A 71,446-nucleotide genomic window follows, 5' to 3' on the forward strand; every position below is an offset into this window, starting at 1 on the left:
TGATTTCACTTTCAGATTTTTCATCATTAGTGTATAGGAATGCCAGAGATTTCTGTGCATTAATTTTGTATCCTGATACTTTACCAAGTTCATTGATTAGCTCTAGTAGTTTTCTGGTAGCATCTTTAGGATTCTCTATGTATAGTATCATGTCATCTGCAAACAGTGACAGCTTTACTTCTTCTTTTCCGATTTGGATTCCTTTTATTTCCTTTTATTCTCTGATTGCTGTGGCTAAAACTTCCAAAACTATGTTGAATAAGAGTGGTGAGAGTTGGCAACCTTGTCTTGTTCCTGATCTTAGTGGAAATGCTTTCAGTTTTTCACCATTGAGGACGATGTTGGCTGTGGGTTTGTCATATATGGCCTTAATTATGTTGAGGAAAGTTCCCTCAGTGCCTACTTTCTGCAGGGTTTTTATCACAAATGGGTGTTTAATTTTGTCAAAAGCTTTCTCTGCATCTATTGAGATGATCATATGGTTTTTCTCCTTCAATTTGTTAATATGGTGTATCATGTTGATTGATTTGCGTATATTGAAGAATCCTTCCATTCCTGGAATAAACCCCACTTGATCATAGTGTATGAGCCTTTTAATGTGCTGTTGGATTCTGTTTGCTCGTATTTTGTTGAGGATTTTTGCATCTATGTTTATCAGTGATATTGGCCTGTAGTTTTTTTGTTGTTGTAAAGCTGGTTTGGTGATGCTGAACTCTCTCAGCTTTTGCTTGTCTGTAAAGGTTTTAATTTCTCCATCAAATCTGAATGAGATCCTTGCTGGGTAGAGGAATCTTGGTTGCAGGTTTTTCTCCTCCATCACTTTAAGTATGTCCTGCCACTCCCTTCTGGCTTGCAGAGTTTCGGCTGAAAGATCAGCTGTTAACCTTATGGGGATTCCCTTGTGTGTTATTTGCTGTTTTTTCCTTGCTGCTTTTAATATGTTTTCTTTGTATTTAATTTTTGACAGTTTGATTAATGTGTCTTGGCGTATTTCTCCTTCGATTTATCCTGTATGGGACTCTCTGTGCTTCCTGGACTTGATTAACTATTTCCTTTCCCATATTAGGGAAGTTTTCAACTATAATCTCTTCAAATATTTTCTCAGTCCCTTTCTTTTTCTCTTCTTCTGGAACCCCTATAATTCGAATGTTGGTGCGTTTAATGTTGTCCCAGAGGTCTCTGAGACTGTCCTCAGTTCTTTTCATTCTTTTTTCTTTATTCTGCTCTGCAGTAGTTATTTCCACTATTTTATCTTCCAGGTCACTTATCCGTTCTTCTGCCTCAGGTATTCTGCTATTGATCCCATCTAGAGTATTTTTCATTTAATTTATTGTGTTGTTCATCGTTTTTTGTTTCATCTTTTGTTCTTCTAGGTCCTTGTTAAATGTTTCTTGCATTTTGTCTATTCTATTTCCAAGATTTTGGATCATCTTTGCTATCATTATTCTGAATTCTTTTTCAGGTAGACTGCCTATTTCCTCTTCATTTCTTAGGTCTGGTGGGATTTTATCTTGCTCCTTCATCTGCGGTGTGTTTTTCTGTCTTCTCGTTTTGCCTATCTTACTGTGTTTGGGGTTTCCTTTTTGCAGGCTGCAGGTTCGTAGTTCCCGTTGTTTTTGGTGTCTGTCCCCAGTGGCTAAGGTTGGTTCAGTGGGTTGTGTAGGCTTCCTGGTGGAGGGGACTAGTGCCTGTGTTCTGGTGGATGAGGCTGGATCTTGTCTTTCTGGTGGGCAGGTCCATGTCTGGTGGTGTGTTTTGGGGTGCCTGTGGACTTATTATGATTTTAGGCAGCGTCTCTGCTAATGGGTGGGGTTGTGTTCCTGTCTTGCTAGTTGTTTGGCATAGGGGTCCAGCACTGTAGCTTGCTGGTCATTGAGTGAAGTTGGGTGCTGGCGTTGAGATGGAGATCTCTGGGAGATTTTCGCCGTTTGATATTATGTGGAGCTGGGAGGTCTCTTGTGGACCAGTGTTCTGAAGTTGGCTCTCCCACCTCAGAGGCACAGCAGTGACTCCTGGCTGCAGCACCAAGAGCCTTTCATCCACATGGCTCAGAATAAAAGGAAGAAAAAGTAGAAAGAAAGAATTATAAGTAGAAGGAAAGAAAGAAAGAAACGAAGGAAGAAAGGAAGAAAGGAAAGAAGGAATGAAGGAAAGAAGGAAAGAAAGAAAAAGGAGGGAGGGAGGGAGGGATGGAGGAAGGAAGGAAGGAAGAAAGGAGGGAAGGAAGGAAAAAAGAAAGACGATAAAGTAAATTAAAATAAAGTAAAATATAAAAAAGTTATTAAAATAAAAAATAATTATTAAGAAAAAAAAATTTTTAAATCGGACAGATAGAATCCTAGGACAAATGGTGGAAGCAAAGCTCTACAGTCAAAATCTCACACAGAAGCATACACATACACGCTCACAGAAAGAGGAAAAGGGGAAAAAATCATAAATCTTGCTCTCAAAGTCCACCTCCTCAATTTGGGATGATTCGTTGTCTAACGGAGGGAAGGAAGGAAATAAAGAAAGAAGGAAAGAAAGAAGATAAAGTAAAATAAAGTTATTAAAATAAAAAATAATTATTAAGAAAAAAAATAACAACAAAAAAACGGACGTATAGAACCCTAGGACAAGTGGTGGAAGCAAAGCTATACAAACAAAATCTCACACAGAAGCATACACATACACACTCACAAAAAGAGGAAAAGGGGAAAAAATCATAGATCTTGATCTCGAAGCCCACCTCCTCAATTTGGGATGACTCGTCTATTCATGTATTCCACAGATGCAGGGTACATCAAGTTGATTGTGGAGCTTTAATCCACTGCTTCTGAGGCTGCTGGGAGAGATTTCCCATTCTCTTCTTTGTTCTCACAGCTCCCAGGGGCTCAGCTTTGGATTTGGCCCCGCCTCTGCGTGTAGGTCGCTGGAGGGCGTCTGTTTTTAGCTCAGACAGGACAGGGTTAAAGGAGACGCTGATTCCGGGGCTCTGGCTCACTCAGGCTGCGGGGAGGGAAGGGCACGGAGTGCGGGGCGAGCCTGCAGCAGCAGAGGCCGGCGTGATGGCGTGACGTTGCACCAGCCTGAGGCGCGCTGTGCATTCTCCCAGGGGAGTTGTCCCTGGATCCCGGGACCCTGGCAGTGGCGGGCTGCACAGGCTCCCCAGAAGCGTGGTGTGGGTAGTGACCTGTGCTCGCACACAGGCTTCTTGGTGGTGGCAGCAGCAGCCTTAGCGTCTCCCGCCCGTCTCTGGGGTCCGCGCTTTTAGCCGCGGCTCGTGCCCGTCTCTGGAGCTCCTTTAAGCGGCGCTCTTAATCCCCTCTTCCAGGTACGTGGGGAGTTTCTTGCCTTTTGGGAGGTCTGAGGTCTTCTGCCAGCGTTCAGTAGGTGTTCTGTAGGAGTTGTTCCACGTGTAGATGTATTTCTGGTGTATCTGTGGAGAGGAAGGTGATCTCCGCGTCTTACGCTTCTGCCGTCTTCCCTGGAGTATATCGAGGCAGATTCTTAACCACTGAACCACCAGGGAAGCCCTGTGAAGTTTCTTTTTAATTAAAATTTTAAAGTACAACACGTACAGATAAGTGCACAAATAATAAACATATAGCTTGATGAACTTTCACAGAGTGAATACACTCATGTAACCAGCACTGAGGTCAAGAAGTAGAACATTGCCAGCATTCCAGATGCTCTGTTGGCGTTCCTGCTCAGTCACTTCCCCCACCAAGAATACCGCCATCCTAACTTCTAACACGATTGATTAGTTTTGCTTGTTTTAAACTTTATGTAAATCGAATCACACAGCATGTATTCTTTTATGCCGAGCTTCTTTCTCTCAACTTTTATTTATTTATTTATTTAGGCTGCACCATGCAGCTTGTGGGATCTCAGTTCTCTGACCAGGGATTGAATCCGGGCCACGGCAGTGAAAGCCCAGAACCCTAACCACTAGACCGTCACGGAACTCCCTCTCTCAACTTTTATGACTATGAGATTCATTTATATTGTCGTATGTAGCTTTGAATTGTTCATTCTCGTTGCTGTATAATATTCCATTGAATGAATCTACCACAGTTTATTTATCCATTCCAATATTTGGGGTGCTGCTCTGAACATTCTAGTACGTGTTGTTTGGTGATCATATGTATGCATTTACGTTGGATACGTACCTAGGAGTGGAATTGCTGGATCCCAGAGTAAGCATATGCTCCACTTTATTAGACACTGCCAAAGAGTTTTCCAAGAGGTTGTACCAATTTACACTCTTACCAACAGTGTGTGAGAGTCCCAATTGCTTCACACCCTTCCCAACACTTGCTAATGTCTGGTGGGTGTGTAGTGGTTGCTCATTGTAGTTTTACTTTGCATTTTTCTGATGATTAGTGCAGTAGAGCACCTTTTCATATGTTTATTTTTTACTGTATGCCTTTTTAACCTTTTGGTTATTGCACCATGTTAATATATTATTTATTCCAAAGCAAAATTAAAAAAAACAAAACCAAGGTGCGGAGGTGTTACGGCTCCTTTTCACCAGTTAAGGGGGCGAGTAAAGGAGAGACAGAGAGAGAGAGAGAGAGAGAAAAACTCTCTTCAAAGTTCCTTACATCATTGATTCTTAGCATTTGATTGTACACTCCAAGATCCTTCTTCCCGCTTCCCAAGTTGGCAATATCATGGTTGGGACTCCACCGTAGAAAAGCAGAAAGAAAATGTTTACACATACACAGAGAAAAACCCTTACTTTAAAAATTCTTCCCTGGCCTTCATTGAGCAGACTGATTTTTATAAGTTGTATTGCCCCTTTTGTATTAACTCCTTTCACAAATCAAATTCCTTGTGGGAATCACATGGGACTGCCTGATGCTCAGCTCCACCCAGCATAATGGGCAATATAACACTCACACCCAATTTCAAGATCAAAGTGCCTTTCATTTAAATGCTGTTGTGTTTGTTGTTGTTTTTAATTAATTCTTGATCCAGAGCAGCTCTGAAACTACTCAAATCCCAAGCAGACATGAGAAAAGGAGTTGGATAATTTGTAAAGTACAAAAAAAAATCCACTTAAGTGCCTGCTGATTCTAAAGTTATCTGTAAAGGAAAGGATAATAGTTTATTTTATATATTAGCCAAGTTAAAGATATGTTTGAGAACTTTGGACTCCAATGTAAAAAGGAGGATTACACAGTATAATTATTTAAAGTACCTTCCCATTGGTCAAGGATTATAACAAAAGATGTTAACCAGCTATACCCCATGTGTACTGATGACATAAAACAAGAGGTAATGGGAGATATGACATAAGCAATTCAGTTTCATGGGAAACAAAGGTGAATTTCTCAATTAAAAAATTTTTTTTTCAGTTTAAAATTGGTGGCTGAGGCTTGGAGGAGTGACATTAGATTCTGAGTGAGAATACCACACTTATGTGAACTTGTAAGTAAATAAAATATGGTTTAAAATCCTGAAAATGTATAATTTTCTCGGGGGAATAAAATTACAGGATATAAAAGTCAACCAAAAATTATAAGTTAATCATATTCTCTAATATGGACTTAGAAAGAGCCTATGTACTGAGAGTGAGATTATGTTTAGACAAAAGACTTACGGACTCACAACAACAGAAACAATCGTGAAAAAAGCTCAGTTTTACCCTGTGCTGGGCACATTAGGTGTAATAACTTGTTTAGCCCTCACACCAGCCCTATGAGGTGGCTGCTATTGCCTTCACTGTTTTGCAGTGGGTGAAATTAAGACATATTTTGGTGACTCAAATCCAAAATTACATGGTTAGTAAGTAATACAGCTGATTCATGAACCCAAATTACATCTCCAAGGCTGCTAGTTTAAAAAAAAAACAAACCTAGAAAAAATTAGTTATCTTTTATCTTAAAAATACTGGTAAATTCTCAGATGCAACAGTAATGTTAATAAAACGATGTTTGTATTATAAAAATATGAAGAGATTTTGTCAAATATTAAACAAGTACAGTAACACATTCTATAGATAGAGAAGTAAAGGAAGACAATTAGAAAGGGAAATAATGAACTTATAGAAATTCAGGTTTGAGGGATTTGGAGCTATAAAAAAACCCCAAAGGGGAAAAAGACATCAAAGACGAATATATAAGAAAACAAAAAAGTTACGACCAGAAGTGTTTCTTCTTTATGTATGGTAAACAGCTACTAAGCAGAAACTTCTAAGGCTAAGGGGGAAAATGGTTCAAAATTAATACTTTCCTAATTTCAAGTAGGGCAATGTTCCAAAGACAAAAGAAAGCTTCCAATGTTAAAAGATCTCATAGTGTTACTGAACCAAACTTGTGTCCACTCACCCTATGCAGTCAAGCCAATCTACTGACACTGGATTGTGGTGAAGGAAAGTACAGTGTTTATTATAAGGTGCCCAACATAGGGTCAAGCAAGGAGAATAGCCAGCTCATGCTTATAAGACCCAAACTCCCTGATGGTTTTCAGGGAAGGGTTTTTAAAGACAGTGTGAGGGAGTGTGATCAGCTCATGCACAATTCTGATTGGTTGATGGTGAAGTAACAGAGTGATGTTTTGGGAATCTCAATCATCAACCTGCTGGTTCCAGCCAGTCTGGGGTCTCAGTGCTGGTGGTCAGCATGCAGTTAACTTTTTCCAATTGGTGGCGGTTTTAGTATCTGCAAAACAACTCAAGGATGTAGCTCAGGATATTATCTCTAGCCCTTGAGGAGAAACTAAAGGTCCTTGACTTTGTTTTATGGATAAACTATTATTATGTTGTCTTGCTTGACTGCTTTCCTTTGTTTATGCATTTTCCCACTTCTCTGATTAAATTTACCCTAGGGAAGGCCTAGGAGGCTAAAGCTTTTCTGCAAACAGATGCGAGGGACATGGAGCGGTCTGTCCCAGGTAAGGCCCCTCGGGGTTCTGCTTGGTTTCAGTAGTTCATGTTTTCTCTTTATAGACATTAGAAATCCTTTGCCTTTTGGTTGTTTCAAATACTTTAAACCGTGGTTCAGCTAATCATATGAGTAATGAATAATAGTGAGTTTAAAAATGATGGGCTTCCCTGGTGGCGCAGTGGTTGAGAATCTGCCTGCCAATGCAGGGGACATGGGTTCGAGCCCTGGTCTGGGAGGATCCCACATGCCGCAGAGCAACTAAGCCCATGAGCCACAGCTACTGAGCCTGCGCGTCTGGAGCCTGTGCTCCGCAACAAGAGAGGCTGCGACAGTGAGAGGCCCGCTCACAGCGATGAAGAGTGGCCCCCGCTCGCCACAACTAGAGAAAGCCGATGCACAGAAACGAAGACCCAACACAGCCAAATAAAAAAAAAAATGAAATCACTGGCCTCTTGTCTTCTAAAATGGCCCACACTCTGTGGAGTGTTTCTCCCAGGGTCATTCTTGCCTTTTGAGACGAACCGCATTCTGTCTATGGAATGTGTTTCTCTCTAAATAAATCCACTTCTTCCCTAAAAAAAATGATACCATCTAGAGTCACCAGCTAAGAACAGGGTATTCAAAATAGAAAAGATTTATCTTGGGAGTTCCCTAGTGGCCTAGTGGTTAGGATTCCAGGCTTTCACTGCTGTGGCCTGGGTTCAGTCCCTGGTCGGGGAACTGAGATCTCAAAAGCTGTGCAGCACGGCCAAAAAAAAAAAAAAGAAAAAAGAAAAGATTTATCTTGATGATGTTAAGATAAATAATTTTAGATTAGTTTCTGCCACAATTTTAAAAAGTTATTTGGATTTCTTTTCCTAAATATTAAAACAGAAGATTGCTTGCCTAATTAATTCCCCAAATTCTTCCCCTATTCCACTCAGTTTCACATAGAAACAAAGGAAGTAATTATCTATTGAATTTTATTGAAGATGAGCATTGAGTTCTCTTATAGCCACTGCCACCCACAAACACGCATGTGTGGGCACACAAGTAGAGTCAGAAAGTATCTGAGAGGGAAAATGTACAATACAATTATTTGTCTCTTCTGTCCACTCTCAATTAAAAGAGAAAAATAGACATGGAATATTGGATGAAGAGAAAAGTTTTTTGGACCTAAGATATTCTGTTCATTTATGTGCTTTGTTTTTTTTGTTGTTGTTAGTAATTTTTGATTTTTTTAATATGTGCTTTGTTATAGATTACTTTCCTCTTTACTAATTAAAAAAAAGCTGGAGAATATTTAAGACCTTGTTAGCTAAATAAGAAATCTTAACCATCTTGAAGGCAAATTTCCAAGTAAGAGTAAATTTGACTATGCTTTTCTCTTTGTCATAAGCCATAGGGGTCCTTTCTATTGTGCCTCCCTGACATTTAGTATAAGGAATTAAGGACTCATAATGTTTTGCTAAAGAACCTGTCTTTACCCACCCTGTGTTAGGCATGTATTAGCTCCAATAGCTTGTAAAACATGTTTTGGAGAATTTCATGATGTCATAAATATGTCTATTGTAGAAAATAGTTCCAGCTCACAAATTGTATATGTTATTAATCACTCAAGTCATGGCAGACTGATAAACCACAAATAAATAACAGTAGTGCTTCTAATAGGATTTATTCACAATGCCACATCTTGTTCTTGCATATACTTCCCCTTATCCCATTTAGTTTTATTTCTTTCATTTAATCCTAAGTCGGTGTTAACATTATTATGACTATGTAAATGTTGTTCCTAGCTGAGACATATAATATACCATTATTATGCTTCCTTTCATATGTGACATTTTGTTTTTCCTGGAGTTATTAATTACTTTTGTTATTTTATTTTATTTTTTTGGCCACGCCCTGCGGCTTGTGGGATCCTAGCTCCCTGACCAGGATTGAACCCGCACCCTCAGCAGTGAAAGCGCGGAATCCCAACCGCTGGACTGCCAGGGAATTCCTATTTTGGTTATTTAGTTAGTTTGACTGATTTGTTTCCTCGTATTACCTATTACTAATTTTTCTGCCAAACCCCTCCAGAGATGTAAAGCCATACTCCATAAGGTCAAACAAATCAGGTAATCTAGTTTTTGTTTTTGTTTTCTATTTGGAGACATATTTCCCCCTGAAGGTAGAAGTCATTCATCTACCCTTCTACTCCTGTAAGGATTGATTGATCTTTAGGCCTGCTACACAGATGTTTTCCTGGGACTTCACTTTGCCTTTCTCGGATTCCCCTGTCTGCTGGATGTCATTCTGTTATTGACTATTTGGGTTGTTTCCAATTTTTGGCTATTATGTACTTTTTTGGGGGGAGGGTACGCGGGCCTCTCACTGTTGTGGCCTCTTCCATTGCGGAGCACAGGCTCCGGATGCGCAGGCTCAGTGGCCATGGCTCACGGGCCCAGCCGCTCCGCGGCATGTGGGATCTTCCCGGACCGGAGCACGAACCCGCATCCCCTGCATCGGCAGGCAGACTCTCAACCACTACGCCACCAGGGAAGCCCCTATTATGTACATTTTTGTACATGATTCTTCACATAAGGATTTCTGTTGAGTGTATACCTAAGAGTGGAATTGCTGGGTCATAGGTTGTGCACATGGTGAACTTGTGAAATTGGATGGAAAAAATTCCCGTCTTTATTTTCACTAACCATTAAATGAAATTTAGCATTTCCTTCAATTATGAATGTAGACAACAAACCATAGCAATATTAGCAGTACTTGTGAGTTTGACTAATAGAAATCATAGGTCTTTTCCTAGCACATTACAGTTGTTGCACATAACATGAAATACTGTTTATGCTGATGTCTTCAGTTCCTGAACTTTTCTGGGTTTCTGCAGCACAAACTGGCTTATTTTCTGTTGGCTTTCCCCATGCGTGTACTTAGTCTCATAATTCCTCCATTCAGCTAAGCAAGTTTTATGTCCTTGTGGGTCCATATCTTTTATCCATTATCATTTTAGTGGGATTTCAGAGTGTTGTGGAGATGAAAACATGTTTCCAAAGTGTTCTATATGGCTTTAAATTTAAATCAGATCTGTAGTTATATCTTTTTTCCAATATTATTTATGTATACCTTTAATCTTTTTAATAGGTCAATATAATTTTTTAAAATTATATTTATTTGATTTTTAAAATTTATTTTTGGCTGAGTTGGGTCTTAGTTACGGCACTCGGGATCTTTTGTTGTGGTGCATGGGCTTCTCTCTAGTTGTGGCACGAGGGCTTGGTAGTTGCAGCACACGGGCTTAGTTGCCCTGTGGCATCTTAGTTCCCAGACCAGGGATCGAACCTGTGTCCCCTGCATTGGGAGATGGATTCTTAACCACTGGACCGCCAGGGAATTTAGCAGGTCAATCTTGATAGAGGTATGTCTGTTATGTTAGTCTTTTCAAAGAACCAGCTTTTGGTTTTGTTGATGATCTCCACTTTTGGGGGGTGTTTGTTTTATTAATTTTGCTCTTTATTATTATTTTTTCCCCTCTATCTTAGGGATGTTCTGCTCTTTCTCTAGCTTCATGAATTGAATGCTTTATGCATTAATTTGGAATATTTTTAGAGGTGCACTTAACACTAAATTTTCTTCATGATTCCATTTTAGATGCCTCTCCTATGTTTTTTATATGTATTTTATTGTTATTCAGTTTTAACTTTTTCATGATTTTCATTAGGATGTTCTCATTAACTCGTTGGCTATTTAGGGTTGTGTTTTTAGTTTTTAGATGTATGTTTTTGCTGTCTTTTTAGTATTGATTTAAAATTTCAACATGCATGTTTAATTTTTAATGAGTTTAGAGTTGATAGATGGAGTTTCCAATGCTTTAACTCCAGTCCTTCCAATCACACCATCCACTTTTCTGTTATGGTTGTAAGGTATTTGGGTTTCTTTTTTTTGGGAGGGGCTTCATTTTTTTAACCTCCCCTTTTTATATTAACAGTTAGTACATATTTAGATTTTACAAAGTCTTTACTCACCATTTCTTTTTGCTTTGTTCTCCTTTTTTGGGTTCAATTTCCTTCTTGCAAAAATCTTCATTTTAATAGTTATGTGTCAGTGAGGGTCTGCAAATAAATAGTAAATGCCCACAAGCTTTATATATATCTAAAAATGCTTTTATTTCTCTTTCATTCTCAAATGAAAATTTAGCTGGATACATTTAACCAAGTACCTCACCTTTGCTCCAATGTCACATTCTTAATGAGGTGACCCTGACAAACCTTTAATAACTTTCAAACCATTTCCTGCCCCAGGCAGTATCAATTCCCTTACTTGTTTTTGCCTATTACATAATTCCTCTATTTGTTTATTGTTTCTTTCCTATCTCTCCCCACTAGAATGTCAATTCCATGAGGGCATGGATTTCTGTCTATTTCATTCACTATGTATCCCAAGCCTTTAGAAAAATACCTGGCAAGCAGAAGGTGCAGAGTTTTTAAAAAATAAATTCATTGCACTTGCTGAGTTTGTTGAATGAATATAGAATTCCTGATTGACTTATTTTCTTCAGCACTTTGAAGATATTATTTTATTACCTTATTCTATCATCTCTGGTATCTTTTTTTTTTTGAGAAGTCTGTAGTTATTCTTCTTTTGTTACTTTTTGGGTACTCTACCTCTCTTATCTTTTAAGATTTTCTCTCTGTTTTTGATGCTCTGCAATTTTACTACAACATGTCGGATGTGGATTTGTTATTATTTATCTTGCTAAGTACTTAAGGTTGCTCCTTTACCTTGAAGATTTACTTTATTTCTAAAAATTTCTCAATTGTTATCTCTTCAAATATTGTCTGTTTCCCATTCTCTCCTTCTTGACTCCCTATTAGATGTGTGTTAGAATGTCTCATTCCCCCTGCCATGTAACCAGGTTTTCCTTTTCTTTTTCATTGTTTTGCTGTGTTGGGTTCCAGGTCATTTCTTCATACGTGTATTCCAATTCAGTGATTCTTTCCTTGGCTGTGTCTAGTCCATAATTTTTAAACTTTGTTCAAAATTTACTGACATTTTTTTAGTTGTTACAACCAGGAGAGTGCTACTGGCATCTAGTGAGTAGAAAACAGATATGCTGATAAAATTTCTATTTGTATATTTTTCAAATCCATCTTTTTTTTTTTTTTTTTTTGCGGTACGGGGGCCTCTCACTGCTGTGGCCTCTCCCGTTGCGGAGCACAGGCTCCGCACAGGCTCAGCGGCCATGGCTCACGGGCCCAGCCACTCCGCGGCATGCGAGACCCTCCCGGACCGAGGCACGAACCCGCGTCCCCTGCATCGGCAGGCGGACTCTCAACCACTGCGCCACCAGGGAAGCCCAAATCCATCTTTTTTAATGCTTTAACATGTTTGTTTTATGGTTCTTATTCCTTTCTTTTTCCAAAAGCTCTTTGGGATTGCTCTATTATCTCTAGTTCCTTAAATGTAAATTATCCCATTTGTTGCCTATTCTGACTCCTGCCTCAAGGCAGTTAATTTCCTGATGTGGTCTGTAATCTTAGCTGTAAGCCCATCTTCATTGGGCTTGCTCTCTGTAGAATTCCCATGTACCTGTGTATGACAATGTCCTTACAGAGAAAGTTTGTGTTTGCCTTTACTGGGTCCCTTGATTCCCACCAGTTCAGATCTGTTTTACTGTTGTTTTTGTTGTTACTATTGTTTGTTTCTCAGTTTGAGGGACCCTGCACTTTGCAGGTGTGAAAAATTTAAACCCTACTCCCAAGCATCTCTGGGCCTGATGCATCCTTGATGTTGCACCCATTTTTGCATTTGTTTACTCTTGTGCAAACTACCTCATGCCTCCTGGGATTCTGTTTCGCTCTTCTGCTTCAATCCAGTCTTGTCTGCTTTGGGTATTCCCAACTCAATTATTTAGGATTAAGTTTAACGCTGTTTTTTTTTTTTTTTGTTTTGTTTTTTGCAGTACGCGGGCCTCTCACTGTTGTGGCCTCCGCTCCGCGGCATGTGGGATCTTCCCGGACCGGGGCACGAACCCGCGTCCCCTGCATCGGCAGGCGGACTCTCAACCACTGCCCCACCAGGGAAGCCCCTAACACTGTTTTAAACAAGATAAAAGTTTATTTCTTTCTGCTATAAATGAAGTCAGAAGGCATGAAGTCCAAGGTGGGTATGGTGGCTTGATGTTCATGAGGGACACAGGCATGTTCTCTATTGTTGCTCTACCATCCTTAGCATGAGGCTTCTGCTTCATAGTCCAAAATAGCTGCTTGAAAACAAAAAACAAAAACCCAAACAAAAACCCCCCAAAATAGCTGCTTGAGCTCCAGCCACTTCATCTGCATTCTAGCCAAAAGGAAGGAGGAAGGCACAAACAGCATGCCCCCCTCTTTTAAAGGACACATACCACTTTCACTTACAACACTTGGCTAGGACTTAGCAAGGGAAGTTGGGAAATGTTTTTACTAGGCAGACATCAGGGCTTCTTTTATTCAAGACAAAAGGAGAGAAAGGATAATGGGGGATAATTAACAGTTTCTATCACACCTATTAAATTATAAACCACCCTAGAATTAGGATTCTGCTTTATACCTTTTATGAAATTCAGTGCTCACAAGGAGCTCAATAAAAATCTCTTAATAATGATGATTAATCCTTTTAGCAAACATTTATTCAGCACCTATTTTTTTCTTTTACCTTTTTTTCATTCAGCGTCTATTCTATGCCAGGAACTGTGTTAGGCACTGGAGCTACAAAAAATGAAATTAACATGGGAAACAAAGACTTTACCCAAGAAATATTGCTTTAAAGCAGGTATTTGAACCATTAACAAAAGTTGTCAGGCAGAGGAGGAGGGGGAAGATATTCCAGGTAGAGGAAATAGTTTATGCAAATTATCAGAGGTATGAAACAGCATGTCATGTTAGGAAATGCTGGCTGTCTGGTATACCTAGACCAGCGGTCTCAACCATGGGCTATTTTTCTAGAAACAGGTGCTAACTTCTCTGCCACCATGACTTAGTTCCCACCACCCCCAAATTAGGACCCACAATCTGACAAGTTTGATTTTGTTTTACTATCATTAGATAATGTTTATAAAATGCTAGTCACGTGTGTCTCAATAAATAGTAGCAGTTGTATGCTGCAGAGAAGTCAAGTAAGGTAAATATTAAAAAATGTAATTTGGAACTGGGTCGTACCTTAGAAAGGTATAAACCTTTTGCTAAGGCTGAGTGACCTTAGCAAAAGTCATTACAGTGGAGTGCTGAATTTTTTTTTAAAGCCCTTTATTTTTTATTTTTTTGGTCATGCCACACGGCTTGTGGGATCTTAGTTCCCCCAACCAGGGATCAAACCCAGGCCACGGGAGTGAAAGAGCCGAGTCTTAACCACTGGACCTCCAGGTAATTCCCTGGAGTGCTGAATTTATCAGGATCGGTTAGGCTATGTTGCAACTACAGACAATACCAGAAATTTCAATGGTGTAAGATAAGAGTCTCTTCCTCCTTCATCCAAAGTCTGCAGCAGGTCCAGACAACTCCTCAAAACAGCTGCCTTTCTTTTTATGGCTGAGTAATATTCCATTGTTTATATGTGCCACATCTTCTGTCATACAGAGTGAAGTAAGCCAGAAAGAGAAAGACAAATACCGTATGCTAACACATATATATGGAATTTAAGAAAAAAAAATGTCATGAAGAACCTAGGGGTAAGACAGGAATAAAGACACAGACCTACTAGAGAACGGACTTGAGGATATGGGGAGGGGGAAGGGTAAGCTGTGACAAAGCGAGAGAGTGGCATGGACACATATACACTACCAAACGTAAGGTAGATAGCTAGTGGGAAGCAGCCGCATAGCACAGGGAGATCAGCTCGGTGCTTTGTGACCCAGAGGGGTGGGATAGGGAGGGTGGGAGGGAGGGAGACGCAAGAGGGAAGAGATATGGGAACATATGTATATGTATAACTGGTTCACTTTGTTATAAAGCAGAAACTAACACACCATTGTAAAGCAATTATACCCCAATAAAGATGTGAAAAAAAAAACAAAACAGCTGCCTTCGCTGGCTTGACTAAGCAATTGAATATGCTTTGATATGTTAACTTCACCATCTCAACCTGAGGCTTCCAAGTTCACTTGAGCAGAGGAAGAGAGAAACTGGAGAATCACATAGAGGCTTTGTGCACGTATTGCTTCTGCTCACATTTCCTTGGTTAGATCTAGTCATGTGGCACTGTGTAATACAAGAGTATTGGGAAGTGTAGTCTCCCTATGCCCCATAAGGAAGGGAAACAAGATATTGGTCAGCATTAATAATGTCCCTGAGAAATGGTAAAGCCCAAAGAGGGCTTTTTTGGTGAGCTAAAGAGGAAGTGGGAGGAGAGATTGCATTCTTGTAGACAGCATGAGGAGCTCCATGGACCCACTCCCCAGTGAAACTGGTGAAGATTATTAAAAAGCAACAACCATTTACGGTCTCTGGAAATAATCCTAAGAGTATAAACCAAACGAAGAAAATATCTATTCAAGAATATCTACTAGGATTCCATAAGAACAGCAAGAGCCTGTGGTATTTGAACCAGGACTGTTCTCTCCCTCCCTTTCCCAGCTCAGTGAGATGGAAGCTCCATTCCAGATGGGTGCAGCCAGGGCTCCCCCTCTATGCAGCTCCCATAGAGGACTATCTTCCCAGAAGGGGTAGGACATCACTATTTTTCATCCTGCCTCCAGCTACCTGTTGCTGAGGCTAAGTTCTGGGGTAATGTGGCTGAAAGGTCGGGGTCCCTTCTTTCACCCAGCCCCCTCTGGTGGGACAGAAGCTCTACCTTGAGCATGGTTGGGCTGAAAATACTGGGACCCTGATTACCGTTGCCCAGGCTGGTATGGTGGTTCCACACTGGCAGAGGCAAGCTGAGAAGACCTGAGGCTACCGCCCCACCTCTACCTAGCACTTAAGTCCTAAAGTGGGGAAGTTGCTCAGAGAGAAGCAACCTCGCCCCTCAATCCCATAGTCTTGGCTTGGAGATTTTTCTTTGGGGGAGAAGGTTACAAAACAGTCCATAATCTCTTCCCAAAGGAACTGACTTCATCAGCAACAGAGAATAGGAAGTTCGAGCTTAAGGGTATTCTCAAAAACAGTGGAGGTAGTGGCCTTTGGGAGGAGTTTGGTAGGTTCAGTGGAGATATATAAACTAAACTGTAGGCCACCTCATCTACAAGAGAGAACTGGGTAAGGAGATGGCTGGGGGGAGCCCTCCTAGGCTCAGAACAACTCTCAAACATTGATCTCAGGAACTGTTCCTCCAAAGGAGCTCTAGGGACTTCCCTGGCTGTCCAGTGGTTAAGACTCCGTGTTTCCAGTGCAGGGGGTGTGGGTTTAATACCTGGTCAGGGATCTAAGATCCCACATGAAGCATGGCCAAAAAACAAAAACAAACAAAAAACAAAGGAGGGGCTTCCCTGGTGGCGCAGTGGTTGAGAGTCCGCCTGCCGATGCAGGGGACACGGGTTCGTGCCCCGGTCCGGGAAGATCCCACATGCCGCAGAGCAGCTAGGCCCGTGAGCCATGGTCGCTGAGCCTGCGCGTCCAGAGCCTGTGCTCCGCAAGGGGAGAGGCCACAGCAGTGAGAGGCCCACGTACCGCAAAAAAACGGAAAAAACAAAGGAGCTCTAATTTGTATGCTGCAGAGAAGTAAGGTAAATACTGAAAAATGTAATTTGGACAGTAGAGCAATTTATGCCCCAGGGTGTTGTTGAAGACAATAGAACAATCATTTTGCAAACAGAGTTTAACAGCTGGGCACTGCCAGGAAAAGAGACAAAGAAAAAGCTGTCAAAACCACTGTCATCTTGGGAGACTAAGGGTTCACCCAAGGCCACACCCCTTGAGGACCAACATCAGAGGATTAACACTGGGGGGTGGGGGGACAGCAGGGATAGACTTCAGCAATGATCCAGCCATTCACTAAGCAAGGAACAATAATAAGCCCAGAGTGGTGGCTGGGGGGCCTGCACCCATATTTAGTATATTACCTAAAACATTCAGTTTCCAAAGAAAATATATTATGGGATATACAAAGAAACAGGAAAGTATTACCCATACACTATAGGGTGGTGGGGAGAAGCAGGTAGCAAAAACTTCCTGTGAGAGTAACCGGATGTCAGAGTTAACAAAGGCTTCAGAGTAGCCATTATAAATACATTCAAAGAACTAAAGGAAACCATGATTAAAGAAATAAAGTATGAGACAATGTATCAAATAGAGAATTCAATAAATATAAATTATATATAAAAAAGAACTGGAAATTCTGGAGTTGAAAAGTACAGTAACTGAAAAGAAAAACTCACTAGAGGGTCTTATATTACCTTATTAGGGCTGCCATAACAAAATACCACAGACTGGGTGGCGTAAACAGCAGGTATTTATATTCTCACAGTTCTGGAGGCTAGAATTCCAAGATCAAGGTGTCAGCAGGTTTGGTCCTTTCTTTCTTCCTTCCTTCCATTTATTTATCTAGCTGTGCTGGGTCTTAGTTACGGCATGCGGGCTCTTAGTTGCAGCATGTGGGATCTAGTTCCCTGACCAGGGATCGAACCTGGGCCCCCTGCATTGGGAGCGTGGAGTCTTAACCACTGGACCACCAGGGAAATCCCCAGGTTTGGTTATTTCTGAGGCTTCTCTCCTTGGCTTGCAGATGGCTATCTTTAACTGTGTTCTCACATGGTCATTCCTCTGTGTCCATGTGCCCCTGTTGTTTCTTTTTGTATCTAAATTTCCTCTTCTCATAAGGATACTGCTCAATGGTAAGTAGACTTATCGTGGTGATCATTTTGAAATGTATATAAATATTGAATCACTATGTTGTATACCAGCGACTAACATAGTGTTGTAGGTCAATTATACTTCAAAAACAAACAAATTCATAGAAAAAGAGATCAGATTTGTGGTTACCAGAGTTGGGGGGGAGGGGGAGTTGGGTGAAAGTAGTCTAAAGCTACTGGAAAAAACACATACAATGTAAGAGCTGTGAGTTGAGTCTATTCCGCGTCTTACTGAGGACTGTAGCCCAGGAGACAGCCCCTCAGATAACGCTGAGAAACAGTTCCGAAGAGGTAGGGGAAGAGCCAGTATATATAGTGCAGTCAAGATCTCGGTAAAGGTTTACTGCTCATGAGGATCAAATATCTCAGTCAATGATTTTAGTACTTTTCTAAGTATGGGAAGGTGCGAGCATATGGTGTCATTGAAATTCTTCCTTCCTTAAAATATGCATTTTAACTATCCAGGGGCTCATATATCCAAAACACACAATGCTTCATCCTGAATTCCTTTCAGGGTGTCCTTGTAGGTCAGTGACTGCAGTGGCCAATGACTTGATCCTTGTAGAACTGGAATGGCAGGCCACATTCTCTGTTTACAGTATAAACTTCCAGTTATAAGATAAATAAGTACTAGGGATGTAATGTACAACATGATAAATATAATTAGCACTGCTGTGTGTTATATATGAAAGTTGTTAAGAGAGTAAATTCTAAGAGTTCTCATCACAAGGAAAACATTTTTTTCTATTTCTTTAAGTTTGTATCTATATGAGATGATGGATGTTCACTAACTTACTGTGGTAATCATTTCATGATGTATGTAAGTCACATCATTATGCTGTATACCTTAAACTTACACGGTGCTGTATATCATTTATATCTCAATAATACTGGAAGAAAAAAAATTAGGACACCACTCAGATTAGATTAGGGCCCACCCTAACAGTCTTGTTTTAATTTAGTCATTTTTTTTTTTTTTTTTTTTTTTTGCGGTACACGGGCCTCTCACTGTTGTGACCTCTCCCATTGCGGAGCACAGTCTCTGGACACACAGGCTCAGTGGCCATGGCTCATGGGCCTAGCTGCTCCGTGGCATGTGGGATCTTCCCGGACCGGGGCACAAACCCGTGTCCCCTGCATCAGCAGGCGGCCTCTCAACCACTGCGCCACCAGGGAAGCCCAGTCACCTTTTTTTTTTTTAATTCTAATTTAATTTAATTTTATTTTTATACAGCAGGTTCTTATTAGTTATCTATTTTATACATATTAGTGTATATATGTCAATCCCAGTCCCCCAATTCATCCCACTGAGTTTTAATTTTTTTTTACAGTAGGTCCTTGTTGGTTATCTGTTTTATTTTATTTTATTATTTAAAAAATAATTTATTAATTTATTATTTATTTTTGGTTGCATTGGGTCTTTGTTGCTGTGTGCAGGCTTTCTCTAGTTGCGGCGAGCAGGGGCTACTTTTCGTTGCGGTATGCAGGCTTCTCATTGCAGTGGCTTCTCTTGTTGCAGAGGATGGGCTCTAGGCACACGGGCTTCAGCAGCTGTGGCTCGCAGGCTCTAGAGCGCAGGCTCAGTAGTTGTGGCACACGGGCCTAGTTGCTCCGTGACATGTGGGATCTTCCTGGACCAGGGCTCGAACCTGTGTCTCCTGTATTGGCAGGCGGATTCTTAACCACTGTGCCACCAGGGAAGCCCTCCATGGTTATCTATTTTAAATATAGCAGTGTGCATAGGTCAATCCCAAACTTCCAATCAATCTTAAAAAAAATTTTATTGGCATATAGTTGACTTACAATGTTGTGTTTGTTTCTGCTGTACAGAAAAGTGAATCGGTTATACATATACATATATCCATTCTTTTTTAGATTCTTTTCCCATATAGGTCATTACAGAGTATTTTTAAAATATTTATTTATTTATTTATTTGGCTGTGCCGGTTCTTAGTTGTGGCATGCGGGATCTAGTTCCTTGACCAAGAATCGAACCCCAGCCCCCTGCATTGGGAGCATGGAGTCTTAACCACTGGACCACCAGGGAAGTCCTGGTCATTATGGAGTATTGAGTAGAGTTTCCTGTGCTATACAGTAGGTCCTTATTAGTTATCTATTTTATATATAGTAGTGTGTAAATCTCCCAATTTAGTCCTCCCCCTTAGTCACCTCTTTAAAGGCACTATCTCCCAATATAGTCATATCCTGAGGTACTGGCGGTTTCAACATATGACTTTTGGGAGGGAAACAATTCTGCCTATATAACAGGTCTCCACAGTAAATTTGAATTGGCAGGAGAAAGAATTAATAAACTTGAAGATATATTCATAGAGATTATGCAATCCAAAGAATAGAGAGAAAAAAGAATGAAGAGCCTCAGAGAACTATGGAACACCATTATGCACACCAACATATACGTAGCAGAAGTACCAGAAAGAGAGGAGTGGGAGAAAGGAGGGAAAAAAAGATATTTGAAGAAATAATGGCTAAAAACTTTCCTGAATTTATTGAAAAACAATCTACCTATCTAGGAAGCTCAGTGGACTCCAAGTAAAACAAATGCAAAAAGATCCATAAACAGACACATCATAATAAAAATGCTGAAATATAAAGACAAGGAACAAATCTTGAAAGCAGCAAAAGAAAAATGACTCATCATTTACAAGGGAATCCCAATAGGATTAAAAGCTGACTTTTTATCAGAAACAGTGGAGGCCAGAAGAAAGTAGGACAACGTATTCAAAGTGCTCAAAGAAAAAAAAAAAGACAGTCAACTAAGAATCCTGTATTGAGCAAAGTTATCTTTCAAAAATGAAGGTGGGGCTTCCCTGGTGGCGCAGTGGTTGAGAGTCCGCCTGCCGATGCAGGGGACACGGGTTCGTGCCCTGGTCCGGGAGGATCCCACGTGCCGCGGAGCGGCTGGGCCCGTGAGCCATGGCCGCAGAGCCTGCACGTCTGGAGCCTGTGCTCCGCAATGGGAGAGGCTGCAACAGGGAGAGGCCCATGTACAGCAAAAAAAAAAAAACAAAGAAGGTGAAATAAAGACATTCCCAGGTATATAAAAACTGAGAGACTTCATTGCTAGTAGACCTACCTTACAAGAAATAGGAAGTTGTTTAGGCTGATATCAAGTGACCCCAGATATTAGTTCAAATCCATACAAAAAACCCCAAAGAACAAAGGTAAAGGTAATTGTTGGAGGAGGTCATCAAGATGTGATCGTTGGTTGACCCGAAAGCTGGACCCAGGCAATTAGAGGCTCCTTATCCCCCCACTACCCAAGTCAGTGGAATATGTATTCTACCCACCATTCCCACACTAGGTGCCATTTCAAGAATGTAGCCTTGAGAGAGTAATGCTGAATTGTTGAGACCACCTGGACTGAATATGTGACTGAACCCTGTTAAGGCCTCTATGTAAACTTTTAAGATTCTGATGGGTGGATGCAGAGATTTACTTAGCTTGCAACCACCCAAGACACGCCTCCTATGTAAGTTCCCTTGCTTATTAAAACTGCCACCTACAAATCTGGAGTGGTCTGCCTCTTTCATTGGTATCTCCTTACCCTCCGTGTAAGGGGGCCAGTTTCAGATTTCACCTGGGGAACTCCTGAGGTTACAAACCAACAGTAGTTGTATAATTATTAAAGACAATATAAATGCATATTTCTTCTCCTTTCTTCTCTTAACCAGTTTATATATTAACTGTAGAAAATGATACGTCTATAGTGTATTGTTGGGCCTATAACATAGAAATGTAATATATTTTCCAATAGTAGCACAAAGGAGGTGGGTGGAACAAAGATGTATTGGGCTAAGGAAAAATGATAAAAAGAAGGTTAATATAACAGAAGGTATAAATATATACTTGTTCTCCTTTCTTAGCTCCTGTAAAAGTCATAAAATTATATAAAGTAATATAATAATGTATTATTAGTTTGTAACATTTATAGATGTAATATGTGTAACAGTAATATCACAAAAAGGGGCAAAAGGGAATAGAAGCATATAGGAATGTTTTATATCTCACTGGAAATAAATTAGTATAAATTAGTATAAATCTGAATTTTTTTTATAAAGGATATTTATATATATTTTTTGCAGTACGTGGGCCTCTCACTGTTGTGGCCTCTCCCGTTGCGGAGCACAGGCCTAGCCACTCCGCGGCATGTGGGATCTTCCGGGACTGGGGCACGAACCCGTGTCCCCTGCATTGGCAGGCGGACTCCCAACCACTGCGCCACCAGGGAAGCCCTAATTAATTAATTTTATTTTTGGCTGCATCGGGTCTTCGTTGCTGTGTGCAGGTTTTCTCTAGTTGTGGTGAGCAGGGGCTACTCCTTGTTGTGGTGAGCGGGCTTCTCATTGCAGTGGCTTCTCTTGTTGTGGAGCATAGGCTTTAGGCGCATGGGTGTCAGTAGTTGTGGCACGTGGGCTCAGTAGTTGTGGCACGCACTCTAGAGCCTGTGCCCCACAACAAGAGAAGCCACTGCAATGAGAAGCCGAAGCACGGCAGTGAAGTAGCCCCTGCTTGCTGCAACTAGAGAAAGCCCGTGCGCAGCAATGAAGACCCAGCACAGCCAAAAAAAAAAAGACATGAATGGTAAACCCTAGAGCTGCCATTAGGGAAATAATTCAAAAAATGTGAAAAAATCATTAAAGAAGTTAAAATGCTACATTAGAAAAATATTCACTTAATGCAAAAGAAAGCAGTAAAGTTGGAACAGAGGAACATAAATGAAAAAAAGTAAAATACAAACATACATTCAACTCTATCAACAGTAACAGTAAATGTGAATGGATTAAACAACGCAAAAGATAGTTTGTCACACTGGGTAAAAAAACAAGATCCAACTGTTATTGTCTACAGGAGACACACTTTTTTTTGGAGGGGGGCTGTGCCATCTTAGTTCCCTGACCAGGGATTGAACCTGTGCCCCTTGCAGTGGAAGCAAGGAGTCCTAACCACTGGACTGCCAGGGAATTCCCAGGAGACACGCTTTAGATTCAAAGATATAAATAGGCTGAAAAAGATATATCATGTAAACAGCAACCACAAGAGGGCTGAAATGGCTATACTAATATCAGACATAATAGACTTTAAAACAAAAAAGTGTTACTACAGATAAAGAGGGACATTCTATAATGATAAAGGGGTCAATCCATCAAGAAGATATAACAATTATAAAATATATGCACTTAGTAAAGGAGCACCAATATACATGAGGGAAAAACTGACAGGAATGTAGGGAGAAATGGACAATTCAATAATTTTTGAGACTTCAATACCCCATTTTCAATAATGGATAGAATAAGTAGGCAGAAGATCAACACAAATAGAAAAATCTAACAACACTATAAACCAAATAGATCTAAGAGACACATCCCACTCTTAGAACCCTCCACCCAACAAGAGAATGTACATTCTTCTCAAGTGTACATGGGACATTCTCTAGAATGGACCAAATGATAGGCCATAAAACAAACCTCAATAAATTTAAAAGGATACAAAAAATACAAAGTATATTCTCTAGCTACAGTGGAATGAAATTAGAAATCAATAACAGAAGAAAAACTGGAAAATTTATAAATATATGGAAATTAAACAACATACTCTAAAACAATCAATGAATCAAAGAAGTCAAATGGAAAATTAGAAAGTACTTTGAGATGAATGAAATGAAGACACAACATACCAAAACTTATGAGATGCAGCAAAAGCAGTGCTTAGTGGGAAATTTATAGCTTTAAATCTGTAGATTAAAAAAAGAAAAATCTCAAATTAATCACCTAACTTTCTACTTTAACACACTGGAAAAGTGTCTTTTCCAACTAAACCTAAAGCAAGCAGAAGGAAGGGAATAATTAAGATTAGAGGGGAAATTAATGAAAGAGAGAACAGAAAAATAGAGAAAAATCAATGAAACCAGAGCTGGTTCTTTGAAAAGATCAATAAAATTGGTAAACTTTTAGCTAGATTGACTAAATAAATAAATAGCAAAAGAGAGAGGACTCAAATTACTAGAATCAGAAATGAATAGGGAAGTCCCTGGCTGTCCAGTGGTTAGAACTCGGCACTTTCACTGCAGGGCCAGGGTTCAGTCCCTGATCGGGGAACTAAGATCCCACAAGCTGTGTGGCGTGGCCAAAAAAATAAAAAAAATAAAAGAGGGGACATTACTGATGATCTTCATCTTCATCTTATAAAGATGAAAAGGATTATAAATGAATACCATGAATAACTGTAAAATAAATTAAAGATTAAAATGAATGGAAAAACATCCTGTGTTCACTGATTAGAGGATTAACATTAATTTTTTAAATTACTTTATTTATTTTGGCCACGTCGCCATGAGGCTTGCAGGGTATTAATTCCCTGACCAGGGATTGAACCCAGACCCTCAGCAGTGAAAGTGTGGAGTCTTAACCACCGGACTGCCAGGGAATTCACGATATTAATTAATATTATTTAGATGGCAGTGCTTCCTAAGTTGATCTACAGATTCAATGCAATCTCTATCAAAATTCCAGCTGATTTATTTGTAGAAATTGACAAGCTGACTCAAACATTCATAAGGAATTCATAAGGAATTGCAGGAGATCCAGGATATCCAAAACAATAGGAGGGCTCACACTTCCTGTTTTCAAAACTTTCTACAAAACAACAGTAATCAAGACCTTGTGGTACTGGCATAAAAATAGATATATAGATAAATGGAATAGAATTGAGAGTCCAGAAACAAGCCCATCTGTCTATGGTCAACTAATATTTTTACAAGACTGCCAAGAACATTCAATGGTCTTTTCAACAAATGGTGCTAGGTCACTTGATAGCCACAAGCCAAAGAATAAAACCAAACCCTTATCTCATGCCATATACAAAAATTAACTCAAATTGTATCAAAAACCTAAATGTAAGAGCTCAAACTATAAAACTCTTGGAAACATAGGGGTAAATCTCTATGACTTCAGATTTATTTATCAGATTTATGTATTCTCAGATGTGATGCCAAAAGTATGAATAACAAAAGAAAAATGGTTAAATTGTACTTCATCAAAATTAAAACCTTTTGTGCTTCAAAGAATACCAACAAGAAAGTAAAAAGACAACCCACAGATTGGGAGACAATATTTGCAAATTATATATCTGATATGGGCCTGGTATCCAGAATATATAAAGAACTCTTACAACTGAACAACCCAAAGTCAAAGAAACCAATTAAAAAATGGGTAAAGGACTTGAATAGACATTTCTCCAAAGATGACATACAGATGGCTAACAAGCACATGTAAAGATGGTCGTCATTAGGGAAGTACAAATCCAAGCCATGATGAGATACCACTTCACAGCTACAAGGATTGCTATAAAAAAAAAAAGGAAATAAGTGCTGGTGATGTGGAGAAATTGGAGCCCTCTTACATTGCTGGCAGGAATACAAAATGGCACAGCTGCTGTGGAAAACAGTTTGCCAGTTCTTCAAAAAGTTAAAGATAGCATTACCAGGGACTTCCCTGGTGGCACAGTGGCTAAGAATCTGCCTGCCAATGCAGGGGACACGGGTTCAATCCCTCGTCTGGGAGGATCCCCCATACTGCGGAGCAACTAAGCCTGTGCGCCACAACTACTGAGCCTGTGCTCTAGAGCCCGTGAGACACAACTACTGAGCCCACGCGCCTAGAGCCCGTGCTCCGCAACAAGAGAAGCCACTGCAATGAGAAGCCCGTGCACCGCAATGAAGAGTAGCCCTTGCTCACCACAAGTAGAGAAAGCCTGTGCACAGCAAGGAAGAAACAACGCGGCCAAAAAAAAAAAAAAACAAAAAGATAGCATTACCATATATGACCCAGCAATTCTACTCCTAGGTGAATACTCAAAAGAATTGAAAAACAGGTACTCAGAGATATGTACACATTTTCAGAGTAGCCCTATTCACAATTGCCAAAAGGTGGAAAATAAAAAATGTCCATCAACAGATGAATGGATAATAAATTTGGTATATACATACAATGGAATATTATTCAGCCTCAAAAAGGAAGTTCTGATACATACTACAATGTGAATGAACCTTGAAAACATTATGTTAAGTGAAAGCCAGACACAAAAGACTACATATTATATGATTCTATTTATATGAAGTATCTAGAATAGCTAAATCCACAGAAACGGAATGCATATTGGCGGTTGCCAGGAGATGCTGGAAGGAGAGAATGAGGAGCATTTGCTTGATGGGTATGAGGCTTTCTTCCGGGGTGATGAAAATGTTTTGGAATTATATAGAGGTAATGTCACCAAACTGTTCCTTTTAAACCGGTTAACTTCTTGTTATGTGAATTTCACTTCAGTTAAAAAAAATGTTTTAAAAAAGGTTAAACAGTTACCATATGACTTAGCATTTCCACTTCTAGGTATCTCCCCAAGAGAAATGAAGATGCACATCCACACAGAAATGTGTGTACATGAATGTATCATTACTCATAATAGCCAAAATGTGGAAACAACCCAAAGTCCATCAACTGATGAATGGATAAACAAAATATAGTATAACCATAAAATGGAATATTATTCAGCCCCCTTAAGGAATGTATTGATATACTGTACAACATGGATGAACGTTGAGAGCACGCTCAGTGAAAGCAGGCAGTCACAAAAGGCCACATATTATATGATTCCATTGATATGAAATGTCCAGAAGAGGCAAATATGTAGAGACAGGAGATTACTGGTTGCCTGGGGGGATGGACAGTGACTGCTAATGGGTATGCTTTTCTTTCTATTTTTTTTTATTAGCAAACTTTTTTAAATTTTAAAAAAATTAAAAAAAATTTTATTGGAGTATAGTTGATTTACAATGTTGTGTTAGTTTCAGGTGTAGGGTATTGCTTTTCTTTTTGAAGTATTGAAAATTTTCTGAAATTAGATAGTGGTGATGGTTGCACAACCTTGGTGAATATACAAAAAGCCACTCAAATGCATATTTTAAAATGGTGAATTATATGATATGTGAATTATATCTCAATAAAGCTGTTACAAAGAAGAGTACATGGGAGAGAAACAAAAGACATTAAGTATACATTATTCTTGGCTGGGCGAGAGGGAAGGAGAGATAAATAGCTAAAGAGGAAGATCAATGGAAAAAAAGCAAGGGAGTGATTACCATAAAAATCAGCGTAGTTGTTACCTGTATGTGTCATCTGGAGAATCTGGATAATGTGATGGGCTTCTTGAGTGTTGTCAGTTTTGTATTTCTTGACCTGGGTGGTGGTTATGCAAGGGGTTCCTATGTAACTACTTGTTATACTGCAAAGTTATGTTTTATGCACTTTTCTCTATGTGCCTCTCTCCATCTCACTAAGTGGTACCACTTTCCACCTGGTTGCTCAGGTCAAAAATCTTAGAGTCACCTTGACTCTTCTATCTTACACCTCATATCTAACCTGTCAAGACAACTTGTCAGTTTTACCTTCAAACTACATTCAGAATCTGACCCCTTCTCACCACCACCTGGCTTGAGGCACTTACCATCTCTCACCTGGACAACCTTTTTTTTTTTTCTGGCTGCGTTGGGTCTTCATTGCTCTGTGCTGGCTTCCTCTAGTTGTGGCGAGCAGGGGCTACTCTTCGTTGCAGTGTGCAGGATTCTCATTGCAGTGGCTTCTCTTGTTGTAGAGCACAGGCTCTAGGCGCACAGGCTTCGGTAGTTGCAGCATGCTGGCTCAGTAGTTGTGGCTCGTGGGCTCTAGCACGCAGGCTCAGTAGTTGTGGTGCACAGGCTTAGTTGCTCCGCGGCATGTGGGATCTTCCCGGACCCGAGCTCGAACCCACGTCCCCTGCATTGGCAGGCAGATTCTTATCCACTGCACCACCAGCAAAGTCCCAACAGCAGTAGCCTTCTAACTGATCTCTGTGCTTCATCCCTTGACCCTCCTGCCCCGGTTTATTTTCTACATAGCAACCAGTTTCTTTTTTTTCTCCTTTGATCTGAAGGTGTTTCTTAATGAGATATAATCACATACAATGAAATGCACATACATGTACAGTCCACTGAGTTTGGACAAATGTAGACACCTGTGTAACAAACACCCCGGTTAAGATATAAAACATTTCCATTATCCCCCATAAGTTCCAGAAGGATCCTTTTTAAAGCCAGTGTTAGATCATGTTAGTCCTCTGCTCAGAACCTCCCAGTGACCCTCCATGTCACTGAGAATAAAAACTCAAGTTCGTACAATGGCTCATAAGGCTGTACACAGTCTGCCCTCGCCCCCCCCATTACCTTTCTTATCTAATCTTAGAGTTCTTTCCTCTTCCTTCAGTCTACTCTGTACGGGCTCCCAAAACAGATAATTACATTTCTTCCTCACTGTTCCTAGGACACGTCAGGCACTTTCCTGCCTCAGGGCCTTTGCACTTGGTGTTCTGTCTGGAATGCTCTTCTCCCAGATATCTGCTTCATTTAGGTCTCTGCTCAAATGTCACCTTATCAGAAGAGGCCCTCCCTGACCACCCTATATAAAATAACATGCCCCCCCACCCTGCACTCTCATCCCCTTACCTTGCTTCATTGTTCTTCATAGCACTTAGCTCAATCTATTATATATTATGCATGTATAATTCTGTTAGTCTCCCTCATGTAAGTTCTAGAGTGCAGGGACTTGAATGCTTTTGCTTTGGCTGTATCTCCAGTGCTTAACTCAATGCCTGGCATATAGTGGGTGCTCAAAAACTATTTATTAAATGAATGTCCACAGCCTCCAGTCTAGTCCAGTCTGCCATCATATCGCCTGGACTAGTGCACGAGCCTAACTGATCTCCCTGGCTTGTGTCCAGTCTCCACGATCCATTTCCCACACTGCAGAATTATCTTTTTAAAATTCAGATCTGATCATCTCACTTTCTTTCTTAAAACCCTTTGATGGCGTCCCTTTGCCCTTCTGATAAAGTCCAGAGTCCTTAATATGACTTGCAATGTGGCTGACTTGGCCCTGACTACCATCTGTCTTTTGCCTCCAGCATCCTGGTCTGCTTCGAGTTCTTAGCTGAAGCCAGTCTCTCACTTCAGGTCCTTGGTGTATACTAACCCTCTGACTGTGATACTCTTCCTACCACCCCCCTTTCAGGTCTCAATTTGAGGGTCATCTCCTAGGGGAGCCTCCTCTGAGCTCTCAGACTAGGTTAGTGCCTTCAGAGTCCAGCTGCAACTCATCTCTGCTGGCATGCTTTCTTCCCCCCCGCCCCATATTTATTTATTTTTTGCCACGCCACAAGGCTTGCGGGATCTCAGTTCCCCAGTTAGGGACTGAACTCGGGCCACGACAGTGGAAGCCCAGAGTCTTAACCACTAGGCCACTAGGGAACTCCCTCCATGTTTAATTTTTTTTTTAATTTGTAGGAATAACTATTTAGTTTTCACCTATGAAATGAAGTTGCACCATTTAATTAAAGGTGATAAAAATATTTCTTTTAAAAACTTTAATCATAAACTTTGTAAACATGAAAAATACCTTGAGTACACCACTGATTTTTGCTAGTCATTGTCCTGTTTCTTTCCATGACACTTTTTTTTTTTTTTTTTTTTTTTTTTTTTGGCGGTATGCAGGCCTCTCACTGCTGTGGCCTCTCCCGTTGCGGAGCACAGGCTCCAGACACGCAGGCTCAGCGGCCATGGCTCATGGGCCCAGCCGCTCCACGGCATGTGGGATCTTCCCGGACCGGGGCACGAACCCGCGTCCCCTGCATCGGCAGGCGGACTCTCAACCACTGCGCCACCAGGGAAGCCCTCCATGACACTTTTTAGAACACTGTCTTCCTTTGCGTTCCACCTCAGTGTAAGCTTCTCTTTCTCCATCTGCCTCTACAACTTCCTCTTTCCTATTCTGCTGTTTTTTTGTCTCATCTCTTAAATGCTGTTTTCTGTGTGATGCTTTCTTTAGCCCTTTTCCCACTAGGCTTCTCATGTATCCCCACTGTACTTAATACATTCTGTTAAAGAATGTTATCACATTATATCAAGTGAGTTTGATTCTGAACTCTCCCAAAGTCTGGGATTGGCTTAATCCTGAGAGATCAACCCACTGCACTTTTGTTCTTGTACTCATCACACCTGCACTGTTTGATGTCCAGCTCCATGAGGTAAGGGGCTATGTCTATCTTGTTTGCTAATATCCCGTATGCCAGGCATGGTGCCTGACAGAGTTGCTCAAAGAATATCTTTAAATGGACTAATGAATATGAATATAGAAACTCTAACCCACAATTTATTCTTACATCTGTTTCCTGGGATCAGCCCAAATTCTAGTCAGATCAAGAAAAATTTACTAGTCATTTTCCCTAACTGGCCTCCCTGCCTTCCATCTCCCTGCCATCTATCCGATAGCCTGCAACCACAGTAACATTAAAAAAAAAAAAAGTCTGATTGTGTTCCCTTCCCCAAGTCTCTATCTCGTCATTACCAACAGAATATAGTCAAAGCTCCTCAGCTTGGGTTCAAGGCTTTGGCCCTGATCCCCTTTTTCAAACCTCTGTGGGTTTATTTATTAAGTGCTTATTATATGCCAAGCACTGGCCTGGTCACTGAGGAGTTCACAAACTATTTGGGAACACAGGTACATAGATTAACTTTAATAGGGCGTGATCAGCTCTATTACAGGGTCTGTGAGAACACAGTTTCAGACAATGGATTATAAAATGTTAGATTTTTGCCCTCTGCAGGTTCACAAGTTCAGTGTAGAACTACATGTCCAATACGGTGGCTACCAGCCACATTTCCAGTGCTGAACAGCCACACGAAGCTAGTGTAGTGGCTGTCATACTGGACCACGGAGCATAGGCCATTTCAGTCATCCATGGCAGGGGGTTACCTAAAGGTGCTTTAAGGAGAGCAAGGAGCATCTCCCATACGCACAGGCTGTGGGGCTATAGCTACCAGTCTCCCGACCCAATTCTCCCACTCCCACTGCTGCCCTCAACCCCCAACATACACACCTTGGCTGGGGTGTATTTTGTTTTGTTTTTTGCGGTACGTGGGCCTGTCACTGCTGTGGCCTCTCCCGTTGCGGAGCACAGGCTCCGGACGCGCAGGCTCAGCGGCCATGGCTCACGGGCCCAGCCGCTCCGCGGCATGTGGGATCTTCCCCGACCGGGGCACGAACCCGCGTCCCCTGCATCGGCAGGCCGACTCTCAACCACTGCGCCACCAGGGAAGCCCGGCTGGGGTGTATTTTGAAGTAGTACGCGCTCCCAAGACGGATAATGTATGAAAGTACTTTTGTAAATTATTAAGTGATGCAAAAATGTGATATAATAAATAGGTCCAGTTCTTGCTTTCATCACAGCTTTGGTCACTTCAAGCAAATTCTAGCTCTTTTCTCGAACTTCTCCCATCCCCCAAATTTATGCTAAAGGGTTTTGAAAAGTATCTGTTACACACAGGCAGCATTTATACCAGGTAAAAATCCAGATTATACCTACCTTGGTGCTTTTACAAGCCATCCATCCAGCACCCTACTTCACCACCCGCCTTTTACTCTCACTTTCCCTAGAAAGGAAGGACACAAATTAAGATTTCCAAAACAAAAAAACATTTATTTTGAGATTTGAGAATAATGGGAAAATTAAGTAATGGGAATTGGACCCTCATCGGGGTCTTCTGGGAAATCGGAAGCACCATCCTCTTCTGGAGCTCTGTGCTTCTCCAGTTTAGCAATCAATTCTTTCGCTGGATTGAAGACGCCATTGGTCTGCTGGTCACAGACATAGCAGCGCGGGGTGGTGCGGAAATGCTGCAGCGCACAGCTCTCGCAGAAATAATGCCTGCACTTGGTGACAACTGGGTTTTGGAAGGTCTGGCGACAGATGAAACACTTGAATGGTATTTCCTCCTCATCGCTTCCCACTTCATAGTTTTCATCCTCATAGACACCATAGCGACCCTCATCAAGCTCACGTTCGATCTGCCACCCATGCTTGTAATCTGAACGGTCATGGAGGAATTTGCAGCTGTCTCCGAAGCCGCAAAAGCCAGTCTCCTTGTAGTCCTTACAAATGTCGGGCTGGTAATCCCAGCGCACGGTGGCACGCAGATGCTCGGGAGCTCGGATGGGGCCCTTCCTCACCATCCCGGAGGAAGCATTGCCCATAGACGTATCCTTAGGCTTCATGTATTTCTGATAATTATTGATTCCCCGATAGATCTTGTCATCTTCCTTGCCCTTCAGCTCCTCCTGGATCTTCTGGCTGCGCTCAAAGATGGCTTGCGCGTCACGTTCCTTCTCTGTGTCTAGTTCGTAGACAGCCGTCGCCCCCATATCTTCTGGCCCCACGGGTTTCGCCGAGCGAGTGGATTTATAGACCACGCCGAGGCTCTCGGGCTCGTTCTCCCCCTCCCCCTCCCCGCTACTCAGGTCGCCGTAAGCCGCATTCTGTTTACCACTGCCACGGGTTTTCTGTATCATCGGATTGTGGGTCGCCCGCTTCTTTTCCGGGCGGATCACAGTGTTGCCTTCGTCACTGCTGCTGCTGTCTCCGGACTCTCGTTTGCAGACCGGGCGCTTTCTGCGGCCTGCAGCCCCTTTTCGCACAGGCTTTTTGAAAAAAAAGGTGCACACCTGGTCTGTCGTCTTTCCTGGAGAAAGTTGCTCTGCCATTTTAAGTTTCGAGCTCCGAAACGGCTGTGGCCTGCTGGGTGGCGCGGAGCTGCTTCACGTCACTGCACGTCTTGCACTTGACCGCGAGTCGGTGCAAAATCCGCTGCGGAAAGATGACTGTGGGAGCAAGAGTGTGCGAGAGCGCAGGCGCGCGCCACTCTTGGGCCCTGCCGCGCTCCGTAGCTTCCTCCGCGTACATGACTCCGCCCCGCTCGTTCGCTGCCGCGGAAGTTACGGGAAAGGGTTCGAAGCCGGGTCACCTTTAAGGAGCTTGGAAGGAAGTGTTTGGCCTTGGTAACGGTGTCGCGATGTGGTTCGAGATTCTCCCCGGGATCGCCGTCATGGCCGTGTGCTTATTCATCCCGGGAATGGCCACTGCACGCATCCACAGGTTCACTAACGGGAGCAAGGTAAGGCGGCTTCTCCGGCCCGGCGGCTGACTCCACCGGCTGGCGTTACGAAATGGGCGGTGGGGTCGGGAACCCATTAGGACCCGGAGCCTCTCTCCGAGATGGGGAATACCGAGATCGGCCCTTTTTCTTTTTATTGCCTAAAAGCAGAGGCTTGCGGAACGAAGCCGACGGGAACCGTATTCTACTTTAGCAAGAAACAGCTGGCTGCTAGGTGAAGCGTGGGCAGGAGGGCGGAGTAGAGTTTTGGGGGCTGGAAAGACAGGAGATTGAAAGGGGTAGGTCCAAACTGCTAGGCAGAGGAGAGAGGCGTCGATTAGTGTTGGCCCCACTCCCTCTGACCTCTGGTCTCCTTTCTTGCTGGATTTTGATTTTAATTTCTCGCATCCATATCTTGGTATCTTCATGTTTTTCACTTTTTTCTAGCCTTTGTTTTGTTTTTGGCTGCGCCGCGCGGCTTTCGGGATCTCAGTTCCCCGACCAGGGGTTGAACCCCGCTTGGGCAGTGAAAGTGCCCAGTCCGAACCACTGGACCGCCAGGAAATTCCCCTTAATTAGGTTTCTTTTACCTTGACATTTTTTTATCCTCCCACTTTCTCTTGCAAGCCTTTAGGAACTTAGGTCATGTTCCTGTTTTTCACATTAGGATTTGTGATTTTCCTCTCTAATTAGTCCTTCACATTATCTCAGAGTATAAATGTACTTACTTTCTGGTTTTGTGATTGTCTTTCACTTGTGATCTACCACTGTCGTTTCTTCTCACTAGGGTCCCCAAAGGGAACAAGTAGTCATGACTTTAAAAAAAAAAAGAAAGGAGGAAAGAAAAAAAATGATGCTGGTTAAAATAGAAAGTGTAAGAACTCATGGTTACCATCTTAGCTCTAAAGTTTAGTGGTCCGATTTTATTTAGGATTCTGGTCTTATATTGTTAATTTGGTTTTTATATCAGTGATTCCATTTTTCTGGAATGTCACTTATAAATATCCCTCTATTGGGTCACTCATCTTTATAAACTACAGTAACAATTTCTTTTAATTGTAGGAAAAAAGAGTTGCCCATTATTCATATCAGTGGAATTTGATGGAAAGAGATAGGCGCATCTCTGGAGTTAATCGTTACTATGTGTCAAAGGTAAGATGGCTCTGACGCTAGCCCATCTGTCAGGGTTGAGGTGCATTCTGGTTAATGTTTTGCCAAAGGTCTTACAGCAGACTGGGAAATGCAAACTAAAATAGCACTGTCTTTTACATATTTAATGATCCTTTGCATTTGTTATTATGTGGATCATCTGCCTATATCCTTTCTCGTTCTGTTGTCTTTTTCTTTTTGATTTATAGGGCTTCTTATATATATATTACAGATATTAATCTTTTGTCTCTTTTATATGTGGCAAATATTTTTCTCAGTCTGCTGTCTTTTTTACTTTATGGTGGCTTTCATCAGATAGTTTTTTTTTTTAACGTCTTTATTGGAGTATAATTGCTTTACAATGGTGTGTTAGTTTCTGCTTTGTAACAAAGTGAATCAGTTATACGTATACATATGTTCCCATGTCTCTTCCCTCTTGCATCTCCCTCCCTCCCACCCTCCCTATCCCACCCCTCTAGGTGGTCACAAAGCACCGAGCTGATCAGACAGTTTTTAATCTTGATGTTCAGTTTATCATATTTTTATTGTTCTGGATTTTGGGTTTTATATCTTGTTTACAAATGACTTTTGTACCCAAGATTCTAAAAATATATTTCTACAGTTTCTCCAAATACCATTAAAGTCTTTTTTACATTTAGTGCTCTGACCTGTCTACAGGTCATTTTGGGGTATAATGTGAAGCAAGGATTTAACTTTAGTTTTCTCCAAGAAACAGCCAGTTGTCACAGTTATCTACATATGAAAAAGTCGATTTTTTATTTGAAATACCACTCTAGTAAACTAAACTTCCATATACACATGGGTCTGTTTCATGAATGCACTCTTCTATACTCCATTGGTTTGCCAGTTCCTGCACCAGTACATTAAAGAATTACTATAATTTTTTATTTGATTGAATCATATGAAACTGCTGTTTTTGTGGGTCAGAAATGGCCAAGCAGGGCTTCCCTGGTGGCACAGTGGTTGGGAGTCCGCCTGCCGATGCAGGGGTCGCGGGGTCGTGCCCCGGTCGGGGAGGATCCCACGTGCCGTGGAGCAGCTGGGCCCGTGGGCCGTGGCCGCTGGGCCTGCGCGTTGGAGCCTGTGCTCTGCAATGGGAGGGGCCACAGTGGTGAGAGGCCCGCGTACCACAAACAAACAAACAAAACAAACAAACAAAAATGGCCAAGCAGTAGCATTTTCATATGGTTCAACTTAATAGTATGTTCTTATATATTGTAGGAGTTCATCCTCATTATTCTTGTAAAAATTTTACTATTTTATACTTTCTCCTTGCTGATTCACCCTTCACAGCAAATCTAGGTAGATATTAATTCCATTTTATAGATGAGAAAACAGAAGGTCAGAGTGATTAAATTGTAGTATAAGGACTCAACCTATGTGATCTGCCTCTCAGTATAGTGCTATTTGAGAATCTAATCTGATGAACATGATGATATCTACTCATCTAGAGTGGTATTTCTCAAAGTATGGTTCAAGAATAACCAAAAAAAGGGGGAGTGGGGGAGGAATTCCTTGGCTGTCCAGTGGTTAGGACTCTGAGCTTCCACTGCAAGGGGCAGGGACACGGGGCACGGGTTCGATCCCTGGTTAGGGAACTCATATCCTGCAAGCCGCACAGCCAAAAAAAAAGAAAAAAAAAGTATGCCGTCAGGATCACCTGGCATGTGAGATAAAATACAGATTCCTAGGACCCTGACTGGACCAAATGAATTAGGATTTTTACAAGGTGGCTCCTAGGACTATGCAATTTAAATTTCTCTCAAGGTGATTCTTCCTTCAATTGAAACAGAATACGTGGAATGTGTTAACACCTGGAAGAAATGTCATCACTGATTACTCTTTTACTTTGTTGTTTCTGAAGTATTTGGTTGTGAACTGAGTAAGATAGAGTGGTCTTCTGAATAGTGTCATGCTTACAGGGCAAGAGTTCTGGAGTTGGGGGTCCCTGAACTTGAATTCTGGCTCTACTGCTTCCTTACTGACTTAAACAAGGGACTTTAAACCTCTCTGAGCCTCCATTTTTTTCACCTGTAAAAAAGTAGAATGGGGCTAATAATATCTTTCCTGATGTTGGCTGTTATTTTGTAAAATGGATTTACCTTACTGTCCTCTGACGCTGAGGGTGCTTTGTAGAAGGATCCAGGTGGTAAATAGTTGCTTTACTTTAGTCTTGATTGCAAGTGGAATGGGGGGTTGTCTTTTCATATAAAGTGGTATGTTTGCTACTGTCAGAAAATGAAAATTAGGAGTCATTATAGGTTATAGGAATCATTGTTGGTTATAGTACATGTACATCTTTGACAGGAACAGAATTCTCACATCTTCCTTTTTAAACTGTTTTTCAGGGTTTGGAGAACATTGATTAAGGAAGCATTTTCCTGATTGATGAAAAATAACTCAGTTATGCTTGTCTACCCCTGCTAGAAGGTTATGCAGTGTATTGTGTAGCATGCAGTGTATTTTGTAGTGTATAATAAAAATAAAACAAAAAAGTAAAATCAGGTTTTCTTTACTTTTTAGAATGGTACTACACAAGATCAAGCAGTCTACCCAATGTAGCTTTATCACTTTAAAAAAACTAAAGGCAACTGAGGCTTGTAAAATTAGAGACATAAGTACACCAAGTGCCGATCACTGTGTCTGGTGCCTGATGTGTCACACATGGTAGTTCCTGCTATTGTAATATTACTGAAAACCATTGTTTCTTCAGAGATTGCTAGGAGAATACAGAAAAAGTAGTACTTTGTTTTTTTTCTAGTTCCTATTCTGGGTGAATCCTATGTGCTTAAAATTCCAGACCGCACCTTCAACTTTCATGCACTCTGTATCCAGCACATAGTATTCGCTTAAGTGTTGATTTTTATTTTAGATTGCTGTGTAGAGCAGAAACAACAGTGATTATGTTTATTAAAATGAGTGTACCGACCATTTGAAACAAAGAATTGCATGTTCAGATAATATGAAGATCTGAAAGGGGGTAACTACTGTGAAGATGGTGATACTCCATGTGTACAGATCAACACCCCAGGTGACCACAGGACCTCTGGGTGAGGAAACTAAGTTATTTGTCATCCCCATGTTTTATTTAGTTTAACATTTGATCTGCTGGTGACCTTAAACACACCTGCACTGTATAGTTTCCACTGACCTCATCTTACAGGACAGGGCTCACAGAGGAAGGAGGTGGCAGTCCCACTTAGAGGAATACTGTATATCGTGCCGCCCTGTGATGACGAAACTGTTTAAGGAAAGCTGTGGTCATGGTTACAAATTTAATACAACCTCTAGTCTTTATTTAGTGCTACACAGGGCTCATTTTGCTGACTGTTATGAGAACTATCTCTGGAAAGGAAGAGGGAGGGCAGGTAGTACAGATAGGAATACAGGAGACTTACTGACAACATTACTAAGTTCGTCACTAAATCTATTGATTTTTAGGTCTGTTCTCTGTCCACTGTACCTCTAGGCAGGGCTTATCCACTAGAGGATTCATCCTTAGATGAATGTCAGGGCTGTATAGCGAGGGGCTACAAAGTGACAGAAAATCAGTTGGTCAGGTTTAGCGTTAGCGTCCGAATTCTTCACTCCCTTTTTTGTGGCACTTGCTATGAAATTTAGCCTTATTTTTATACTCCACTGGCAGGGAGTAAACCAGATGAAAATGCACACTTTGAAGCTAGAAGACTATAGTGGTGCGTTGTAGCCTGCATTTCTCTTGATTTTTTGAAAGTGCAGTTAGCCAGAAGGGTCTTCTTACAGCAGCTATGACGGATGTGGTCTGGCTACTGACCTCGGGTCCATTGGTCACCTGCTTTTAAGGCCAGCTGAAAGGATGCTTGGTAAACGATGCCATTCATTTGGTTTTATTTTTTATTTATGTTTATTGAAGTATAGTTGATGTACAGTATTATATAAGTTTCAGGTATACAACAAAGTCACAATTTTTAAAGGTTACACTCCATTTATAGTTATTATAAGATACTGGCTATATTCCCTGTCCTGTACAATATATCCTTGTAGCTAATTTTATACATATGGCTTTATTCTTTAACTTTTAAAACAGATACTGTATTCACATAGCTCAAAAATCCAACAATATAAGGTATTCAGTGAAAAGACTTGTTCCAGTCCCCTGCCCAGCACCTGCCCCACTGTCACGCTACCCCAAAGGGTCTCTATGCATGTAGAAATACAAACACGTGTTCTTCTGTCTTCTGTGATGCTAACATTTGATACACAGTTTACCTTTATGTCACTTGTTTGGAAGAATGGTTCTTGTTTGAAATTATATCTGTCAGGCTGCCATCATTATTTCTAGGGTCAAATGAAATAGTCAGTAGGAAAAGAGTTTGAAAAAGTTTGGAGGAAGCCATACACATTCAGAAGGGGGTTGGAAGAGGATGGCCCTGCCCTTTGGGAAACACTTTTAAGTGAAATATTTATGAAAAAAAAAGACAACACTCTAGAATCAGCAATTCCAACTTATAAGGACCCTTAGACATCTAGTCCAAATTCTGATTCCTCAGATGAGGAAACAAAGGTTCAGCGACGGGAAGCCATCACCTGGCTAGCTAGTAGCAGACCAGGGACTAGAATCTTGGTGTCTAGACTCCCAACCTAGTGTACTTTTAACTGTTCTTTGTGGCTCACTTCAATAAACACTGCTGAGTGAATGCCACATGCCAGGTACTGTGCCCCAGATTTGAATAAGACAGCCTCGCCCTTCTGGAGCTCAGTCCGGAGGACTGCAAGGCAGTTACAGGATGGGGTGGTGAGTGCTATGACGGGGGTCTGCAGAAGGTGCTGTGGGAGCACACAGCTGGGATCTGACCCAACCTTCAGATGGAGGCGAGGGAGAGGGCTTCAGGTAAGTTCCAGGTGATGCCCACACCAAGCGAAGTCTTCAAGGTTGGGGAGCATTTACGAGATAAGCAACTGAGGCGAGAAAGCAGCGCGAGTGTGAGGACACAAACTAGCGTGGCTGTGTGGGAAAGAGCCGCAAGTATTGTACAGAACTAGAGCAAAGAGTGAGGCAGGAAGGAGAGGGAAGAGGGAGCAGAGAGGCTGGCAGGGCCCAGAACACCAAGGGCCTGGCCCATCTCCCTTGGGTGTTAGACTTTGTCCAGGGCAGCTGGAAGCCTCTAGGGGCGGCAAGCAGGAGAGTGAGGTGGGGACGTGCATCCATCTGCTGGGCTGCTCTGCAGAGCACGGACTTAAAGACGTGCTTCACTTTTGCCAAGTCTGGAGACGTTTTCACCGTCACGTGGGGAGTCGGGTGAGGTGCTACTGACATCTAGTGGGTAGAGCCTACAGTGCAGGGGCCAGCCCCTCCCAGGACAGTTTTAGGGAGCCCGACGTCAACACTGCTGAGATCGAGAAACTCTGAAAGCAGCAGGGTCTCCATCAAGCAACACGCCAGGAAGTGTTATTTTCTTTTGGCACGGCTTGCGGGATCTTAGTTCCCCGACCAGGGATCAAACCCGTGCCCCGTGCAGTGGAAGCTCGGAGTCTTAACCACTGGACCGCCAGGGAAGTCCTGAAATGTTGCTGTTTTTTTTTTTTTTAATTCCTACTTATTCAGGTCAGGAGTCTATGGGAGTAATTCCCCTTTTCCTCTCGTTCCTCGTTCTTTGTTCATTAGAGTTCAGATCCCAGATTCTCTCTCGGCTCATTTGTAAACCTGAACTTTATCCCATCCCTGGAGGCATTTGTTTTCCCATGGATGTATCCCAACTCACTGCGAGTGACGTGCTTCAAGTCGAGAAGACAAAGAACAAACCGTTTCTTTTCTGAAGGGCTGTGGAGATTCGGAACTTTGGGGGAATCAGCACATCAGGAGGCTCGCCGCCTTCAGCTGTGTGACCTCACGCAAGTCACTTCACTGCTCTGAGGCTCAGGTCTCCTCCTATTTTCCAAGGGAAGATAATACGCGCTCTGCACACGTCCCTGGGTATCTGAGATAGTCAGGACATCATGTATGTGGAGTAGTTTGTAACTGGGCAGCCCTGTGCCTGTAGAGGGGATCACTGCTGGTGCTGCAAGCACCCCTGGAACAGCTGTCCAGTCCACTCCCAGGTCGCCCAAAGGCACTTACCTGAACGTGGCAGGAGGACCCTCAGGCCCTCTGCGGAACCAAGTGTAGGTGGCGGCAGCAGTCTTGGGTCCTCTCTTAGAATGAGTGGTCACACCTAGGGATTCGCAGAACACCGCAACAAAGACAACAGACCACACTAACCTCTATAAGGACACACATTGCTCTAAAGGTGTGTTCTGAGAGCAGGGAGGAAAATGCAGTTTCTTGCCACCGTGAGGACCGAGTGCCCGGTTACCCCTCTCGGCAGACGCGGCCTGCTCTGTTCTAGGAGAAGGTGGTGACCGGATGGGACTGAAGCTGGCCGTCCTCAACAGGGAGCCTTTGGATGGGAGGAGGGTAGAGAGTTAACCACCACTTGGTTTTCAAGATTTCATATCACCCTGATACTTTTGTGACCTGAGAAAAATGATTCTACTACACTTTTGTGACACATAAGACACACAGAACGGTTATCGAGGTTTTTCTTTCCCAAGTATGTCGATGCAGATTTTACGTATCTAAAGACACTGGCGTTCAGCTTCTTGGTTTGGGTCCCCGTGTGCTTGTGTAATGCTGCCTTCCTCCACCCCACCTCATCCACACACCCCTGACCCAATATTTCATCTCTGAGGTTTGCATACCCGGGAATATTCTTTTGGGATGTGCTCTTCCTTTGCTTCCCAGATGAAGCTGGAGTAGAGCCTGAGCTAGACCCTGAGGGGTTCAGAATGTTCTTATGACCTTCACATATGGGGCACTGTTGATAAAAGATGAGGAAATTTCTGTAAGGAATAAATCCAATGCTATGTTTGCATAATCTTTAATCGTTAAAGGTTTCTTTGGCCTATTTGTGTACCCTCTGTGTCTGATGCTGTTGGGCATAATATACCTCTCCCACCCCCAAAGTCTCTTTAGCATTGCAGAGCCAAGTCACTGCTTTTGGGATTTCCACAGATCTTGATTGACGACTAAAGACCTAATTGTTCTTTTCAGGGCATCGCTGAGAAAGTGGCCTGGCAGATCTTACTTGTGTAAACCCATGTAACTGGTGCTTTACTAGTTTGAACACATTTTGTTTCATCTGTTGTTCTGTTTCTTGGCAGGCGTCTTCCTAAGTTCCAGAAAACATGGAGAAACCAATTATGATATATGGGCTAGAGCGTAGTCAGGTAATAAAATTGACAAACAAGTATGCAATTTCAGTTATGACCCTAAAGGACTGTAATACCAAAGGCAATAGGAAAAAAGGGAAGACAATGGAAACACTGAGCATCACTGCCCCCAAGAAAACAAGAATCTTTCCCATGTGTTTAGGAGTTTCTTTGGTATACCTGCCTGTCCCCGTGCGTGCCACCTACCGCACGGCTGGAGAGGGTCTCTTTCACTTAGCAGACAGATTTTTTTCTTTCTAGGTTTAATACCCTTTGTTTCTACAGGCCAGAAAACAGCACAGGCCCCCAGAAGCCCACTCCGGTCTCTCATCTCTAAGAGCCTGGTCTTTGGGGCAAGGTGGGTCGGGTCTCTAGGGCAACTCTGGAGTTTTCATCCAGTGTCTGTTGGGGTCAGCCCAGTGTGGTTATGACCGTGGAACAGAACATCAAGGCATCACCATCGAAAGTCCAGCCATCCGGGAACAGCTCTGCCACAGTGCTTGTGTTCTGAGCATGGCACTGTTCAGTGAGGCACTCGCCCTATGGCAGACCTGCATATGCTCAAGCTGGAACGTTCTGCGTGGTCTTCATGACATCATGACTGTCAGGGATCCACCCAACCTGGGACTGACTGGTACAGTACAGTACTCAGGCTGTGTGGCCTTTATGGATGGAGAATGGGTCTCAGTTTAGGAAAGGCCCTGGGCTCCTACCACCTCCTCTCCCTTCCCGGGACAATCTGGTGGCCTTTTAGACTGGAAGTGAGGTCACTCTGCCACACACTTAGAACCTGCCCCAACCCAAGATACCTTGCTACATTTGACTCACTGGTTCTCTTTTCACGTGAGCACACCTTATCTTCCCAACTACATTGTAGGTGCACTGAGGGTGGGAACCTTGTCTCACTCAGCTTCACTTCACCTGTCCACTTTGCCTTCCACCTGTCCTGCCACCTGTCCACTTTGCAGTACTTAGAAGATATGTGCTGGCTGACTGGGCTCACCTGACAGGAGAACGTCAGCATTTAGCCCGAGCTTCATCGCTGAGAACTGACAGCCCTGCTGGACATAGGCAGGGAGGAGGAAAGGCGGGGCGGGAGAGTAAGAAGATAAATAAGGGAAGGGGGTGACGGGGTGAGCATGAGGGTACAAGAGGAGGCGAGGGCAGGAACTGGGAGGGAACTGACATGACTGAAGGGCTACAGGTGGGAAAGAATAGAATCCAAGGCCCAAGGTGTGGCGTCCTTCCTCGTGCGCTGACGTCAATCGCCCCTGCCAGCACCCCCCAACTGCCCTCAATTCAGGAAGGAGCTGACAGCGACGGAAGCAACTCCTCGCTCTAGTGAGCACCGCATCCTGGGTACAAATTTGCCCCACTTCCCATATGTGGGGGGGCAAGTGAGGCCCCTGCCCTCTCCCTCCCCTGGCAGAAGGAAGGAAGCCCGGGAGGCGGGCTCACACGTCTGACCCCGTCTGACCCCGTGTGTCGATGGTCTCCCTGAAGCAGACCGGGCATGCTCCGCGCACTCACCGGGCTGCCGTCAGGGTCTGGAAGGGCTTCGTGGCGGGTCTGGGTCCGTGGGGCACATCTTTGCACACAGGCTCCACCTTCTTGCAGGAGCCGGGCTGGACCAGGCGCCGTGTGTGTTGGAGAGCGGCTGCCAAGGCTTATTTCCTGCTCCCGTCCTCGTGCCCCACCTGCACCGGGAAGGAGGCACCGGAGGAGGGCATGCTTTGGAAGAACCTGTCCTCAGTGCTGCCTGAGAGTTCAAAAGCCCTCTCAACCTGGACAGCCTGGAGGCCAGAATTTGTCGCTTCAGTGAGCGGCCTGGCTGGGGGTAGGAGGTCAAGTTCTGGCCCACCCACTTGCAGCTCCTGCTTCAAAGAGGAGCCTTTCTAATCGTCTGGGAAATCTCTCCTGGCTCCCCCACGCAAACACTCTGTCTTCTAGGAGTTTCTCATCGCTGGCCTGCAAGTCTCTCTCCTCCGGGCAATTAAGAATCCCACTGCCCGCCCTTCCAGGCCAGGTCCTCACCCTGGGCCTTGCACCAGTGGCCCCAGGGCTTCTTAGGAGCCGTCTTGCTGCCCCTGCCCACAAAAGCTTGGCGTGCAGGAGGCTGGAGCTCTGCTGTTTTGGAACGCATCTACGTAGGGCCTAGTGTTTCCAGTTTCCCCTCTTTCCCCCAGGGAACCCAGGAGGAGGGCAGGGTGTGGACCAGGGCCTGCTATGGCACTAGAAGGTTCATGGCAGTTGGTCTGATGGACCTTGTGGGAGTCAGATCAGCAAACAGAACTGACACCAGTCCTTATCATCAGTTGTTTTCGTAGATCAGGAGCCTGTGGGCTCACCAAGGGCAGTGTCCACACGAGTCCTCCTCCTGCTTTGGCTGTTGGGCATCAAGCCTAAACAGTGAGAGCTCAAGACACACCCGCCCCTGTTATCCTAGGCACATTCTCCTAGCTTTGGGGAAGTGACCGGCTCTTTCTGACTGCTGTACTTTTTTTTTTGCGGTACGCGGGCCTCTCACTGCTGTGGCCTCTCCCGTTGCGGAGCACAGGCTCCGGACGCGCAGGCTCAGCGGCCACGGCTCACGGGCCCAGCCTCTCCATGGCACGTGGGATCCTCCCGGACCGGGGCACGAACCCGTGTCCCCTGCATCGGCAGGCGGACTCTCAACCACTGTGCCACCAGGGAAGCCCCTGCTGTACTTTTTGATTCTCCCCGTTATGGTTTGTCTCTTCATCGTCATGATTGTGGTACCTAATGGTTATTGGGCACTGTGGACAAAGAAAGTCGCCTGCCATTCTAGTAAACAAACAATGTTGCCCGCCATCAGGCCAGGGGCCACTGCAGCTGCACCCCCAGCCCAACACGGCGCGCCCTGAGGGGAATTCAGAAAGAGAAAAAACGGGATACTGGCTATAGACAGTTAAGATGCATATCTAAGGAATGATTTCAATGAGCCCAGACTCTGGCATCTTCACATACAGAGAAAAGCACTAAAGTCATGAACTTGAGATGTTTTTTGTGATTAGCAATAATCGTTTGATGTTTGACAACATTTTTTTTTCAGCAAAAACTCCTGTATATCGTGGCTCCTCCCTTACCTCTTTGGAATGGTACCTCAGAGCTCTCTGAGAGGCTGTCTCACGGGCTGTAGTCCTCAGTAAGGTCCCTGAATAAAACAGAACTTAAAACTTTTAGGTTGTGCTTTTCTTTTCTCCAGTCAACAGCACTTAGAGTGTGCCTGTCCTTGTTTTGAGCGCTCTGCATGAATCGCTTCCTTTCATCTTCTTATCAGCCTTATGAAGTGATGCCTATCAAGATCCCTATTGTACACGTGAAGCTCAGAGAGGTGAAACAACCCGCCTGAAGTCACAAAGCCAGTGCATGGCAGAGCTGGGGTTTGAAATCCTGTCTGTGATCAGAGTCTGAGTTCCTCCATCTAAGCCACAGTACCTCCCACCCCAGTCCATCCCTGCCTCACTACAACCATCTCAGCAGTCTCTGTGTGTGGGTCCTGTGTCTGTGTGTGTCTTCCACGCAGTGAGCTCAGCATTTCATCCTGGATAAAGAGGACACTTAGCAAAGCACTTTCCTTTCTTTATTGGGATTGAGACCAACTGTCTTATGGTAAGAAACCAACCACTCCATATATAAAGCACAGTGGTTAAGGGCAGGGGTTCTGAGACTTAGGGCTTTCGTGGATTAAGAGAATTAATAAAATAAAACTGGGTTCTAACACAGGGCCAGTGACTTTTGATTTCACCATTTAAAAGAACACTATTTATACTACTACTAGAAATAATATCTAACCATTATAGAGAGAGGCTATGATGTACCAAGCACTGTTCTCAGTCTTTACGTGAATTATCTGATTTGATCCTCATAAAGAACCCTATTCCATAGGCACTGTTATCCCCGTTTTATAGACAAAGAAACTAAGAAACGTTAAGTAAATCGTTCCTGGGTCTGTGCTGATAACCATTACAATATAAGCTCACCCTTGATTCATAAAAGACATCTTTGAAGAAAATCAAGCACACAAGGCAGACTCTAACCTCAGAATTTGGGGATAAATAAGTAAAAGCTCAGTGAAGTTGGACAGCTCTGGGTTTGAGTTTGGGGCAACTTATTTAATACTCTCTGTGCCTCTGTTCAGCTGTAATGAAAGCACTGACACCTACCTAATGGGGCTATTGTGAGGAGTAAATAAGCCCTTCCCACGGTGACTGGCACATAATAAGGACCCCCAGTACATACCAGCCGCAGGTTTACTATTCCTCCTGGCACAGCCCTGCGGGCCCATCTGCTGGGAGAAGCTGGGTACGGACAGGACAGCTTGGTCCTGCTTTGCAGGTCAGATTGTCGCTGTGACTGACTATCCCCCTCTCTCACTAACATAAGCAGTCAGACATTTGGGCTTTACTTCCCATTGGTTGAAATTGGTGTTGCCTTGGCAGCACGTGTAAACATTCTGGCTGGGAATCCTGGGGAAAAGCTGCCCAGAGACTTTCTGAGGCTTCCCGGGCTACTACTGTTCCAGACAAGGATCTGGTCACTCAGGTATCGAGGGTTATTAAGGGTGGGAGGGTACCACAAAAAGGACCTGCAATTGTTCTCCCCATTCATCGCTCAGACCACAAACTTGGCCCTGGCCCTTCACACCCATTTTGCCCATCTGGCCTCTCATTAGGAAGGGAAGGGGAGAAAAAGAACTAAGAGAGGCAGGTTGGAGGGATGCTTTAGACTGGTGCCCACAGATGTGTGAGGGTAACATCTGAACTTTCCTGAGCCCTGCTCCCCCCTTTCCCTCTGCCACTGGAGCACAGGGCACCCTGGGTCCTTGCATAGACAAGGCCCCTACCTCATTTGCTAGGTGTCGAAGGGCACAGATTTGGCTTCCAGTCAATTTGTCAAGAAGCAGTTTGCTGAAAGCCAAGTCGCTGAATGGCCAAGTAGCCAAATGGGCCATTTTCTGAAGGATCACGTTGCTGTATGGTTAACTCACCAAAGCCTGCCGAATTTACCAACTTACCAAAAAACTATTGTCTAACTATAGAGTTTATGGCAAATTGCTTTGGCCAAATTGGCATGGGCCTTGGGCTGGGGAGAGCTAGTTCTCTAGAGCTAAGGGCCTCCAGACACCCTTACCGCCACCCTTCAGGTCCTCCTCACTCTGGGATGGGCAGCCTGAGAAGATTCCACTTTCCTCCAGAGGACGACGCTGTCCACCAGTTGCAGCAACAGGGAACTGAGGCAGAGGCAAACGAGCTTAAAATGCTGACATGAAACCCAAATGACCACGAGTCAGTATTATTCCCAGAATGTTTAAAGGCTGTTCACACCATTTCTGGCCTGACGGCCAGGGGAACTGGGGTTGCTTTGTACAGCACTCACCACACCTTGGGACCCGTGATGTCCAGAAAGGGAACAAAGGGTGACCCTTCTTGAAAGAGGCTCGCAGAAAGAGAGTGAGCACATTCTGGACGGCAGACGGAAATGTGAGATCAGGGCCCCAGGACTCTTTGTGAACCTTGGAGGGAGGAGAGTGGGGTGATTAAGAGCACAGGCTGTGGAGCCGGATGGTCTGGTGTGAGCTTGGCTTCCTCATCTCACATGGTAACAGGAGTCCCTCTCTTTATGACTCAGGGCCCCAGCAGGAAATTGTTGGCATATAGAGAATAGGAGAGGTGGAGAAGTGTTAAGTAAAGGGAATATTTACAAAGGTGTGAGCAGAGGGTAGGGAAAGGAGGGGCTGGTAACAGTGGGGCCATGGGGTTGAGGGGAGAGGAAGGTTACCCTCACCAGACTGACAAGTTGTGAGCAAGCTTCCCCAGGACAGATGGACACCTCCTCCACTCAGCCAGCCACAGGTGACCCTGGAGGCGGAGAACCCCGGTGAATACATGCCCGGAGCTCACTCTTCTCCCTTCAGCCAGAGGGCATGGGAGAGCCCACTGCTGCAGTCCCAGCAGGTCAGCGTTCCAGGGCAGAGAGCGGGGGAGGTGGGGAGAGTGGGCCTGGAAGGGCACAGGGAAGGTCTCCAGCCACGATCTCACAGCGCTGTGCTAAGAGCTAAATGGAACGAGGCCCATTAAACACCCCAAATTGGGAGTTGCTATTTTTACAAAAATAAATAGCTCCCCTGGGAGTGAGCGAGCCACTTTCACGCAGGGCCCACCATGCAGGGATTGCCTACAAGGGATTTATAACTGGCGCTAGAAGTGAGTGACTACTCCGTGAGGAGACTTCAGTATAGCAGGGAAAGAAGGAATCCAAGACTCAAGGGAAAAAGATGGAAAACGTGCAAAGACTTCTAGCTCTGTGATGAACCCTTCACAGCCCTGATGACTCTAATTTCCACAGTCTCAACAAATGCTAAAAGCATTTGGAAAATTTTAGTTATCACTTATAAACATCTTACTAAAATAGGAGCAGACAAATGTTTTCTGAATAAATCTCAAGCCATGAGCCAGCATCATACTTACTGGTGTGACACCAGAAAGCACACACACTGAAGCCCGACGCAAAAGAAGCAGGCTCACCATATCCACTTTCACTTCCATTTTTCTGTAAGTGTTACCCAAAGCTAACACATATATTGTAGAAAAAGAGATAAAAAATGATAGTTTCCGGCGGATAATTGTATACCTGGAAAATCCAAGAGAGAAAAACCTGAAAAACGAACCTCTCCTATACTGTACTGCCTCTAATCATTTTGATACACTTTTTTAAAGAGTCGCGTGCCCTCAGTGGCCTAAAGCAGGGGTTGAAGTTCTAAGAAAGACTCAACTAGAAATCAATATTGTTAGAACTCTAAGGAAGTTAGGAATCATTCGGCTATGTCTTGCTGAAGTCTTCATGGTTATGAGAATTGGCAAATCCTTGGTGTTCGGGAATATGGACCTCAACACCGTTTCCTGTGTCTTATGATTCTTCAAGAGATAGTCTGTACTTAGACGAGAGTGTACACACATGTGCGCGCGCACACACACACACACACACACACACACACGCAAAAAGTAACTTTTTGAGTTTTTTTTCCAAGCCAAAAGAAAATGAATGTGACTAAAAATGTCAAATTTCAGAAGGAAGTAGATGTGGATAAAGGTCCCTACAAGCCAGATGATGGATACAGAAGACACTCAAAATGTAACTGAACTAGCTCTAGCTTTAGCCAAGAATGCCATCGCTGCTGCTGTCAAGTCCATGGAAGGTAGTAATCCTGTTGGGGTGCGTAAAGGATGGTCTCATTATGTAACAGCACACTAGGAAGCAACTAATAAACTCATACCTTGTTTGCAGAAGCCGAAAACCCCACCAAAAATATCAACTGGATCACACAGGGTGAATTCACAGAAGAAAGGGGCCGTAAACAAATTGAGGATTTCATTTCGGTAAGTCCATTGACCACTCCAGCTCAGCACACAAAGGGGAAGAACAATTAAAAGGCTCCTGTTTGGGCTTCCCTGGTGGCGCAGTGGTTGAGAGTCCGCCTGCCGATGCAGGGGACACGGGTTCGTGCCCCGGTCCGGGAAGATCCCACATACCGCGGAGCGGCTGGGCCCGTGAGCCATGGCCGCTGAGCCTGCGCGTCCGGAGCCTGTGCTCCGCAACGGGAGAGACCACAACAGTGAGAGGCCCTCGTACCGCAAAAAAAAAAAAAAAAAAAAAAGGCTCCTGTTTGATGCAAAGTGGAAGTCCTTCTAGGAAGCCTAAGCAATGATATCACAGGCGACCTGAATAAATAAAAACTGTCCTCAACTGGGTTGCAAAGTCAAGATGGGATAGTCTTTGAAGGTGAAAAGCCAATTGTATTTTCCAGTGTTTGTGCCTTCCTCACCGTACACTTCCCTAGGAAAATCGGATATTCTCAGCTAAGCAATTTCCCCATGCTGCTGCTCTAAATGGGGGCCTAGTGGCCTAAGGAGGGAGATGCCCCTCTAAAACAGGGGTTCTCCAGCCCCAGCTTTAGAGTTCTCATATTAACAGAGGGGATGCACACAGATCACGAGTCTTTTTGATTTAGCTTTGGAATGTATTCACCGTACAGTCAGATGCACATGCTCATGAATTTCTTTTCTTTTTCCTCCTGGTCCTGGCTCTGACCTATTTGTGTGGCTTATCCCAGCAGCTCTGGGGAGAAGGCCCTGGGTGGCTTTGCATAAATGGCGGGGTGGATGAAGAAGAATGGCCTGAAATCCCCACTCACTGTATTTCCTTAGGAGAGAAACCAGTTGAAATTGGTGGAGGCAAACTCCCCCAGCCTGGGAGAAGTCTCCAGCTGTCTCTGTTCCTCTGATCAGCCCATCCAAGCCTTCCACCCTAAGGGCACTTTCCCAGGCCCAGGAAGGCTTGGTCAGGTGGGAAGGAGGAAAAAGGTCAGGGGTTCCTGGCTCCACACCCTCCATCCGTGATTGCGGCACGGCTCGCCATTGCCATTGCAAGGGGTATCAAGAGCACAGTGAAGAGAAACGGTGCAAAGAACGAGTTACTCTTGGGCCTTCCTGCTCTGGAGCACATCTCCCATTTGGGTTGGGGCAAAAGTTCCTGCCTGCTGCACCCAAAGTCTGTGAATCAGACTGAAATTGGACACAGAACAAGCAGGAAAATGTTCCCCTGCAGATTCTACTGGTTCTGAGTAAAAGGCAAAGGTCAGTCCGGACAGTGGCCTATAGGGCCCGACATAATCTGAGTCTCCATCCCCACTTCCTCCCAACTGACTGCTCAGACTCCATCACCCACCACCTTCTCCCCATTCACCTTCCTCACTCCAGCCATACTTGCCTCCTTGCTGTTCAACTGCCAGGCATGCTCCCAACTCAGGGCCTTTGCACTTGCTGTTCCCTCTGCTGGAACCCTCTTGCCTGAGATCTACTCTCATGGTTTGCACTTTCCCTCTCTTCAGGTCTTTGTTAGGACGCCTTTTGCTCACTGAGGCATTTCCCGGCCACCTCATCTAAAATTGCACCCATCTCTCCTCTTTTTTCTTCCACTAGCACTTACCTCTACCTATGATATTAGATTTTATTTACGCTATTGCCTTTTTTCCATCACCAGACCACATGATCCATGAGGGCAGAGACTTTTGTTCATTGCTCTGTCCCCAGGCCTTAGAAAGGTCAGGTACATAGAGGATGTTCTATAAATATGTGTTGAATACATGAACAGATTTATTCTCTCCATACCATTATTCTTCACAGATGAAAAGCTATCACAGATGAAAAGCTAAGTCAAGGGCTGTTGTGAGGACACAGAAAATTAGAAAGTAGAAGGTGATGGAAAAAGGTAAAAGCTCTATATAACTCCTGACATAAAATCACCCTGTTCCCAGCCCCACTAATGCAGCAAGCCCTAGAAGTGAAGTCTATCATCTAAGTGCTAGGCATTTCTGATGGAGAACTTTCTCAAGCCTATTGCAGATTTCCCAGAGTCCACCATACACCAGGGGACAGCAAATTAGGAGTTACCATTTCCTGAGTGAGCACTGCTATGTGCCAAGCACCACTAAGCACTTCACATGCATTATCTCATTTAATCCTCACAACAAATCTGTGTATAGGTACCTCAGCGTACCCATTTTACAGATGACGAATCTTGAGGCTCAGAGAGGTTGGGCAATTTGTTCAAAGTCTTTCTTTCTTTCTTTTTTTTTTTTTTTGCGGTACGCGGGCCTCTCACTGCTGTGGCCTCTCCCGTTGCGGAGCCCAGGCTCCGGACGCGCAGGCTCAGCGGCCATGGCTCACGGGCCCTGCCGCTCCGCAGCATGTGGGATCTTCCCGGACCGGGGCACGAACCCGTGTCCCCTGCATTGGCAGGTGGACTCTTAACCACTGCACCACCAGGGAAGCCCCAAAGTCTTTCTGATTAACCAGCAAAATGAAGTTTTGATCATAGGTCTGTCTGATATACTTCTTCCACCTTAACAGGAAAAGTACTTTTTGATGACAGAAATAATGCAGTTTACTATCAATGAAAAATGCAAATTCAAAAGATTTTAAGGCATTGCAATGTGAAAGGGGGCACGGGTTCAATCCCTTGGGAACTAAGATCCCGCATGCCATGCGGTGCGCCCCCCCCCAAAAAGAATGATTAAATCTGGTATCACAAGGCTTGTGTGTTTGTGGGGAGGGAACCGGTGCACTTATACATTGCCAGTGGGCATAATAATTGGTTAATTTTCTTCAGGAATGCAATCTTGCAACAAGAATATACAAATAAGTTCTTAATATAAGAAAAACTGGAAAATCCCCCATGCCTATCACCATACTTAAAATATTTTTACAATAAGACATTATTAAAAAAAAAACTCTGAGCAAAAAGACACAAAGTAGAAAATGAAAGTTCCCAGATCTACTCCCTCAAATGTCACTTATCATCGATAACAGTTTTGTGCATATACTTCCAGGTGCCTGTTGATTTTGAGTGTCCAGTAATATGTAATTGGCTAAGCCATCCATGGTAGAGTAGCACAATGAGATACTGCTTCCTGGAAGTGAGTATATGAAGCAATGTTATGTAAAAATGATAAAACATGGGATAACACACACTCACTGCACAGAGATAAAAATGGGAAGAGAGTGGCCTGATGGAGATAGCTGAATTTACTGCGTCTAAGGCTGCTTTAGAAAATCCTAGAACTGAGACATCTGATGGGGTGGAGAGAGCACTGCTCGGGAGCCCTCCGAGCTGGCTGCTCGGGAGCCTGGGTCCCAGCTGTTGTGTGGGATTGTCCCTTCCTATTTCTAGGCCCCAGGATCCTCATCTGCAAAGTGAGGGGCCTTGTTAGATGATCTTTAGGGACCACTCCAATGCTACAAAGTCTGTGATTGTGTGACAGATTAAACATTAGCCTGAAAAAGTATATCAAGTAACACAGAAAGGTTGGGAAAAAAAAGACATGCTCCAACGGGCCTCATGGGGTTGGCTGTCAGACTCCTTCAATGAAAGGGAAAATGATCTATGTAAGAAGACACAGAACTGATCTCAAGGAATCTAGAGTCTGGTGCTCCTCTCTGGCTAACTGAACAGCCAATTGGGTATAAGTTTGAAATAAAGTTAGCTGAGGCAGAAGGCCAGCCTACATTTTTTTTTTTTTAAAGGAAGGCCTAAAGTCTTTTTACCATCTCCTCCCAAACTCTCTCTCTACATCAGTGGGATTGTTAGACAATCCTACTTCCTTCCTTCTGTGGACCTGCATCTTAATTCAAGATCTTTTTTAGGAAGCTTTCTGTGCCCCAATAGCCAGTGCAATGGTGTTCTGTTGGACTTGTTGAACACCTCTGGCATTCAAGGCCTGGTGCTCAGACTCAAGGCTACATCATGCCTTGTGCAGACCCTAGGTGTTAGTAAGATCCGTGCTTTGGAGGGGGAAGCTTCTCCAAGGGATCTGAGGGATCTGAATGATCCCTTGCCTGATCTATTCCTTTTCTGACCTTATTTTACCTACCACCTAGGGCTGCAATGAATTGAGTCTGACTTTCCAAAACAGCTTGTGAAATCAGCCCCCTTACTTTCTAGTCACACCTTTAGGTCTTCTGGAGTACAGTGAGCAGAACACGTGTTCTAAGCATTTTGTAATTATTTTCCAATTAAGTTGCCTTCCAAGAAAAGGTCTGGAAGGAGGTTAGCGTGTATGTGTGTGTGGTGTGTATGTACACACACACTGAGCGTGGGCCCCTGAGCTCCAAAGCCCAATCTCAAGCGATGTCTGCACTATTCACTTATCTGACGTTTTAGCTCCACCTTTTCTCTCCCCTACCTGTGGAGATAAGCGGGGGTTGACTGTAGTTTGAATCCCAGTCAAAAGTGTTAGAAATGGATCCAGAAGCAGGGCTGTAACCCCTACTGTTATGCGCTGCCTTCGTCTAGACAGCTTGAACACAAGTCTGCTTTTCTTCCTTTGTGTGCTTTTTATTTTTTCCTATGAAACAGAACTGGAAGTATCAAGGCCGCTGGGTGCACTACACAGAGTTTTTAAAGAGGGAAGATGTGTTTCACAGCTTCCACTACATCTACTGTGTACACTGGAGCGTCCCAACTGCTCGGAGACCCATAGCACGAACCACTGCCAGTGTCTACTTCACCATCAAGATCAACACAAACAAACCTCCGGTAAGCGCTTTCCTTTTCTGCCCTGTTCCCTTCGGTGAGGCTTCGACGAGAATAGAGACTTCTCTTGTCAAGGCCATTGATGGGCCCCTTCTTTGTGAAACAGAACAGTCATATTTCTGTCTTCATCTCGCTTGGCCCATCTGCAGCACTTGCCATAGCTGATCACTCCCTCCTCCGTGAAATATTCCATTTGGCTTCTAGAACAACATTCTCTCCTGGTTTTCCTCCTGCCTCACTGACCATTCGTTCTCTACTGGTCTACTGGCCTCTCCTCCTCTCACCAACCTCTTCATGTTGGAATGTCCCAAAACTCAGGCCTTGGATCTTTTCTCTAGCCTAACCTCCTTGATGATCTTATCCAGTCTCCTGGCTTTAAATGCCACCTCTAGCTTATGATTCCCAAATTCCTATCTCCAGCCCAGATTTCTGCCACTTGGATGTTTAATAAACATCTCACTTATTGTATCCGAAACTGAACTTCTGATTTGCCTTTCCAAGTCCGACCTACCTGCGCCTTTCTCATCTCAGCTGATGGCCAAAATCCTGGGGGTCATCCTTGACTCTTCTTTTTCACTCACATCCATTAGGAAATCCTGTTGGTCCTACCTTCAAAAATAGGCCCTGACGGGACTCCCCTGGTGGCGCAGTGGTTAAGAATCTGCCTGCCAATGCAGGGGACACGGGTTCGAGCCCTGGTCTGGGAAGATCCCACGTGCCGCAGAGCAACTAAGCCCGTGCACCACAACTACTGAGCCTGTGCTCTAGAGCCCGCGAGCCACAACTACTGAGCCCGCGTGCCACAAGTACTGAAGCCTGCGCACCTAGAGCGCATGCTCCACAACAAGAGAAGCTACCGCCATGAGAAGCCCGCGCACTGCAACTAAGAGTAGACCCCGCTCGCTGCAACTAGAGAAAGCCACGCATAGCAATGAAGACCCAACGCAGCCAAAAAACAATTTAAAAAAAAAGGCCCTGAATCCAAGCGTTTCTTCTCACTCCACCTCTACCACCCTGGGCCAAGACACCATCATCTCTCACCAAGGTTATTTCAACAGGCTTCTAACTAGTCTCTCTGCTTCCACCCTTACCCACATCCTGTCTCTTTTCAGCCAGCCGGAGTGAGCCTTGGAAAAATGAAGTTATGTCACGCGTCTGTTTTGAACATTCCAACATGCTTTTCAAACTTCAAAGTGCATGTGAATTACTCAGGGGTCTTGTTAAAAGGAAGATTCTGATTCAGCAGGTCTGGGGCTCAAACTTCTGCATTACAAAGAAGCTCCCAGGTGATGCTGATGCTGCAGGTCCACAGACCATACTTTGAGTAATGAGGGCCTACAGGCCTTGTGTGATCTGGTTCTTTGTTATTTCGACTTTCCCGTTACTCCTTCCCCCTCACTTACTCTGCTCCAGCCACTCTGATCTTGCCACTCCTTAAATAAGCCAGGTATTGTCCCTCCTCAGGGCTTCTGCGCTTGCTGTTCCCTTTGACTGGAACCCTCTCCCCTAGGTACGTGCACAGCCTGATGGCTCACCTCCTCCACTGCACTTTCTACCCCACCCCCATGATTTTGCTTTTCCTCCATAGCACTTTATCACCTTCTGATCTTCTATGTAACTTCTTATCTTGTTATACCCTGCTCCCCCACCAGAATGTAAGCTTCAGGAAGGCAGGGATTTCTGTCTTGCTGTAAAACAAAGCCTGGTAAATAGCAGGCACTCAATAAATACTTGAAGGAATGACTGCTTGTAGCCACTAGGTCGACCGTGAATATGAAATATGTTGATAGCTGGTGTGAAAGGAGTCCAAATAACATGTATGAATCCAAGGCTAGGGTCCTTAGAACAGGGTTGGTACCAAGCATAATGCCTGGAATACAGCAGACATAAAAATGTTATTTCCCCTCTGCTTTCATCCTTTCAAAGTTATTTGAGGCTCTACCTGACTCTAAGGCTTTATATATGACCACACAGTGAGCCAACTATGTCCTATATTCATCCTATCCTAGTACAAACTTACCTAGTTGGAGAGTTTGGAACCTGGAGTGATCTAGAGGTAAAATCTGTGAGTTCTCACTTCTCCTGGTCATATATCCCGCCATCAGCTGTCTTGCTAACTGGCAAGCTCTAAGATCGGAAAGTGAGGCTGCTGGAGGTAAATGAGACCATGACAAGAGACCATACAGAGAGAGGGCTTGGGAGCCTGGCTCTCGCTCAGAATTCCGAGTATAATTTTGGAGGGGACACTGGATGGGGACCACTGAGACGGCATTACAACCTAGATTTTTATGCTGCTTTTAAAATGTTTTTGAACCATGTCCATCTATATGGTTTCATTCTTAGGCCATCCTTACGAGGTAAGTTGGTACTGTTGGTTGAGTGAAACTGGAGCACATAAAGAAGGCACATGACTTCCTCATGCTCTTAGTAATGAGAACACAGCCTCTCTTGACTTGTTTTCAATTTTGTGGATACTCTTAAAGTATTTGTTGCCAAAAAGATCTTTTTGGGAACACAGGTTTGGAGTGAAAAAGAACTACTACCTACAGACCTCCAACTCACAGGGAAAATGAATTCTAGAAATTGAGGAGTCTACTTATGGACACTTGTAGCAATGGAAAGAATCATGAGTTGCTGTGACCGGTCTTGGCTGACAGGTGTCTTTTTCTCTTAGGATACACCCATTGATGTCTCTTACGTCTTTGAGAGCCATTCATTGGTCCACAGGTAATGAACATTTTAGAGACTTACTTTAAAAGGGTGGTGGGAAAACTCATCACACTCCAGAAGCCCAGCAGGCCCACAGCCACAGGTAATTTACGTAATGGTCACTTGTCTTCTTTGGACCACCTACTCCATTAAGATGGGCTGAAAGTAGGAGTCTGCCTTTGTTCTAGAAAATTGTTTTTATTTTTAGTGTCTCGTTTTTCAGTGATTATAAATGTGAGGATTAGTTGCTGGAGTAGGGTGGGGCCAAGGTAGGTCATGTCTACTGTTTCTATGTGAAACTTCACAGTCACATGGAACGAACTCACATATAATAATTCCTTTTATTTGTACAGCTCTCTCTTAAAGAATCTTTACATATAAACTCATTAAGCCTTTTACTGAATGGGCCTAAGGAACAGAGACGACCTTTGCCCCCCACCCACAAAAGGCATTTTGCTCACTAGAAATGTAACAGAGTAAACAGGTAATCAATCCCTGGCTCAATGTTTTGTTTCATTTTAAAAGCTTCTGTTGTGTTTGTTTTTCTTCCTCTGCAGACCAGGAATGACTCACTTTCAAGAGAAATGCCTGAGGGACATTATTGAGGCCAAATATATTTTAATGAATTCAAATATCTTCCAATTCAACAGTGTCAGAATCTTCCAGAATATTTTAGGAATAGATTGCTCATCGGAGTGTGTTAAAAATACAATACTGTACATCAAACCACAGAATAGTATTGAATAATAAACTTGTGGCACACAATCCAGCTGCATTGGTTTTCTTTGTATTCATTCATTTTCCAGTTGGCAACTTCCATCACATTAGCAGAGTAACCAGTTAAGTTGTCTTCTATTTTCTAAAAGGTTTTTCCCATCACTATCTGCATCACTGTCTTACAGGTACAAAAGTTGAGTTTAGGGAGTTGCTAAAATTCACCTGTCAGACCAAACTGAGATTGGTCCTTGGCTGCCTGTTCCCCCATTTGAGCCTAAGTCTCTAGCCTGGACACACCTCTTTCATGGGCACAACTAGGGAACAGAAAAATGGTAACAGTTCTACAGCTCATAATATAACCAGTCTGAAGAGTTTCCCTACTCACAGACCCCTTTATTTACTGCAAGTTAAGCCTCACTGTTAAATAATACATTCTGAAACTATGAAACTGGGTGTGCTGCCTGACACAACACAGCATCACAACTGTGATGGCACCAGGGTGGCTTGAGGATTGGGTGCAATGAAACAGGGAAGGTTCAATCGCCACCCTTACTATTTCTTGTCTTCTTCCCATCCTCACACCAGATCATTCCTACCATTCCTGTGAGGTTGTCTCGCCTGGCTGCAAGGTTTTAAAACACCAAAGACAAAATTATGAGTGATTACTTACAGGTACATCAGAATATGTATTTATGTACACAAGCACTGGAAGGGAACACAGAATACTAAAGACAATTGATGGGGTAAGACTGTGGGTACTTTTTCTTTCTTCTTCTTTTTTAACTGCTGCATTTGTGCAATAAATTAAAAAGGAGGGAAAATCTCATCAGAGCAACAGGTGAGGGGGGGGAACTAGGTAAGTCTCCTTGGAGAACAAAAAATATATTTCAAATACAATAGCCCTCCCATTTGACTTATGGCTCAGGTGACTAAAACACAGTTTGCAGCAGTAACTCTAATAGGCTGAAAAAAAAATACTTTTAGCCCTTTTATTCTTCCCTCCTCTTTCCCAAAGAACATGCTACTGAAGCTATTCTTTGGCAGATCTTTCCTGAAAAAACCTTGATAAAAGATATGATAAAGTTCTGAAATAAATTAATATATTTTCTTTCATTTATTCAACAAGCATTTGTTGAGTATCTACTCTGTGGAGGAGACAGGAGAATCCAATGAAAATCCACAATATTCATATATCACAAAATTGTTGCATTTAAACTACCTTGCCTACTGAATGAAAATCAGAGAACAAACCCATTCAGTCTCTAGGAACTAGTAACAAAAAGTAATGTTCTTAGAGAACAAAATTTTTATTTAAAAAAATTTTTTTGGCCACCTGCGCAGCTTGTGGGGTCTTAGTTCCCCAACCAGGGATTGAACCCGGGCCCTAGGCAGTGAAAAACGCCGAGTCCTAACCACTGGACCACCAGGGAATTCCTAAGAAATTTTTTTTTTTTTTTTTTTTTTTTTTGCGGTATGCAGGCCTCTCACTGTTGTGGCCTCTCCCATTGTGGAGCACAGACTCTGGACGCGCAGGCTCAGCAGCCATGGCTCACGGGCCCAGACGCTCCGCAGCATGTGGGATCTTCCTGGACTGGGGCACCAACCCGTGTCCCCTGCATCGGCAGGCGGACTCTCAACCACTGCGCCACCAGGGAAGCCCTGGGTCTTCTTTTTGTATCCATTCAGCCAATCTGTGTGTTTTGGTGGGAGCATTTAGTCCATTTACATTTAAGGTAATTATTGATATGTATGTTCCTATTCCCATTTTCTTAATTGTTTTGGGTTCGTTATTGTAGGTCTTTTCCTTCTCTTGTGTTTCCTGCCTAGAGAAGTTCCTTTAGCATTTGTTGTAAAGCTGGTTTGGTGGTGCTGAACTCTCTCAGCTTTTGCTTGTCTGTAAAGGTTTTAATTTCTCCATCAAATCTGAATGAGATCCTTGCTGGGTAGAGGAATCTTGGTTGCAGGTTTTTCTCCTCCATCACTTTAAGTATGTCCTGCCACTCCCTTCTGGCTTGCAGAGTTTCGGCTGAAAGATCAGCTGTTAACCTTATGGGGATTCCCTTGTGTGTTATTTGCTGTTTTCTCCTTGCTGCTTTTAATATGTTTTCTTTGTATTTAATTTTTGACAGTTTGATTAATGTGTCTTGGCGTATTTCTCCTTCGATTTATCCTGTATGGGACTCTCTGCGCTTCCTGGACTTGATTAACTATTTCCTTTCCCATATTAGGGAAGTTTTCAACTATAATCTCTTCAAATATTTTCTCAGTCCCTTTCTTTTTCTCTTCTTCTGGAACCCCTATAATTCGAATGTTGGTGCGTTTAATGTTGTCCCAGAGGTCTCTGAGACTGTCCTCAGTTCTTTTCATTCTTTTTGCTTTATTCTGCTCTGCAGTAGTTATTTCCACTATTTTATCTTCCAGGTCACTTATCCGTTCTTCTGCCTCAGGTATTCTGCTATTGATCCCATCTAGAGTATTCTTCATTTCATTTATTGTGTTGTTCATCGTTGTTCCTCTTTAGTTCTTCTAGGTCCCTGTTAAATCTTTCTTGCATTTTGCCTATTCTATTTCCAAGATTTTGGATCATCTTTACTATCATTATTCTGAATTCTTTTTCAGGTAGACTGCCTATTTCCTCTTCATTTCTTAGGTCTGGTGGGATTTTATCTTGCTCCTTCATCTGCGGTGTGCTTTTCTGTCTTCTCATTTTGCTTATCTTACTGTGTTTGGGGTTTCCTTTTTGCAGGCTGCAGGTTCGTAGTTCCCCTTGTTTTTGATGTCTGTCCCCAGTGGCTAAAGTTGGTTCAGTGGGTTGGGTAGGCTTCCTGGTGGAGGGGACTAGTGCCTGTGTTCTGGTGGATGAGGCTGGATCTTGTCTTTCTGGTGGGCAGGTCCATGTCTGGTGGTGTGTTTTGGGGTGTCTGTGGACTTATGATTTTAGGCAGCGTCTCTGCTAATGGGTGGGGTTGTGTTCCTGTCTTGCCAGTTGTTTGGCATAGGGGGTCCAGCACTGTAGCTTGCTGGTCGTTGAGTGAAGCTGGGTGCTGGTGTTGAGATGGAGATCTCTGGGAGATTTTCGCCATTTGATACTGTGTGGAGCTGGGAGCTCTCTTGTAGACCAGTGTCCTGAAGTTGGCTCTCCCATCTCAGAGGCACAGCACTGACTCCTGGCTGCAGCACCAAGAGCCTTTCATCCACACGGCTCAGAATAAAAGGGAGAAAAAGTAGAAGGAAAGAATTAATAGAAGTAGAAAGAAAGAGAGAAAGAAAGAAATAAAGAAGGGAGGGAGGGAGGGAGGGAGGAAGGAAGGAAGGAAGGAGGGATGGAAGGGAAAAAAGGAAAAAAGAAAGAAGTAAAATAAAATAAGATAAAAATAATAAAGTTATTAAAATAAAAAATAATTTTTAAGAAAAAAAACGGATGGATGGAACCCTTGGACAAATGGTGGAAGCAAAGCTATACAGACAAAATCTCTCACAGAAGCATACACATACACACTCACAAAAAGAGGAAAAGGGGAAAAAAATCATAAATCTTGCTCTCAAAGCCCACCTCCTCAATTTGGGATGATTCGTTGTCTATTCTGCTATTCCACAGATGCAGGGTACATCAAGTTGATTGTGGAGCTTTAATTCACTGCTTCTGAGGCTGCTGGGAGAGATTTCCCTTTCGCTTCTTTGTTCTCACAGCTCCCAGGGGCTGAGCTTTGGATTTGGCCCTGCCTCAGCGTGTACATCGCCGGAGGGCGTCTGTTCTTCACTCAGACAGGATGGGGTTAAAGGAGCAGCTGTTTCAGGGACTCTGGCTCACTCAGGCTGGGGGGGGTGGAGGGGCACGGAGTGCGGGGCGAGCCTGTGGCGGCAGAGGCCGGATTGACGTTGCCCCAGCCTGAGGCGTGCCGTGCGTTCTCCCGGGAAAGTTGTCCCTGGATCCCGGGACCCTGGCAGTGGCGGGCTGCACAGGCTCCCCGGAAACGGGGTGTGGATAGTGACCTGTGCTCGCACACAGGCTTCTTGGTGGCAGCAGCAGCAGCCTTAGCATCTCATGCCCGTCTCTGGGGTCTGTGCTTTTTTTAAAAAATTTATTTATTTATTTCTGGCTGCATTGGGTTTTTGTTGCTGCATGCGGGCTTTCCTCTAGTTGCGGTGAGCAGGGCTACTCTTCGTTGTGGTGCGTGGGCTTACTGCTGTGGCTTCTCTTGTTGCGGAGCACGGGCTCTAGGCACACGGGCTTCAGTAGTTGTGGCACGCAGGCTCAGTAGTTGTGGCTCCTAGGCTCTAGAGCGCAGGCTCAGTAGTTGTGGCACAGGGGCTTAGTTGCTCCATGACATGTGGGATCTTCCTGGACCAGGTCTTGAACCTGTGTCTCCGGAGGCCACAGATGCTGTCACCGCGGAGACACCCTAGCTCCCACCGAAAGCCAACTTCTAGCAAACCCCTCACCCAGGCTCTAACCCGCTAGCCCCGTCCTAGTCACAACTGAACCCATGGAACCCCGAGGCCATTGAGGAGCAGCCGACTCCTTCAATCGCTGGTTAGAAGCGAGCTGGGTGTCTGCGCTTTTAGCCGCGGCTCACGCCCATCTCTGGAGCTCCTTTAAGCAGCGCTCTTAAGCCCCTCTCCTCGCGCACCAGGAAACAAAGAGGGAAGAAAAAGTCTCTTGCCTCTTCGGCAGGTCCAGACTTTTCCCCGGACTCCCTCCTGGCTATCCGTGGTGCACTAACCCCCTGCCGGCTGTGTTCACGCCGCCAACCCCAGTCCTCTCCCTGCGCTCCAACCGAAGCCCAAGCCTCAGCTCCCAGCCCCGCTTGGCCCGGCAGGTGAGCAGACAAGCCTCTCGGGCTGGTAGTGCTGGTCTGCACCGATGCTCTGTGCGGGAATCTCTCCGCTTTGCCCTCCGCACCCCTGTTGCTGTGCTCTCCTTCGCGGCTCTGAAGTTTTCCCCCTCCGCCACCCGCAGTCTCGGCCCGAGAAGGGGCTTCCTAGTGTGCGGAAACCTTTCCTCCTTCACAGCTCCCTCCCACTGGTGCAGGTCCCATCCTTATCCTTTTGTCTCTGTTTATTCTTTTTTCTTTTGCCCTACCCAGGTACGTGGGGACTTTCTTGCCTTTTGGGAGGTCTGAGGTTTTCTGCCAGCGTTCAGTAGGTGTTCTGTAGGAGTTGTTCCACGTGTAGATGTATTTCTGGTGTATCTGTGGGGAGGAAGGTGATCTCCGCGTCTTACTCTTCCGCCATCTTCCCCGCGTCCACTAAGAACTCCTTTACGGCTCTTCATCTTTCGAAAGGACGTCTGGTCTTTGCACTGGGCGCAGGAGGGAGAAAACTGAAGCTCAAAAGCAAAGTGCAGTGATGGGAAGTGGCACACGGTAGCATTTGGGGAAGATGGAGAAAGGGGGCGCCTGGTTGTGGATGGTCTGAGGGCCCGGGAGGGAAGTTTGCCCGGAAAATCCACCGTCAGCCTCAGAGCACCAGTTTACCTGGGATCGTCTCCATCAGGAAAACCAAAGACCCTCCCCCAAAACAGCTTTGTGGGATGCCTGAGGAACTTTCAGCTGGATTTGAAACCCCTGGACACCGCTTCTGCAAGCTTTGGGGTGTCTCCCTGCTTGGATGGCTCTTTGGAGAAAGGCATCTATTTTTCTCAAGAAGGTCATGTCATCCTAGCTAACTCCGTGCTTTTGGGGCCAGAATTTAAGCTTGTTTTCAGCATTCGCCCGAGAAGTCTCACTGGAATTCTATTTCACATCGGAAGTCAACCCAGGGAGCTCTTATGTGTTTATATGGAGGCAGGAAAGGTCACAGCCTCTGTGGGCAGTGAGGCAGGTGGGATCCTGACATCGGTCACACCAAAGCAATCTCTGTGTGACGGACAGTGGCACTCAGTGACAGTCACCATAAAACAGTACATCCTGCACCTGAAACTGGACGCAGACTATAGTTCCACCGCTGGACGGCACCCCCCATCCCCACTGCCCGCACGCAGGAGCATCTGCACATTGGAGGTGTCCCAGCTAATTTGAAAACCCTGAAGCTTCCTGCGTGGAAATCTTTTTGGCTGCCTGAAGAATGTTCAAGTCAACCACGTTCCTGTCCCTGTCACTGAAGCCGCAGAAGTCTGGGGGACTGTCAGTCTGAATGGCTGTCCTGACCACTAACTCAAACCTATCACAAGGCAAGGAAGTTCACCTCCGGAAGCACTGATTACCCAACGCCCCTCCCTCTCCCCTCTCAAGGTCGTTCTTGACTTAAGACACCATCCCGATGGGTTTATTAACAAGTCTCATTTTTAATTCCAATAACACATACCCATCATTTTGGCATTCAGTGCTACATATATATTTTACATAAAAATCCCATTTCTTGAAGAGGATGAACAAATCCTTACATGCTTCTCGTAATATCGTTTTCCACTAAAAGTTTGATGTATTTTAAAGAACATTATTTTCCACTTGTTAAAAAAAATATATATCTTTCAAAGCACTTTACAAAAATTTTACATGTGTTAAGATGTTATAATTTATGGGGTTAAATAAATGCAGTGTACTCTTCAAAAGAAAAAACTTAAAAAAAAAACTTTAAACTATTATAAGGAGAGAGGGCATTTTATAACAGCAAAGTCAGAAATTCCCCATCACTCAGATAATTTAAATTTATCCTAGGCACATAATAACGCAGCTCAAAACAACCTTAACAAAAACAGCCAAAACTTCTATCCCCTCCCCCTTCGCTCGTATGTCCTAACAACTAAAGTTTAACAGAAGGAGGGAAGGAAAAAGATCACGATCTCACAGTCCCAGAATTTTCCATTCCCCCCAAACTTAAAAGCCAACAGTAGCCATAAAAAAGTGAGAAAGTGATGGGTTCTATATGAAGTTACAGATTAAACTGAATGACAGATGTAAAAAATAAACTGAAAAGTTTAACAATGCTTAAAATGAAATCTGCTTATTACAAAGGACAGACTTTAAAAACGTTTAACATCATTTTAGCTTCATCCTTATGAAGCAACCAAGTTAGAACAATGAAAACAATGACTCATTATATTTTTCCTTATTAAACTCCTGATCACTGTTGACTCCCATCCGTTTCTAGTATTCGAATAATGATCTAAACACAGCTCAGATGGAAATAATGTACTTACACTGGCACAACAGGAGACTTCCCAATACTTTATATTTGAAATAACCATTTTTAATTAGCCTATTAAGAATTCAACAAGTCTGTGGGTTAGTTTGCTTTTTGGTTTGTTGGTTTTGGGGTGGAGGTAGGGACTAAAATCAAAACACATTACTTCCAGAGCTGACAATAATATTGTAATATACAAGTCAACCTTCAAATTCCAGATTTGCTTTTTTCAGCCGTGCCTTCATTTTGTTAACAAAAGTGGCCTCCTGTGTGTTTCTATCAAGTCCATTTATAACACCTTCAACATAGAGGAATGATCATTTCTCCCAAGTTCAGCTGGTACGGGTTGGGGAGTGGGCACCATGTAGAGCTGATGGGAGCACTGTCCCGTGGTGCGAGAGTGCAGTTTCTCACCTCACCAGCACCTTCTCTCAATGCCACCTCCCCCAACACAGTAGAGTTTCATTCATAATTTGGATTTTTAAACCAGAAGGTTGTTCTGGTCAATCCAAAATAACCCAAAGAGCTTGCTAAAGTTACATCAATAAGCAGCTTTTTATAGAAGGACTGAAAGAATTAATAGAAGGCACAGTAGCACACTGTAAAGCTTTTTTCTTTCAGATCATGGTAATCTTTTTGTGTGTATATATGGAACCCAAACTTTCTTTTTTGTTGTTAAAAATGTCTGATGAACAATCAGAAAATCCTTATTTGTCCTCTTTCCCTTTAGTTTTTCTGTATACCATCTCTCGAAAGCTGGCCAGAATCTTGTTTTCTCTCTTTCGTCTCTCTTCTTGGTTAAAGGATGCAAGGGCTCTCTTCTCATCAGCACTATAGATCTGGTTCTCTTTTCGCAGTCGCACAGCCTCCATTCGGCGATGCCTGGAGATAATTTTATTTTTTGGCTTAATTTCTCAGTAATTATTTTCATAGTGCTTCCTCACTAATCCTTTCTTAATACAGAGTAGTCTATTTAAAAAGCCGACAAATAGAATCTGTTTCTGTAATGGGTTAGATTTTCAAAAGATCATTCACTTTATCTGCTGACATGTCCTTTGATTCATTTCTAGTATTCAAATAATGATCTCTGCGGTTCTGTCAATAGGGTGAATGTTATTAATTTCAAATACTAAGGGCCTAAGTCTGGTTCTGTTATTTCTAGTAAAACAACTAGGAACAGGCAAATTATTAAACTTCCTAAGTGATATGTAGACTTGATAGTAGGATAGATAAGATTTAAGTTGTCATCTAGCAGGTGGAACTTCTCCAAAGTTCTAATTTATCATACAACCAAAAGAACCAGGTTTAAATTTACAACTGAATTTTTGGGTGAGTTTTGTGGGTGGATTTAACTTCCTTAGAATTCAGTTGCAGCTCAAAGAAAAGAAAGAAGGGATTTTAGCACAAGGACCAAATCAGTAAAGTATAGGGGTCGAGGCAGAGGGAAACTTTTACATCATCTTCAAAAGATCTGCCTATTTAGAAGGAAAACTTCATGAAAACCTGCCTCTTTTATGTATATGTACCCAATCCTGCACAATCAATTCAAGATGAAGCTTGAACTATACCTAGAAAAACAGAGCAAACTGAGTAAGGAAAAGAGGGGAGAGTCATTTCAGGTTAGTGTGAAGGTGGGGGAGTGGCAGGTGGTAAGTCAAGGAGATGACAATGTATTTAGGTTGCTCAGGGTATAGTGAGTAGTTTATCTGGAACGGAAAGTGCCATGTGAATGATGCTGTAATAAACATCAATGTACACATCTCTTAGTACATGGGAAAGATTCTCTTGGATATGTAGGTATGGAGTTGCTGGGTCATAAAATATGTGAATGCTCAACTTTCCAAGATAATGTCGGAATGTTTTCCAAAATGGTTGTACCGATTTATACCACCACTGGCAACACTTAAGAGAGCCTGTGGATCCACATCCTCTCAAATGCTTGGAACTGTTAGAACTTTGAACTTTTCTCTATCAAATGGCTGTAAAATGGTATTTCCATATGTTGATTTCCATTTCCAATGATAACAAACATCTTTTTTGTATGTGTAGGCCATATATTTTTTCCTTCTGACAAATGCCTGTTTGTGTCATTTTCCCACTTTTCTTTTGGATTGTTTATAGATATTCTTTAAATACTCTCAATACTAACTATCAGTTGTGTGTATTACAAGATCTTATCCCAGCTTGGAACTTGTCTTTTTACTTATTTTAAGATGTCTTTTGATGAACAAAAGTTCTTATTTTTAACTCAGGCAAATTTATCAATATATTATTTTATAGTTAGTGCATTTTTTGGGTCTTCTTTAAGAAATGCTTCCCCACCCCAAGATCTAATAGAAATCTCCTCATATTTTATACTAAGAGTATTAAAGTTGTTTTTGATGTTTAACTCCTGATCTAGCTGCAATGATTTTTAAATATGGTGATACGGGGTTCTACTTTCAGCTTTTTCCATACAGATAACCATTTTCTTCCTGCTCCATTTATTGCCTAGTTCATTCTTTCCCCACTGATCTGACATACCAGCTCTTTCATATAACGAAGTTCCATACATGTATGGCTCTGCCCCTGGGCTCTGTATTTTATTCCGTTGAACAGTTCATTTGTAATGCCACTCTTTCCAAAGTGCTGCAAGCTTCATAATAAGCCCTCATATATGGTAGGGCAAATCACCTTCCTGCTCTTCTTCAGAGAAGTAAGATGGCTATTCTTGGCCCACTAGTCTAACATATAAATTTTAGAACCATCTTATTACGTTTCATGAAAATCTCAGTTGTGATTTTGATTGGAACTGCACTGAATCTACAGATTAATTTTGGAAGAACTGACAACTTTACAATATTGCCTTCCTATTCATGAACATGATACCTCTCCATTTATTTAGGTCTTCTTTAATGTCTCTTAATAATGTCTTATAGTTTTCCCTGTAAAGGTCTTGGACATCTTTTGTGAAGATTTGTTCCTAAGTCCTTCATATTCTCTGATACTATTATAAATGTTTTCTTTTTATTTAACTACATTTTCTAGTTCTTTGTTGCTGGTACATAGAAATGCAATTGATTTTTGGGTGTTAACATTATATCCAACTATTTGTTAAACCTTCCTATTATCTGTAATTCATCTGAAGAGTCTTTAGGATTTTCTATGTAAAAAATCATACCATTCACAAAAAATGACAGTGTTATATCCTCTGTTCTAATTCTTATGCCTCTAATTTCTTTTTCTTGTCTTACTGGTCCTTAGATATAATGTTTTCAAATATCAGTCCTCAGAATTCCAAGATTCTGGAGATGCTTCAGGGGTTCCACAAATATTTGCCTCCAATTTCACTTAAAAATGTTTACCCACTTTTAAAAGTTTATGAAGTTCTAAAAAATCCAAAATTCAGTTTGATCTTGGTACTGATACCCTATTAGTTCACTCTCCTTGCTCTTCCTGGGACTTTGCTTTCTCTTCCCAATTTTGTATTCCTTTTCTCACGCTAAAACTGATCTCTGTCATAATCCTTTTCTGCTCTTCATTCTCAGAGTCCAGAGAACTAGAGAGTCCAAGTTCTCTGACTCCACAGAGAACTAGAGGCAAACTCAGAAAACAGGAAACACTGTCCTATGTAAATGCTTTCCTAACTACCAGAATGCCACATTCCTCATGGGGCAGTGATAAATAGCTGAATTTAACTACATCCTCCGGAGGATAAACTCTCTGTACCAAAATATGGATTAGGACACTGAAAAGACTGATTCTTTGAAGTTGGAGACACAGCCGAGTTGCATACCTACTTGGAATTTTAGACAACTACATTTATAGTAACAAAACCAATATTAAGCCAATATTTATACTTTACTTTTCATTAGGAATGGTCACTTAAGGAAAATGTCACCAAAATATAATTTTGGTAGTGAGAAAGGAAACTGACCTCAATGCCAAGAACATACCTGCTACCACTCATTACGTAACCCGAGCATTCAAATGATGCAATTTCTTCACTTGTCAAGCCAATTTCACCTCTTCGTGGGATACGTTTTCCAGCTTTTACATATTCAGCCATAGCTGCACCTTCACCAGGTAACAGAGCATGGCCATAGCTACAAAGTAATACAGAATTCAGAAAAGGTTCATTATAAAAAGTTCATCATCTAAAGAGAGCACAAAAAACCATTTCTCTCAGAGAACAGTAGGAATAACAGTTGCTGGGCAGCATGCTGGGAAGCCCAATGTAAATTACTTCAACTTAACTAGGGAACACTGCACTGTGATCTATATCACTAACCCAGAAATGCAGAGATACTTTGGAAGAATAAAAGAACTGATGTTAGTGAGCATATATTCATGGTTTACAATTATGGATCAATTTTCCCCACAGGTATTGCCTTTATTGCTTCTGCCTCCAGCGAACTCCTTTTACCTTTTCCCTTTAAAAAAAAAGTAAAGAAATAATATATCTCAAATTAACATATTTATTAGACTTATAACCCAATAATAATGCTATACAGTAACAGTTCTCAAATAACTTTCATTCAAGGGGACTTTGAAAACTACCATCGCTTCATTCAATTCATTGAATTCTTCTTGAATAGCTATTAAACTCAAAGCTTGTAATATAAAAATAATCTCTGTTCTTATGGCACTTACATATTAATAAGGATATAACACTAATACAACGTAGAATATGTAACACATTGCACAAAAGAAAGAAAACGGTATGAGGACTAAAGGATTAAAGAGGGGTAGGAGGACTTCCCTGGTGGCGCAGTGGTTAAGAATCCACCTGCCAATGCAGGGGACATGGGTTCGATCCCTGGTCCGGGAAGATCCCACATGCCGTGGAGCAACTAAGCCCATGCGCCACAACTACTGAGCCTATGCTCTAGAGCCCACGAGCCACAACTACTGAGCCCGCGTGCCACAACTACTGAAGCCAGTGCACCTAGAGCCCGTACTCTGCAACAAGGGAAACCACCGCAATGAGAAGCCCGTGCACCGCAATGAAGAGTGGCCCCCGCTCGCTGCAACTAGAGAAAGCCCGCGTGCAGCAACGAAGACCCAATGCAGCCAAAAGAAACAAACAAATAAATAAACAAAACAAAGTAAAAAATAAAGAAATAAAAAATAAAGAGGGGTAGGAATCACACCTACCTGTGGAGGGACGATATCGGGAATCAGCATATGCCCCTCCTTTTGAAAAGGGCTTTGAAGAATGTTAAGCATTTTAACAGGAAGAAATTGGGGGCAGTAAAGAAATCAGGACTGGGGAAAGAAGGGAAAGCACGTTGGGGGAAGAAATAAGGTGAAAGTGCACAGTGAATACAGGGAAGTTTTAGTTCAGCTCAGTCGGAACCTGGCGTCTAAATAAGGGAGTAGAGGAAGATAAGCTTGGAAGAGGACATTAGGACCATACTTTTGGGAAGGTACTTTAGAGATTATAAACACACTCTTACTTACTTCAAAGGTTTATCATCTTGAGAGGCAAGTGTTTTGGGAGCCTCTGGGCCAATCAAATCTGAGGGTTCTTCAGGCTCTGCACAAAAGATGTTCAGAAACATATTCACATTTTGACTAATCAGTTAATTTAATGTTTTACCTGTTCTGAGTCGAAGTCTATCAGAAGAACCTACTTGATCGGTCCTTCCAGGGATTCTCCAGAAACTCTTCTTGGGACTCTTTAGAACTTGAATCACTGGAATCTTTTCTGCTCTTCTTAGACTTCTTTTTCTTATATTTCTTCCTGTAATGATTATAATTTGATATAAATTGATTTAATATTCCCATGCTAAAGGGCATCTTATTTTTTTCAAGGCAATGAAGGACTGACTGAAATGATCTTGATGCTCAGCTAATTCAAACTTATTAGAGAAGAACTTTAATTTAAAAAATCTAACTTATTTAACCAAATCATGTTTCACTATAAAAAAAAGATCCCGGGGTTTCCCTGGTGGCACAGTGGTTAAGAATCTGCCTGCCAATGCAGGGGACACGGGTTTGAGCCCTGGTCCAAGAAGATCCCACATGCCACAGGGCAAGTAAGCCCGTGCACCACAACTACTGAGCCTGTACTCTAGCGCCCATGCGCCAAAACTACTGAGCCTGTGCTCTAGAGCCTGTGAGCCGCAACGAGAGAAGCCACCGCAATAAGCCCGCGGGCACTGCAACGAAGAGTAGCCCCTGCTCACCAAAACTAGAGAAAGCCTGCGCGCAGCAACGAAGACCCAGTGCAGCCAAAAATAAATAAATTTATTTAAAAAAAAAAAGAAGATCCCTAAGGGAACAATAAAATACAGTTCTCATGTTGTAGAAAGATAGCAGAAATAAAGCAGTTTAAAAAATAGCTCTTGGGTTTCCCTGGTGGCGCAGTGGTTAAGAACCCGCCTGCCAATGCAGGGGACATGGGTTCGAGCCCTGGTCTGGGAAGATCCTACATGCCGCGGAGCAACTAAGCCCATGTGCCACATCTAGTGAGCCTGCGTTCTGGAGCCCGTGAACCACAACTACTGAAGCCCGCGTGCCACAGCTACTGAAGCCCGTGCGCCTAGAGACCGTGCTCCGCAACAAGAGAAGCCACCACAATGAGCAGCCCGCGCACGGCAACAAAGAGTAGCCTCCGCTCACTGCAACTAGAGAAAGTCCGCGCACAGCAACGAAGACCCAATGCAGCCAAAAATAAATAAATAAAATAAATAAATTTATTTAAAAAATTAAAAAAAAAACAGCTCTTACCAATTTGAACATCAACAATTTTCAGTGTAATGGATTAAAATACATCAAATGTCTGAATTCTTGGGTTCATAATGATACTAAAAAACCCCAACTCATTTATTTGAAAACTCATAAAACAAAAAAAGTAAGCAATTATTCTGCCCTTACTATACCAACTATACTTCAGAGTAACCAAATAGTTAATGAGGGTAGGTTTCTCATATAGAATTATTCTACCTAATACATGAAGAAAGAAAGCCAGAAGTAGACCATCACCATTTGGCAATGATATAAGGGACCTAGACAATGACCAGTGATGCCAGTTAATATGACAAAAAGAGACAACCAGACATTATCTGCCTCCTGCTGCAAGTACACAGCACCGCCTATGAAGTATTCCTGCCAGAAACTCAAATCTGAACCTTATCAAGTGTCTAGACCTAACTGCCAATCTACAGGAAATACAAAGGACAGAAAACATGTTAAAAGAACACTGTAAGAATACAACCAGGGCTTCCCTGGTGGCGCAGTGGTTGAGAGTCCGCCTGCCGATGCAGGGGACGCGGGTTCGTGCCCCGGTCCGGGAAGATCCCACATGCCGCGGAGCGGCTGGACCTGTGGGTCATGGCCGCTGGGCCTGCGCGTCCGGGGCCTGTGCTCCGCAACGGGAGAGGCCACAACAGTGAGAGGCCCGCGTACCGCAAAAAAAAAAAAAAAAAAAAAAAAAAGAATACAACCAGCAAAATCCATACCGCAGGAAACCCTCCAGGACAAATGATTTTGTTTCTGCTACAAAAAAACTGCAGGAACAAAAAGAGAAGGGGAAGCTATCTATTTCAAGAGATGTAAGAGACATATCAACCAATCACAATTTATGTACATTGTCTGGATCCTAATTTGAATAAACTATACCAAAAACTACTGAGAATTGAAAGAACAATTACTGTTAAACATTTTAGGCGGGTTAACAGTATTGTACTTTTTTTTTTT

The 71,446-nt window shown here is 43.2% G+C and overlaps 3 protein-coding genes and 1 non-coding gene across 5 annotated transcripts in view; 1 reads left to right on the forward strand and 3 right to left on the reverse strand.

Moving 5' to 3' along the window:
- Positions 1-17,423: 17,423 nt before the first annotated feature.
- Positions 17,424-17,496, reverse strand: TRNAW-CCA (transfer RNA tryptophan (anticodon CCA)). Its single transcript has one exon. It is a non-coding gene; the product is annotated as a tRNA-Trp (tRNA).
- A 13,728-nt stretch (positions 17,497-31,224) lies between these two features.
- RNF113A (ring finger protein 113A) lies at positions 31,225-32,468 on the reverse strand. The gene has a single exon (XM_065901141.1). The coding sequence runs from the start codon at positions 32,310-32,312 to the stop codon at positions 31,281-31,283; it is 1,032 nt and encodes a 343-aa protein (XP_065757213.1). The 5' UTR covers positions 32,313-32,468; the 3' UTR covers positions 31,225-31,280.
- An 84-nt stretch (positions 32,469-32,552) lies between these two features.
- Positions 32,553-36,376, forward strand: NDUFA1 (NADH:ubiquinone oxidoreductase subunit A1). The gene is made up of 3 exons (XM_065901186.1): positions 32,553-32,722; positions 33,764-33,853; positions 36,220-36,376. Exons 1-3 carry the CDS (start codon positions 32,621-32,623, stop codon positions 36,238-36,240), a joined length of 213 nt encoding a protein of 70 aa, XP_065757258.1. The 5' UTR covers positions 32,553-32,620; the 3' UTR covers positions 36,241-36,376.
- Positions 36,377-64,230: 27,854 nt separating this feature from the next.
- Positions 64,231-71,446, reverse strand: part of NKAP (NFKB activating protein) — an 18,138-nt gene continuing 10,922 nt past the window's right edge. The window contains exons 6-9 of one of the 2 annotated variants that reach the window (XM_065900803.1): positions 69,379-69,488; positions 69,206-69,281; positions 67,699-67,848; positions 64,231-64,645 (exon numbers count right to left, since the gene is read on the reverse strand). In XM_065900803.1, the coding sequence (XP_065756875.1) occupies positions 64,471-64,645; positions 67,699-67,848; positions 69,206-69,281; positions 69,379-69,488 (511 nt within the window). In that variant the 3' untranslated portion in view covers positions 64,231-64,470. The remainder of the gene's footprint in view (positions 64,646-67,698; positions 67,849-69,205; positions 69,282-69,378; positions 69,489-71,446) is intronic. The other variant, XM_065900804.1, reaches the window with a different exon arrangement.

This window comes from Phocoena phocoena, chromosome X, assembly GCF_963924675.1.
Source record: "Phocoena phocoena chromosome X, mPhoPho1.1, whole genome shotgun sequence".
In the NCBI taxonomy this organism is placed as follows: Eukaryota; Metazoa; Chordata; class Mammalia; order Artiodactyla; family Phocoenidae; genus Phocoena; species Phocoena phocoena.

Excerpts from the sequence above, each read along its gene's own strand:
- RNF113A (XM_065901141.1), bottom strand. The coding sequence starts at position 32,312 with ATGGCAGAGCAACTTTCTCCAGGAAAGACGACAGACCAGGTGTGCACC.
- NDUFA1 (XM_065901186.1), top strand. The coding sequence starts at position 32,621 with ATGTGGTTCGAGATTCTCCCCGGGATCGCCGTCATGGCCGTGTGCTTA. Across the intron at positions 32,723-33,763 it reads GGTTCACTAACGGGAGCAAG|GAAAAAAGAGTTGCCCATTA; the intron begins GTAAGGCGGCTT and ends TTTTAATTGTAG. Across the intron at positions 33,854-36,219 it reads ATCGTTACTATGTGTCAAAG|GGTTTGGAGAACATTGATTA; the intron begins GTAAGATGGCTC and ends ACTGTTTTTCAG.